We start from the raw sequence: 72,089 nt of genomic DNA on the forward strand, positions 1-72,089 counted from the left end.
CCAGTTTCTCATCTGTAAAATAAAAGCAATAACAGAAATAACATTCAGGGAGCACGTTAGGTGCCAAGCTAGCGCTTCATGTGCATTACTCCATTTACTCTTCACATCAACCCTTTCAGGTGGGTACTGTTATAGTCTCAATCTGCAAATGAGGAAGCTGAGGCTTGAGAAGTTAAATAATTTGTCCAAGATCTCACAGCGAGTAAGCGATGAGGCAGAGATTCAAAGTTTGATTCCAGAGCCCACAATCTTAACTATTACACTATACTACCTTACCATAATAATATAATGTGATAATCAAACTAGTTAATGTATGTTAAAACGCTTAAGTTACTTGGCACGTGTTATTTTCACCTCATTAGAGGGGGTATCATTAATCAATAGAGAGCATCAAGATATAAAGAAATGAGCACTGAGATTGTTAATCAGGGGCCCTGGGATTGTCCGTAAATCAGAGCAGTGGTTGTGGCAACACCGCTTAACACTTCCAGCCTCAGTTTGATTAATCTGTAAAAATGATTAGGTAACATTTAGCTCTTTCTAGCTAGAAAATTATGTCGCTTTGTCATTTTATGACTTTCTGGACCTAGCTTTCTCTCATCTGATGGTTCTAAGTTTTCTTCTCGGAGACTTTGTTGCGTTTTCCTCCCTTGTTCACACCTCCTGAATGCCTTGAGTTCATATACAAGATTTTCAAAATGTATAACATGCTTAGAAATATTTGTGAACAATGGAATGGCAAATCTTTTTTTCCTTTGGAAAGTTTTGCTTATTTTGTTTTGTTTTGCGAAGGTAATGCATTTTCACTGTCCAAAAGTCAAAACCCTATCACAAGTCATACACTGAGGAGGTTTGCTCTCCACCCTGACCCTGTCTACCCTTTTTCCCCTGCCTCCATTTCTTACTTTCTGATTCATCCTTCCAGTGATTATCTATCTATGCAAGTTCAAGCAATATGAGTATAAATATTCCTATTTTCTCCCCCTTTTACACAAAAAATGATACATTATATTGAGTGTTCCACACTTTGCCTTTTTCTCTTAACAATGTACCTTGGAAGTTACCTTACATCAATACACACAAAGAGCTTCCTTTACTTTATTAATTTTTTTACTTGTGTATTATTCAATTGTGGGACAATATCATCATTTATTTAGCTAATCTCCTAATGAAGGACACTTGAAGGGCATTTCTAATATTTTGCTATTACAGACTATGCTGCAAATGAATAAAACTGTACACATATCATTTCATATTATACACAGCTGTATCTGTAGGACAAATTCCCAGAAGTGGAATTCCTGGGTTTTAGAGTAAATGAGTTTGTAACTTTTATAAATATTATCATATTGCCCTGCATAGAAGTCAGACCACTTTACACACCAGCTAGGAATATATCAGAGTGTCTACTTCCCCGCAGATTTGCCAACATCGTGCTGTCAAACATTGGATTTTTAAGAAATCTGACAGGGAAAATGGTATGCAGAGTGAGTTTAATTTGCATGAAGATGTAGCTTTTAAAAAAGAGTTGGAACCGTGGTGGGGTGGGGATGGTGGTGTGATTGGGCAATTGGGATTGACGTGTATACGCTGATATGTATAAAATTGATGACTAATAAGAACCTGCAGTATAAAAAAACAAACAAACAAACAACTAATACTAAACTTCCTTTGGGTTATTTGTATGGAAATATGTTAATATAAATGTTTCAGACATTACATGAAATTTCTAAAAATCTTATATGTTCTGGTATAATGTTATAAGTCATAATTCTAGTTATTACTTTAAAATGTATACCTCAGAAATAACTAAATTTCCTTGTCAATTGCTATGAACTTTCATAAAATCTTTAACCGTGGTCATTTTTAAGTCTTTTGTCATTTACAGACAGTTCTGGGTGTACTCTGATGCTTTTGCAAATATGTTCCTATAAAAGGGTTTCATCCTCAAGGAATTCATGGAAAAGACTTTGACAAGTACAGGTTTCTGGTAACTGACTATACTGCTGAACTGAATGGATAAGCATTTTCAGAACTCTAATGGAAAACTGATGAACTCATAAAAGTGCTAACAAAAGATCAAATTGAAAAAAAATTACATGGGACTGAGTGAACTGATGAGGATGATTATAATTTTTGTGACTTTCTGTTTGAATAAAAAAAAGATAAGTACTAGAGATGTAATGTACAACATGATAAATATAATTAACAGTGCTGTATGTTATATATGAAAGTTAAGAGAGTAAACCCTAAGAGTTCTTATCACACACACACAAAAAAAAGAGTTGGGAAGTTGAAATGCTGGTCAAAATTCAAGGTAAATTTTGGTAGAAAGGGATTCTTCAAAGCAGACCCTAAGTCTAAAGCTTTGCAGCAGACTAATACGTAAAACTGACTTTGGAACAAAACAAAAATATTTTTCAGTAACTCAAAGATTCATGTCAAGGAAGTTCACGGAAATTTGGCAACTGCTCTGTAGTTACTCAATCTTAATCCAGAAAGATCAAATGCTGCATTCCTGCAGACTGGCCTTGAGCTCTCCCGCAGCCCTGTTAACTGAATTTTTTTTATTGTTGGGTTCTAGTATGGCCTGCATATTAGTAACTCCAAATTAATAACTGCTTATTAATAAACTCCAAAGGCAAAATAATACACATATAATGTCTTGAACAGATATCATAGAGCAAAAATGGCACAAATGATGAAAAATAGAACTGAAGGAAATCCCTTTTGTTAGTGAGTCAATCTCTCCCTCTCCTTCCCCCTTCCTCTCTCTTTCTCTCTCTCTCTCTCTCTCTCTCTCTCTCTCTCTCTCTCTCACACACACACACACACACACACACACACAATCCCAGCAGAAGCATTTCTTTCAGAATCAAAGAAACAGAAATGTGTAGATTCTGTTCTACTTTTCCCCTTGACTCCAAGGGAGGAAAGGAATAAATCCATTTTGGGGGGTAGAATGTAATGTAAAATATGTAGTGTTTCTGCTATGTTTGTATGTTATAGAAACTACTGTACTGAAGGTCATCTAGTATCATTTCTTTTGGTAACACTTCACACCTCATTTAATTTAACTACAAATTATGCCTCATCTTATTCATCAAAATAAAATGGTAATAATGCTGATAGCCACCTCATAGGGTTTTTGGTGAAGATTTAAAAAGTCTAACATGTAAAGTGAGTGCTTGGCACAGAGTTAAGCATTCAGTAAATATTAGCTGTTATCATATTTACTTTTTGTTAGTAAGAAATTTCATGTGACCGTAGAATCTTTGGACATGGTATCCATGGAAGGCATAATATGCATTGCTTTTATATATTTAGGAAAGTCTTGAAAACTTAATGCACAGTGGTCAAAATCGACACAGAAAGTGAGAGTGATGATGGAAAGCGTCCTGCAATGGTTAGTGTTAATGCTAAACTTGTTTGATTTTTAAACTCAAGTGTGAGAGGCAAAATAATGGCCCACATAGATGTTCATGCCCTAATACTTGGAACCCATGAAAATGTTCACTTATATGTCAAAAGAGTTTTTGCAGATGTTATTTTGGATAGGACCCTTGAAAATGATTATCCTGTATCATCCAGATGGGCCCAAACTAATCATGAGTCCTTAAAAGAGAGAACCTGCTGTGGTCAGAGGGAGAGATACGATGATGGAAAAAGGGTCAGAGAGAAGTGATGTGAGATCTCACCCAGCAGACCAGCTGTTGTTGGCTCTAAAAAATAGAAGTGAGCTAATGGAACACAGGAGGCCCCTAAAACTGGGAAAGGCAAGGAAGCAGACTCTCTCCTTGAGCATCCAGAAAGGAACAAGGCCCTGCCCACACCTTGATTTTAGCCCAGTGAGTCCCAGTTTGGATCCATCCTATAGAACTGTGAGATAGTCAATTTGTTAGAGCAGCAAACGAGAACTAATAAACTGTCTACTGAAAAAACTGCACAACATGAGAGCTGTGAGTTTCAGTTTTATTTGGGGACTTACTGAGGACTATAGCCCAGGAGATGCCTCTCAAATAGCTCTGAGGAGCTGCTCCAGAGAGACTGGGGGTGGGGAGGTCAGTAGATCTGTGATTTTGGAGAAGAGGTATGTGCAATCAAGCACACATCTTGGTAGAAGGTTACTGTTAGTATGAGGAACAGGTCTCTCAGTTAATGATTTTAGTGCTTTTCTAAGTATGGGAAGATGCAAGAATCTGGGTTCATGAGATTTTCTCCTAAAAGTATCTAACTATCTGAGGGCCTGTTCTGCCAGTTTTCCCAGAGCACAGAGGGCCTCATCGCTGGTCTTCACCCTGAGTTCTTTCCAGGGCGTGCGGCAAGTCAGTGAGTGCAGTGGCTAATGACTCAATTCTTGTAGAAATGGGTGGCGAGTGACATTCCTTAGTTGGCAACACCAAGGTAGCAATCTTTTGCAAGGACATAGAACTTAGGTACATTTATTACATGTTTTGTACTAAAAAAAGTTTAAATGAAACATGCCATGAATAAGTAAACAGCACCAAAACTATACATTCCGCTGGCTTGAACTCTAGATGAATTAGGTACACAATATGCCAGTTTGCTGTTCTACATTTGAGATGGCTTAGCCCAGGCCTGAGGCTGAAGACTTTTGAGGTGTTGGCAATAAAGTCGAATCACTGGTATTTCAGGGCGATGTTGAATCCATCTCTGTTGGGACATTCAGACATACATTTATAAACGCACTGGGTGGTTTTATCATACTTGATGAAATTACATCTTTTGGAAACTCTTTTGGCAAGAAATAGTTTGGCCCACATTTCAGAAATTTAAAATATAGCATACCCTACATTTCTAAAATTGTAGAATTGAAGGACTTTCAGATCATTTTGTGTGACAAAACTTAATGAAAATAAATTAACATTGTGCAGTTCACCTTTTACAATAGCAATAGTGTGAATGAAGACTACTGATGTTTGTTACTGACTCGCAGTGCAATATGGTCTTGAAAAAAAATATGCCAACATTGAAATATCAGAATTTTATAAATCTCCGGGGTAACTTACATATAAATCCATTTGGAAAGTTTCTGTCTATCTTCTGATGTACTTACACTGTAGAACAAAAATATGTAAAAGACACATTCTAACATTTCAACTATATTGTGTTCTCTATATCATTTTTTTGAAACTTACTGACACTTTATTACCTAGTACATTGCCAAGTTTATAAGTGCTCTCTCTGAACTTATCGGAAAATTGGATTACTTAAGTACAGGTTACTACATGTCTGAAATTTATTATATTCTTTTTTTTTTTTTTTTTTGCGGTACGCGGACCTCTCACTGTTGGGGCCTCCCCCGTTGCGGAGAACAGGCTCTGGACGCGCAGGCCCACCGGCCATGGCTCACGGGCACAGCCGCTCTGCGGCATGTGGGATCTTCCCGGACCAGGGCACGAATCCGTGTCCCCTGCATCGGCAGGTGGACTCTCAACCACTGCGCCACCAGGGAAGCCCCTGAAATTTATTATATTCTTATTGATAGTTTGATCTATTACTGAAAGAGGTATGTTAAAAGAGTCTCCAATATGATTGCATATTTTTCCATTTCCATGAAATTCTGTTTTATAAATAATACGTATATATACATATATATATCACATATACATAGGCTATGTTACGTTTGGACTCACAAGATATTTCAGGTTAATTTAAATGTTTAGCATTAGATAGTGGTCCCATTTATATTTTATAATGCAATTTTCCCCTGAAAGTCCATTTAATCAAACAGCAATACAGCAAATTAACTTTCTTTGAATTATTTTTACCTAGTATTTGTTTTTCTATTCTTTTGTCTTCAACCTTTTTGTTTTCATGGTTTTGATGAGTCTCTTCTAAATGTGGTAGAGTCAGAATTTTTGCTTCCTAAATGAAAGTCTGCCTTTTATATTGGTGTATTTAATCATTTTGATATATTGGAATTTATTTTCAAGATTTCATTTTACTCTTTTAAAACACGTGCCTTTTAAATGCTTTCCCCCTCCTTTTATTCATTCTTTTGGAGCTTAAATGATGTACTTGTCAGGATAGAGGCCAAACTGCAAGAATAACAAAAAGACTTTAAAATAAGTACCTTAAAGAGCGTAAATGTTGACTTCTCTCTCATGGAACATTTCAGAAGTGGGCCAGGATGGGGGTAGGGGTGGGGGAGGCGCTGCCACATCAACATAGGTAGGCAACTCTACTACCTGAGGTCCTTCAGGTACTCAGGCTGGTAGATTGGTTCTGTCATTCTGCTATCTTTAATGCTTAATTTCCATTTTTTTTGCATCTCATGTGATCACTCTGGTTGTTGCCATTTTCTAGCCTGTGGAAAAGGAAAATAGAGAAGGCTTCCTTATAAAAAGTTTATCTGTTTTCACACATCATTTCCACTTGCAAACAACTAGCAAAAACTGTAATAGGGAAACAACTAGCTGAAAATGAAGCTGAGAAATGTGGCCTCTGGCTGGTAACTCATGTGCTCAGCTAAGATTCAGGGTACTCTGTTCCTAAAAGGAACAAAGGGAAAAAGGATTCTGCCAATAACACTTTGGCTCATTACTCCTTTCCTGCTTTATATGATATATTCATCCAGTAATAGAAATAGTTCTATCTTGCTTTTATTTTTATCCTTTGATGAGATCATAGTTACTGTTACAATCAAGTGTTATTTAGATTTACCCATACGGTTGCTAATTTTTTTGCTTATCATTTCTCCTTGCACCTTAGTCCTTCCTTTTGGGTTCAATTTTACTATTCTTGAAGAACATTGTGTTGTCTATTGCTGCATAACAAATTGCTCTAATATGTAATGGATTGAAACACCTATTATCTCACAGTTTCTGGATGTCAGAATCTGGTGTGGCTTTGCCGTGACCTCTGCTTCAGGGTCTCTCCCAGGCTGCAATCAACGTGTCAATGGGGGATGTGGTCATCTGAAGGCTCAACTGAGGAGGTATCTGTTTCCACCTCACTCAATTGTTTGTTGACAGGATTCAGTTCTTCGAGGGTGGGCAATTGGACTAAAGTCTTGGTTCCTTGCTGGCTGTTTGCCAGAGGCCACCCTCTGTTCTTTGCCCTGTGAGCCTCTCCAACGTGGCAGCTTCTTCATCATGTCATGTAAGCATAAGGGCAATAGAGGAAGAAAGCCAGCAAGACAGCAGTCACAGTCTTTTATAACCGAATACCGGAAGTGACATCCCATCACTTTTGCTGTATTTATTTGTTAGAAGCAAATCACTCAGTCCAGCCCACCCTCAAGAGGAGTGGATTATACCTAGGCATGAATCCCAACAGGTGGGGATCAGTGGGAGCCAGGTCAGAAGTTGCCTGCTACAAACATCCTCTTTATGAGTTCTTTTAGTAAGAGTCTTAGGGCAATAGCTCTATCAATTGTTGTTGACTTAAAAATATCTTTATTTCAGCCTCATCTATTTCTTCTGGGACTTCAAATAGAAGTATGTCAGACCCCTTGATATTGTAACACAGGCCAATGCTGCCATGTTCTTTTTTTTCTCCCCCAGTCTTTTTTATCTTTGGATGTCATTTTGGGAGTTTATATTGCTGTGTTTTCAGGCTCACTGATATTTGCTTGTGCAATGTTATTGATTTCTAACCTTTGTACATTTAGACATTTCAAAACACGCTTCCAGATGGCTCACCATCAAAGAATAAACAGAGTAGAAATTTGAAAATATTTAAACTAAACAATAAAGAAAGTATTTTGTTTCAAACTCTGTATGCAGCAAAACATAGAACTTAGGAAATTTTAAATAGAGGACTTTAAATACTTCTTTAAAAAACAAAATTGAAAATTAGTGAGATTGTATCTAGATCAGGAAGTTAGGAAAAGAACAAACAAGTAAATCTAAGGAACTTAGAATGAAGGAAATTATAAATATAAATGAATAAATAAAATTAGAAAACAAAGATACAGGTGAGATCAATGCCAAAGTTGTTATTTGAAAAGCCTAATAAAATCAACTTTTGGCAGAATTATTCAAAGAATATAGGGAGATGACCCAGAAAATAATATGTGAAATACAAAAAACAGTATACCTATAGATATATCAGAGGTTTTTTTAAAGATAAGTAAATAATAGGAAAATTTTATGCTAATAAGTATTGCAAATTAGGTAAAATACACCATTTGCTAGAGATTTATAACTTTCTAAACCAGCTTTTGAATAAATAGAAAACACGAATAAACCTGTAAGTATGACAGATAAATAAAGGGAGGCAATCAAGCATTTATTCCGCTTTTCCTATACAGGCTCTGTTTCAGGATATCTGAATAGAAGATGAGGGCAAGTCTGTCTTTGCAGAAGTGGCCTAGGTAATCAATGAAGAAGGATTGGTAGAATTAGAACACCAGCATTTTGCATGCGCAAGTGAACTGTTCATCAGGAGTGGCTAAGATCACAAAAAGAGACAACCAACTCTTAACATTTGAGGGGCATGTTTAAAAGTTTAGAAGTACCTAAAAAGTAAATTTAACAAAGAAATGGGACCTAAAACTGAGCAACCACTTGGTTCAAGTTCTTATTTGCATATAATGATTTAATTGTAACCAATGACAGAGGTATTTAATGATTTAATTATAAGCAATGACAGAGGGATTTATAGTGTTGTGAGGTTCACAAAAGTTGTGTTATGTCAGAGAATGGTTCTTGCAAGGGCTGAACTGAGTCCTGGAGGCTGCCTACACTTTAGCCAGGTACAGGCAGAGGAGTACATAACATAATGCAGGGGAGAAAGGCATGAGGCAGGATGAATGGGTGGTGGAAAGAGCTTGAGGGACATTGTGGGTCCAGCTGAGCAGTTTGTTTTATTTTACTAATAAATGGTCATTTCAATGGCGATGGAATATCACATAATGATGATAGAATGTCATTCAAGGATTTCATCCAGAAAGTGAAAATAAAGGAAACCTTATTTGAGATGGAGTTGGGAAGCCCTGAAGGGGGAGCTCTCACACACCACCATTCATTGCCCTTTGCAGACTTCATCAGGAAGGAGCATACCTTTCACTCTCTAACAGGAAGTAGCTTACTTTACACACCTCAGCAGGAGAAAAGATGATTTTTCTCCTTGCCCAGCCAATGGGAAACCACTACACTTCAGCCAATGAAAAGCTGCCACCACCCTGAATTCTCATTGGCCTCCAATGAACTTTTGTTCAAAACAGCCCCTCCCAACTTCCTCCTCTCCTCTATAAAAGCAAGCCCCTTTTCTCTATTCTCTGACCTTGCCTGTAGTATGCCATAGCTTGCACGTCCTGAGTTGCAATTCCTCTTCTATTCCTGAATAAACTCATTTTGCTAGTTGAATAACTGGCTATTTTATTTTAAGGCTGACAAAAGTAACTTGATCACATCAATATTTTAATAGGATTGGCCTACTGGCAATATGAAGCATGCTTTAGAGCAAGATAAGATTGCAGGAAGGAAGGTCAATTAAAACAAAGATAGCAATTTATTTAAATATCAGTGATTTAATTTAAGTTAGAAAACCCACCAATATCATCAGCCATATTAATAAATCACCTGGGAGTGGAATGAGTAATTTCTTAGAGTGAATATATGTATATATATATATAATTAAATATAATAAAAATAATAAAATGGTCATTTCTTGTGCTTATGTTCTGGACTTGGGACCAGGAAGACCTAGACTTAAATTTTGGATTCACAATTTAATAGCAGTATAATTCTAAGAAAGTCACAACCACTGTGCACCTCAGTAGGTTCATCTTTAAAATAAGATGGCAGGGATTGTTTTGTTCACTGCTGTGTCTCCAGCACTAGCATAGTGATTTAAACACTGCTAATGTCAATAAATATTTACTGATTAAAGGCATGTCTACTCTACAGAGTTGCTGTGCTAATGAAATGAGATAAAAATTGTGAAAGTTTCTAGAACAAATAACTCTAAAATTTATATGGAATCACAAAATTCCCAGAATTGTCAAAGCAATCCTGAGGAAAAAAGAACAAAACTGGAGGCATAACCCTTCCAGACCTCACACTATACTACAAAGCTACAGTAATCAAAACATCATGGTATTGGCTCAAAACAGACATATAGATCAATGGAAGAGAATAGACACCTGGAAATAAACCCATACACCTTTGGTCAATTAATCTATGACAAAGGAAGCAAGAATATACAATGGAGAAAAGACAATCTTTTCAATAAGTGTTGGGAAAGCGGGATAGCTACATGTAAATCAATGAAATTAGAACACTTTGTCACACCATACACAAAAATAAACTCAAAATGGATTAAAGACCTAAATGTAAGGCCAGACACTATCAAACTCTTAGAGGAAAACATAGGCAGAACACTCTATGACATAAATCACAGCAAGATCCTTTTTGACCCACCTCCTAGAGAAATGGAAATAAAAACAAAAATAAACAAATGGGATCTAATGAAACTCAAAAGCTTTTGCACAACAAAGGAAACCATAAACAAGACCAAAAGACAACCCTAAGAATGGGAGAAAATATTTGCAAATGAAGTAACTGACAAAGGATTAATCTCCAAAATTTACAAGCAGCTCATGCAGCTCAATATCAAGAAAACAAACAACCCAATCCAAAAATGGGCAGAAGACCTAAATAGACATTTCTCCAAAGAAGATATACAGATTGCCAACAAACACATGAAAGAATACTCAACATCATTAATCATAAGAGAAATGCAAATCAAAACTACAATGAGATATCATCTCCCACCGGTCAGAATGGCCATCATCAAAAAATCTAGAAACAATAAATGCTGGAGAGGGTGTGGAGAAAAGGGAACCCTTCTACACTGTTGGTGGGAATGTAAATTGGTGCAGCCAGTATGGAAAACAGTATGGAGGTTCCTTAAAAAACTAAAAATAGAGCTACCATATGACCCAGCGATCCGCTCCTGAGTGTATATCTGGAAAAGATGAAAACTCGAATTCAAAAATATATACATGTACCCCAATGTTCACAGCAGCACTATTTACAACAGCCAAGACACGGTAACAACCAAAGTGCCCATCAGACAACTGGTTTAAGAAGATGTGGTTATCATATATACAATAGAATATTACTCAGCCATAAAAAAGAATGAAATATTGCCATCTGTGGCAACATGGATGGACCTAGAGATTATTATACTCAGTGAAGTAAGTCAGACAGAGAAAGACAAGTATTATATGATATCACTTATATGTGGAATTTAAAAAGTAATACCAATGAATCTATATACAAAACAGAAACAGACTCACAGACATAGAAAAAAAACTTATGGTTACCAAAGGGGAAAGGGAGGGTGGGAGGGATAAATTAGGAGTATGGGATTAACAGATACAAACTACTATACATAAAATCGATAAGCAAAAAGGATTTACTGTGTAGCAAAAGGAACTATATTCAATATCTTGTAATAACATATAATGGAAAATAATCTGAAAAACTATATATAACTGAATCACTTTGCTGTATACCTGAAACAATCACAATTTTGTAAATCAAATATACTTTAATTTTAAAAAATTGTGAAAGTTCTTAACACAGTTCTTAACAAAGATACTATTAAATGGCTGCTTTGTGTCAGGAACTATGCCAGCTGCTGGGGATATGAAGATGAATAAGACAGCCTTCCTACTCTTGGGAGTTGCTACACAAAGTATTTGTGATGGAGCACAATGTACTGTGAAGCTCAGAGTAGGTGCTCTATATTCTTGCTTGCTTTCATGAACATTATCCTATTTGAAACAATGGGTACCATAAATTTTACAAGAATAAACAAAGGTCTTAGGCATTCAGCAGAGGGAGGGATGATCTTTTGTGATGAGTAAGCATGACTTCATGGGAAAGATGGAATTTTAGTTGAGTTTCAGAATACAGATGGATTTTGACAGGAGTGAAAGATGGAAGGGTGGGAGTTTCATAAGACAGAGAAATACGCAAGCAAAAGCTTGTCCTCCGTAATTCTGTATCCCTTTTTTATCTGTGTTCACAAACCATATGTTTATAAATTCCCTCTGGAATACTGCCGAATCTTGATATCTGGAATTTTTGGAATCTACCCTTACTGGCCTTTGAAAATCTGGAAAACCTTTTTTTATTCATCTTTAATTTTCATGCACGTGATTCATGAATTCTGATGATTACTAATGGAAATTACATGACAGTATTCATTTATTCACAAATACTTATTGAAACCTTGATAAGCTCAAGGCCTTGTCCCTGGCAGTGCGGGGCCTACTAAGATGAACTATGTATACAAGCAACTACCCCACAAAGCAGAGAGCTGTAAGTGCCCTAACGGAGCTGAAGCTGGATTTACACTAGGAGGGCTGAGAGGAGAGGGATCATCTGCAGCGGGTTTTTTTGGTTTGGTTTTTTTATCCAATTCTCCTCCTACAAGTCATTCATCTGACTTTGGAGATTTGACCTTATAAAAAAAGGATTAAATGTTCTTTTACAACCTCCTCTTCCGGATTACTTGCAGGGTTTGTTGCGACGGGTTCAACTCGAACGTCTTTCTCTTTACCAGAAGACTGAGGCAATTTAGGAGCCGAATGACTGCCGACTCTGCCCTCAGGTTCAGAACTCACCATACATTGTCTCGAGGGACTTTACTCAGGCCTGTACTTTCTTGTTCTGAATATTCTTTAAAGTATCTTTTATTGTGTTTAGCATATTTGCAATATCCAGCTGACTTTAGCCTTTGAAGAGTAGCCTTAGGCAGGAAGGCCCAGGAAAAGTTATGGCTCTTTGTGACGCACTATCCCATCCTGCCTGTCAGTTTTTCTAACCCTCAGGATGGCCCTGAAGGATGGAACATCTTATCCATGTAAAACTGTTATGGAGATTCTGACCCTCTAAAAGAAAAATTTATCCAAGGTCTCAGAGCTCAGAAGTGGTGGACCTTGGATTTGAACATCGCTATTTCTGACCTTAAAGCCCATGCTTTTCCCACCACAACCTATTAACCGTGATAAAGTGTATTTTAAAATTAATCTTCCTGGTTTTTTAAAATTCTTTAAAAAATCTCAGTTCCTGTTCAGGCTCATGGATTTCAGGTGCTCAAGAGCATCTATTTGCCATTCAAAGCCTAGGATCATTATCTGCCTTCTTCGGTATCCTTGTTTATTCATTACCGTGATCATTTATAACTTTATAGTCATAGTTATTCTCCTGGGTGTCTGCTTATTGGCTTTCTGAAATTTCCCACTGTCCTTGTTGACAATGGCTAGAATTCCGTTTTATCATAGTTTTTGAACTCCAAGATGACAATCTCCCATTTTTTTTTTCTTAATGGGCAGGAGGAGGAGGGAAGCGCAGGACAAAAGAAAGTGGTTTAGTTAACTGGGGATTGTTTTACTGTATCTTTCCGTCAGACGTTCAGCTAAAATTTATTGTTCCTGCTTGGCAACTCCAGAAGGTAACAAAGCAGCAAGGTCATCAATACAAAACCTGGTCAGTAGGTAGAACAACAAGGCGCGTAGCCCCGCCTCTATAACCACGCCCTGGAGGCGGGGCCGCACTTGCGGCCCGCGAGACTTATAGGTCAGCCGGAAGGCGCGCGAGGCCTTGGCGGTGCACTGAGCAGGCCCTCGCCGGGACCGCGGGCGTCAGGCAGGCGCAGCGTCAGCCCGCCCCCAGTCTTGGAGCCTCCCTCTCGTGGCGGCTGCAGTGCGGCCTGCGTTGCCTCCCGTAGTTATCCGACCGGCTATGGCCGCTCGTCTCCTGCGTGTCGCCTCCGCCGCCCTCGGCGACACAGCCGGCCGGTGGCTGCTCCTCGCCGGACCCCGCGCCGGAGCCGGCGGTCTCCGGGGGAGCCGGGGGCAGGGCGGGAGCGCCAGGCCGGGCCTGGGCGGCGGCGCAGCTGCGGCGACGCGGACGCTGAGCGTGTCGGCGCGCGCGCGGAGAAGGTGAGGCGCAGGGGGAGCGTGGGCGTTGGGTCCCTGGCAGAACGGCCGCGCTCCTTCCGCCTGCTTTCCGGTTCCGTCTGCTTCTCCCGGCGACGGCGTGCGGGTCACACGCCCGGCCCCACCCGCTTCTTGCTCCACCTTCTCCGTGTCCCCGGCAGGTCGCTCGGTATGGTCACGGCCTCCTTTCCTTACGCTGCCAAGTTGCCTTTCCGATCCACTGACGCCTGGCGGGGAATGGAGGCCCGGGACCCCCGATCTCCTTGTCCCAGTGCCTCCTGTGCCCTCAGGAAAACCGGGCACTTTGCTGCCGCTGGTTCTCCGTGCGGTTTGGCGAGGATCTAACCTTTGCTATGCTAGAAACCGCGGTGACCTTCGTAAGATGCGCCCCGTTCGTGTCCTGGCCTGCAGTTTCTTATCGTGCCTTCCTCCTGCTAGGTCAGGACGTTCTGTCTCCAAGTCCGTGTCCATTTAGGATACACCTGCTCTGTCCCCGAGCTTCCCTGTTTGCTCTCTTCTGGTTGCTGTCGGGGTAAAAGCCCCAGCGTTGGACTGGCAAGGCCGGGGTTTAAACTGGGCTTTGACACTTACTGTCCAGTTTGTCTAACGTCAGTGGAGGATAATAATCGTGTCGGCCTCACAGAATTATTTGAAGAACAAATGAGAGCATACAGGTAATGCAGGGAGTCTTGTGTCTGGCCAGTATCGACTCAGTAGATCCCACCTGTTAGCATCAGCTGCCTCCTAGGCTCACAGCGTTGTGTTTTGTATTAAGTGTCGAAAGAGGTGAGAGAAAATTTGCCCAAAATATGTTGCAGTCTTATATTCTTGGGCAGATTCGTTTCTCAAAGACAGAATCCCCTTAGATATAATAGAGAGAAAATTTCCTCATAATTTCAGAGTATAGCACTGTGTTGGCGCCTTATATAATGCAGGCCTCGGAACAGCTCTTTGACTCCCTTGCTGTTGTGTAGCAGCAAGAAGGAGCTGCAGGGAGAAAGGGCTGGATTTGTATTCCTCTCTAGTTTCTTCTTCATGAGGTTCCTGAGAATAGGGTGGAGGAGTTACTTCATCTTTCCTCCTGTAATCCCATAATATAGTGGGTGCTCAATACATTTTTGTTGCATGAACTGTGAGGGAGATAATGGGGAAGGCAAGCAGGGGTTATTTGTCCGTTTCCGTTACACTTTCCTATCTTTGACCTTCCTCTGCCTGAATGCCTTGTTTTCTGCATTGTATGCTTTCTTGAAAATTTGTGTATAAATTGGGACATATGTTGAACATATTTGTGTAACTAGTATTTAAAGGAACATGATTGCTTTTGTAAATGGGAATTATATCCCCCAAACTTACTGTTTGAATTGGTACATCAAGTTGTCTTAAAGGGAAGCACATCTGTCTGCTCCCTTATAAACCTGCTTTCCCCCTCATTGGCACGGTTTCCATTGGTGCCCTGTGCTTCCTATCACAGACTTTGGAGCTACAACTAGGTTTTCTGACTCTTATTATCTAAGACTTATGCTATCCAATATGGTCACTATTAACCACATGTAGTCATTTAAGTTTAAGATAATTAAAGTTAAATAAAATTAAAGAATCATTTTCCCAGTTCCACTGGCCACATTTCAAGTACTGGATAAACACACATGGCTAGAAGCTACTGTCTGGGACATCACAGCTATAGAATATCTCTGTTATTGCACAAAGTTTGGACAGAACAGTCTAGAAGCTGTAGTTCTGACTTTGAAGTTTAACACTTAGATAAGCTTTTAGTAATTGAGAGTCGAAAAACTCCTTTTACTCCAAAATACCCTGATATAGTACTTTATATTTTGTAGTGATTTAGGTTGTAAAGGGCTTTCACATGTATTATTTCCCTTGACTCTTAAGAAAATCCTGAGATAGGTGAGGTAGATAAACGAGAATAAAAATTTTTATTAAGTAGCATGCAAAACTAGGACTAGAACTCACATAGTTTTTGTTTGTTTTTTGAGCACCATTAGAGTTGATAATTCTTTAGCCCATAGGGTCATTTGGAAGAGTTAAGGTGGCTATGGAAGTGGGGAGCCCTAGACGGGGCCCTTTTCTTGGACCAACTACCCCAGGCTACCCCACATAGTGAAAGGGTGGGCATCAGCAGCCATAACTCCTCTCCCTATTAGAAGTCTGTTAAGAGCTTTACCGCAGCAGCCCCTGGAGAGCTTTGTCAAAATATCTGCTGTGGTTGAGCAGAATAAATGGCGGTGCATAAAGGGTAAACAAGTGAAGAAAATAGTTGTTTGTGGTGCTGGCTAACTCATTGATGATAGAGGATTTAGAAGGATCCTAATTATTTCCCAGTGCATGAAATCTTATCCTTTTTGGAAACAGCTAGAAGCTTTTAGCTAGTTCTTAGAATTGGGGAAGAAAACTATAGAAACCCCACAAATACCACTTGTTAATAGTGAATGGATAAAGTTACCTGGATAAAGTGCATGTGTATAATGCTTTAAGGAACAAAATATTTCCACAAACTTTCTCTCCTTTAATTCTCTCAGCAGCTGGGTGAAGTCACTGTTATTGCCATTTTACCCATGGTCACCTAATGAGTATACATATGTCAGAACCAGGGCTAGAATCTACCTTTTCTGACTCTTACATCTTATATTCCATACTTTCTCAGCTGCAAAATTACTTTTTCTCTCTCATTTCTGCTTCTTCTCCTGTTCTTTGATAAACCTGTTATTACTCTTACTCTGCAGTTTTTTTCTGGGGCTGTACACCTTTTTTAATATGTAGCAGCAGTTCAGGCTCCTTAACAACAAAAGGACTTTTAAATAAAAGTTATCAATCAGTGTTTGTTGAGCTCTACAGTATGTTAGGAATTTTGCGTATGTTGTCCAAACTATGAGATAAATGTTACCCTGATTTTACAGAAGAGGAGTCTGATGTCAGAGTTGCAATTTCTTGGCTGTAGCTCATCTCTAGAGTGCTGCAGAAGAGCAGCAGTGCCCAAACCTCCGGCCTTCAGTAGTGTGTATAAATGATGGAATTCTTTCTGCTGCACTTCTTGTACCTTAGGCTACCAGGCATTTTTTGATGTCAAATCTCTAGGCTTCTGCAGGGCTCAGACCCATATTTCCATCAGGCTTCTGGACATTTGCATCTGTTTATTATTAAATCAAACAGGTTTAAAGTTGAACTCATTTCCAATCTTCCCCAAAGCTCCTTCTCCTCCTAAGTTAAACTTAAGTTAAACTGTACTCCCTCATTGTCCGAGCTAGAAATTTCAACATTATTTCTTCCCTCTCCAAAAGTTTTTAATTCTGCCTCCTGAATATCTCTCAGTATCTCTCAAATCAGTGTCTCCTACATCCCTACTTTGTTTATGACCTCCAGCGTGGTCTCCCTGCCTCCAGAGTGTCTTCATTCCTAGTCATTTTTCTTCGAAAAAATAGCAGTTGCCTAGTTGAAAATCACGAATGTTTGGGAATACTTGCTTTAAAGCATTTGTTGCTACGAAAAGAAGTCAGAGAGCACATGCCCATTTAAGGGACATTCTCTCTCTCTTTCTCTCTCTCTCTCACACACACACATACACACACACACACACACACACACACACACACACACATACACACACACACAATTCTGATCAAAATTTTTAATTACTAGGATCCTCATTTTTCAGCATTGAGTTATCAAGGACGACATTATCTGATAAGGCCTCAGCTGCCTTGTTTGGGAAATGAGATGATGGACTTGGTAATTTGCAAGATATTTATAGCTCTGAAATTATGTAGTTCTAGGTTTTACTTAAACTAAGCAACGTTTTCTTTGATGGACTATTACCATCTATTGGCAGTAGTGAAAATTACAACTAATTCGTTTAAGCTGAAGTACATCTTTTCAATTGTGAGGTAAAAATTTAAATAACCAGTAGTGGAGGATAAATATTTAGTTGATAATATGATTTCTTTTTTTTTTTTTTTTTTTGCGGTACACGGGCCTCTCACTGTTGTGGCCTCTCCCGTTGCGGAGCACAGGCTCCGCACTCGCAGGCTCAGCGGCCACGGCTCAAGGGCCCAGCCACGCCGCGGCACGTGGGATCTTCCCAGACCCGGGCACGAACCCGTGTCCCCTGCATCGGCAGGCGGACTCTCAACCACTGCGCCACCCGGGAAGCCCAATAGTAATATGATTTCTTTTCCCAAAGTTTGGACTGATGTTTGTGAGAAGGGTAAGAAATTTAAGTTAGTTAGCTAACTGATAACTAGCTGATAGATATCCTATAGTAATGAAACATGTAAGGAGATATTATATTTATTTTCTGACATATTCAAGCAAAGAAAACCCTTTTTCTAGTCCCTTTGTTTTTCGAGTACACTATATGGACCAAAATGAGATGTTCAAATACTCAGAAAACTATCAAACTGCTGGCTCTCAGTGACCGTACTTATCGGACACTTGCATAACAATTGCCTTATCAATAGCAGAATGATTTGTTTTTAAAGCTCTCCACAACCGTCACCTAGTCTTTTAGGGACACATTCATAGAGACATTGTTTTTCAGAGAGCTATGTGAGAGCAAAGCAAACTTCACGAGTGACAATGATTGCTAAGCATTTCATGTAACTGTGACCTGAGAGTGAGCACTGGGGAGACACATACTGCAGGTGGCCTTGATAGTGATGTACTTGCTACTTCCTTTAAGGTGGCAGAGCTTCCCTCCTGGTAGGTGGGTAGATAGATATGCCTGTGATTTGTGGTGTCTCCTTCCCAAATAAACTTGGGAAAGAAAATACCGTAAAGGAGGATATTTGCATGCACACAGGCACACACACAACCTATTTTTTGACGTTACAGGTTCTTAGAACAATTATTTTAAAGTATCTTTTGAAATTATTAAAAATAATAAAGGACTGCTTCCTTTTCCAGCTCAGAAGATAAAATAACAGTCCACTTTATAAACCGTGATGGTGAAACATTAACAAGCAAAGGAAAAGTTGGTGACACTCTACTAGATATTGTGGTTGAAAATAATCTTGATATTGATGGTTTTGGTGAGTATGGAACATACTTTAAAATTTATAAGTGAAACTGTTGAATAGGTTTCAGCTTTGTTTTTTCGAAGAATTTTAACTAGAGTATGCTAAGTGAAATATTAAAATTCAGGATGTGTTAGTGTTATATTCTCACCTATAAAGAATAAGTGACACTGTGTTTCTCTTCTTTGAACATTAATTAGCTATACCCAAAGTCTGTTGCTTCATTACCTTATTGATTATGTGTGCAATGCAAAGCTGGGAGTAGGAAGTGGAATTGAAAGATACCAGGTTGAGATAATAAATGTCATATCAGTGGGTAGTTAAATCATTTTAACTTAGTCTTTTTTTAAACTTTTTAGTTTGAAATAATCTTTGACTTATTAGAAAAGTTGCAAAAATAGTACAGAGAGTTTCTGTATAATCTTCACTCAGCTTCCCCTACTGTTAACAATTTATATAACCATAATACAATAATCAAAACACAGAAATTAACATTGGTTCAATAACTAAAAAACTACAGATTTATAGAATTTTGCTAGCTTTTCCACTAATATCTCTGTTTTGGGATTCAATCCAGGATCCCACATTGCATTTAGTTATCATATCTCCTTAGTCTCCTTCAGTCTGACATTTCCTCAGTCTTGTTTTTCATGACCTTGATACTTTTGAAAAGTACTGGTAAGTATTTTGTAAAATGTTCCTCAATTTGGGTTTGACTGGTGCTTTCTTTTTCTTTTTAATTTAATTTTTTAAAAATTATTTTATTTATTTATTTATGTATGTCTGCACCATGTGGCTTATGGCATCTTAGTTCCCAACCGGAGATTGAACCTGGGCCCTTGACGGTGAAAGCATCGAGTCCTAACCACTGGACTGCCAGGGAATTCCCAGACTGGTGTTTTCTTAATTACATTGAGCTTATGCATTCTTTTTATTTTAAGTGAGTTTTATTTTACTTACTACTTTCTTATTTTATTTTATTTTTATTGAGATATAATTGATATGTTAGTTCCAGGTATACAACATAATGGTTTGATATTTGTATACACTGTGAAGTGATCACCTGAATAGTAAGTCTAGTTAGCATTCATCACCATACGTAGTCTTGAATGTCATCTCACCTTCCTAGAAAGGGTACTTAATCTACCTCTTACTAGAGAAGGAAGTGTTTTGTTTAGAAAGTTTTCATTTCTAGGCTTTTGACCATATTCCTTAACCACTCACACAAAGCCCATGTCCTGGAAGCTGACATCTTAGAGCTCAGGGATACCCTGTATATCACTTGTCAGTTTTGCTCGAGCATTCTCTCTATCTAGAATGGTGGTTCTTTAAGAGGGTTCCATCAGTGTCACTTGGGAAATGCACATTCTCAGGCCCCACTCCAGATCTACTGATTCAGAAAGTCTGGGGTGTGGCCCAGAAATGTGTGTTTTAACAAGCCCTCCATGTGATTCGGTTGCATGTTTAAGTTTGAGAACCATTGGTCTGCAATCAGGTCCAGGGAGCATATCTGACTATTCTTCTTTCAAGGCACTGTTCACATTGCATTTTTTTTTTTTTTTTTTTTTGCGGTACGCGGGCCTCTCACTGCTGTGGCCTCTCCCGTTGCAGAGCACAGGCTCCGGACGCGCAGGCTCAGCGGCCATGGCTCACGGGCTCAGCCGCTCTGCGGCATGTGGGATCTTCCCGGACCGGGGCACGAACCCGCGTCCCCTGCATCGGCAGGCGGACTCTCAACCACTGTGCCACCAGGGAAGCCCCACATTGCACTTTTAAGAACACTTTTCAGATCAGAATTATTTCTCCTCCTCCATTTTCCCATGATATATTAAATATACTTCTCTATGTTAATATTCATCTCAGTTTTCCTTTTTAGAGGGAATATCTCTTTCCTTTATTAGAGTTTGTACTTTTGGAAGACTGTTATCACTCAGGTAACCAGAGTTGGCAGTCAGTAATATTTGCTGAATTTCTCAATCTAATGTCAGTTTCAGGGATAACTGTAACAACTACCATTTGAGTGCATACTACATCCCAGCATATGTTATCTATTATTGTAATAACTCTAAGAGGTAGATTTTTTTTTTAACTTCCACTTTATAGATGAAGAAACTAAAGTTCAGAGAAATTAATGTTCCCTGGGTCATACAGGTAGCAAGTGAGAAGGCTAAGATTCAAACCTAAGTCTCTCTAACTCCTAAACCTCTGCTTTTTCCTTTATGCCTTTTTCTCTAAGAAGCATCTTTCCTTTGTGAACACTTGTTACAGAAATTAGGTGATGAAATAGTTGATATAGTTCTAGTTTTAAGGAATTTTTTACTCTAATGCAGTGGTTCTTGGCTAGGACTGAGTTTCAGAATTCTGCAGAACTTTAAAAAGTGTTACGTCCTTGATGGTAAGGGAGAAAGGGAAGTTGTGCAGGTATCCTTTTAAAAAGCTCCACGTGGTTCAGATCCATACCATGGTTAAGAACAGCTAATGTATGGAAAAGAACCCATTGATAATTTATATATATATTCTATAAAATTTATATATAATTGATCTCCCTCATGAGTTCATATTCAGCAACACTTTTGACTAAGCTGTGTTTCTCTGAATTATTCTCTCACAAATGAAAAGTAGTACATTGCACAGTAATTGAGAATAGACTCTGGAATTAGACAAATTGTGGTTCATAAACCAACATTGTCACTTACTAGCCATGAGACCTGGAGCAAGCTACTTTACGTCTGTATGCCTCAGTTTCCTCTTCTGTAAAATAGGATTGTAATAGTTCTAACCTCATAGGGTTGTTAAAGATTAAATAGGGTATTGGAAGTGAAGTGCTTAGCATAGTGGCTACGTTGGTAGGAACAGTAGGATTTGTGGCATTTTAACTTGCCCTATTTGCCTTCTCCTCTCCCCAGTTCAACAGTAGCCTTAAAAACCAGCAACCTTGTGGCCACTGGAGGGGCAAACTGGTTTGAGTTCCTCAGAAGGTTCCATCTCCAGAATGTTGTCACTTGTCTTGCAGCTTCTCAGAAAAGCTCCGTTCCAGGGAGTTCTTATTTGACCTGCCTCAGAGATTGCTCTGTGGGGAGTCTCTGTCCCTAGGACTTCCATCTAAAATAATTACCTGCAGTCGTTGAACACTGTGCTGCCTGAGGCTGTGATGCCACTTGGAGCAAACAAGAGCTTGGCCAAAAATCTAAAAGGAAGATCTGGGGAACGAGATGTCTGTAGTGGGCTTTGAAATGCTTCAGGGATCTAGAAGGCCACACACAAATGCAGGACTGTGTTTGTGCCCAGGAAAGACCCGACAGGGCCCCAGTCTCTCATCTCTGGCTGACTTTGAGGTCCCATGCAGGTGAAGGCCAAGACAGACATGTAGACTGCTTGAACGCTGAAGGTGCGCCTAATCACGCACTGAGCTCCTCAGCAAAGGGTAGAAGCCATATTGGTTCAGAGCACTGAAGGAAACCTCCATCCAGTCATCTAGCTGACCACTAAGCTCACTGAGTGGAGACATTGGTGGTCACGTGCTACAGGGAATACAGACCTCAGAGTTAGTCTGGGAAAGTCACTGGAGAAACAAATAGCAGCAACAACAAACCCAGGGGAGACAGTGGTGATCTGAATTCCAGAGTTACCATATTATATTACTTAGAATGTCCACTTGGCAATAAAAAAATTCAAGACACCCAAAGAAACAGGAAAGTATGGTCCATACTCAGAAAAAAAAAAAAAAAAGCAGTCAATAGAGACTGTCCCCAAGGAGGCCCAGGTATTAGACTTACTAGACAAAGATGTTAAATCAGCTGTTATAAAAGTTCAGAGAGCTTAAGGAAAGTATGTGGAGATATTCTTGGGCCTTTGCACATCTGTGTATGTGGACCCTGTTACCACTCTGTATAAGGGTATGTAAAAGAAATAGTGAACTTTGTTCCTGCCCTTGAGAAAGCTGATCTCTTCTGCTCTGGGAAGGCTAATGTGGAGGCTGTGAACCGGTAAATCTCTTTCTGTAAATTTCTCCACAGATTCCATCTCAGCTTTAGGAAAGGACATGTATACTAGGCTGTTTACTGCAGAGATGTTTGTAACAGCGAAAGATTTGAAAGAAGCAAATGCCCATCAATAGAGGACTGATCTATGTAGTCCTACTAGGGGATACTATATGGCTGTGTTTAAAAAAGAAAAAAAATCTCTGAAAGGAGTCTTAAAAACAAATATCAGTGATTACCTGTTGATAGGAGGGAGGCAGAGGGGAGACTTTAAGTGCCATGGTGTATTTAATCCATCTCTTTCTTTGGACATTTAGGTGGCTTCCAGTTTTCAACTATTGTAAATAACCTTAAGGTGAACATCCCCAGAAATACCTTTCTGTGTTTATGTTCTGTAATTTTCTTGCATTAAATTCCTGGAGATGGAATTACTTAGTAAAGCTTGTTTTATAAATTGTTTGCTCAAACTGTTTGCCTGTTTTTCAGATGAGGTATTATTTTCAGCTGTTAGGAAAGGCTCTTTAAATGTGCAAAAAAAAAAAAAAAAGAAAATTAATTTTAAACATTTATTTGAAAGGCTTTTAACTTCTTTTTTACATGAAGCTACATTCAGTAGCTACATAAAGTATTTTACATTACTTTATTTATAGTAGATAATTTCCATAAGTTGCTTTCCATTACTTTGAAATAAAAGTATAAGTATTTTGACCTTAATACTTGAAAGTATCTTTAAAATTTTTAAAAAGTATTTTTCTTTAATTTTTAAAAGGTATATATTGTAGTACACTGTTTTTCAAACTGCAGGTTGTAACCATTTGTGGGTCATATAATCAACTTAATAGCTTTCAACTAGAATTTAAAGTAATTAAAAAGAACATGTAAAAACACACCATCTTTTGTATTATTCCATGAAATGATTGTTTAGCTATTTTACAAAGTATATGTATACTAGGTTGTGATGTAAAATAGAACTCAAAATTAAAACATTCTTTTTGGAAGCCATTGGTTAGAATGATTAAGAATGGAGTCTTCCTGCCTTGATTTGTTCCCCAGCTCTGTCACTTTGCCAGCTTTGTGACCTTGGGTTAGGTCTCTAACCCCTTCATAACTCGTCTCCTTTAGGGTAAAATGGGAATAATGTTAGTATCTACCTCGTAAGGTTCCTGTAAAGATCCAGTGAGTTTATCTAAGCAAGGCTAAATAGATGTTAGCTATTTTTGTTAACATAGTTATTACTACAGGCTCATTGTTCATTATAACAAATTTAAGAAGTACATTAAAAAAATCAGAACTTCCTATAGTTTTTACTTTTCTTTTGGGGGGGAGATTTTTTTTCTTGAATTTTAGAATTTTATTTTATTTATCTTTTTATACAGCAGGTTCTTATTAGTTATCCATTTTATACATAATAGTGTATATATGTCAATCCCAGTCTCCCAATTCATCACACCATCACACCCATCCCCTACCGCTTTCCCCCTTTGGTGTCCATACGTTTGTTCTCTACATCTGTGTCTCAATTTCTGCCCTGCAAACCGGTTCATCTGTACCATTTTTCTAGGTTACAAATATAGGCATTAATATACAATATTTTTCTCTTTCTGACTTCACTCTGTATGACAGTGTCTAGATTCATCCACATCTCTACAAATGACCCAATTTCCTTCCTTTTTATGGCCGAGTAATATTCCATTGTATATATGTAACACATCTTCTTTATCCATTCATCTCTCGATGGGCATTTAGGTTGTTTCCATGACCTGGCTATTGTAAATAGTGCTGCAGTGAACACTGGGGTGCACGTGTCTTTTTGAATTATGGTTTTCTCTGTATATAGACCCAGTAGTGGGATTGCTGGGTCATATGGTAATTCTATTTTTAGTTTTTTAAGGAACCTCCATACTGTTCTCCATAGTGGCTGTATCAATTTACATTCCCACCAACAGTGCAAGAGGGTTCCCTTTTCTCCACACCCTCTCCAGCATTTGTTGTTTGTAGATTTTCTGATGATGCCCATTCTAACTGGTGTGAGGTGATACCTCATTGTAGTTTTGATTTGCTTTTCTCTAATAATTTGTGATGTTGAGCAGCTATTCATGTGCTTCTTGGCGATCTGTATGTCTTCTTTGGAGAAATGTCTGTTTAGGTCTTCTGCCCATTTTTTGATTGGGTTGTTTGTTTTTTTAATATTGAGCTGCATGAGCTGTTTATATATTTTGGAGATGAATCCTTTGTCCGTTGAAACATTTGCAAATATTTTCGCTCATTCTGAGGTTGTATTTTCCTCTTGTTTGTAGTTTCCTTTGCTTTGCAAAACTTTTAAGTTTCATTAGGTCCATTTTTGTTTATTTTTAGTTTTATTTCCATTACTCTAGGAGGTGAATCAAAAAAGATCTTGCTGTGATTTATGTCAAAGAGTGTTCTTCCTATGTTTTCCTCTAAGAGTTTGATAGTTTCTGGCCTTACATTTAGGTCTTTAATCCATTTTGAGCTTATTTTTGTGTATGGTATTAGGGAGTGATCTAATCTCATACTTTTACATGTACCTGTCCAGTTTTCCCAGCACCACTTATTGAAGAGGTTGTCCTTTCTCCACTGTACATTCCTGCCTCCTTTATTAAAGATAAGGTGACCATATGTGCGTGGGTTTATCTCTGGGCTTTCCATCCTGTTCCATTGATCTGTATTTCTATTTTCATACCAGTACCATATTGTCTTGATTACTGTAGCTTTGTAGTATAGTCTGAAGTCAGGGAGTCTGATTCCTCCAGCTCCGATTTTTTCCCCTCAAGACTGCTTTGGCTACTCGGGTCTTTTGTGCCTCCATACAGATTTTAAGGTTTTTTGTTCTAGTTCTGTAAAAAATACCATTGGTAATTTGATAGGGATTGCATTGAAACTGTAGATTGCTTTGGGTAGTGTAGTCATTTTCACAGTACTGATTCTTCCAATCCAAGAATATGGTATATCTCTCCATCTGTTTGTATCATCTTTAATTTCTTTCATCAGTGTCTTATAGTTTTCTGTATACAGGTCTTTTGTCTCCCTAGGTAGGTTTATTCCTAGGTATTTTATTCTTTTTGTTACAGTAGTAAATGGGAGTGTCTCCTTAATTTCTCTTTCAGATTTTTCATCATTAGTGTATAGAAATGCAAGAGATTTCTGTGCATTAATTTTGTATCCTGCAACTTTACCAAATTCATTGATTAGCTCTAGTAGTTTTCTGGTGGCATCTTTAAGATTCTCTATGTATAGTATCATGTCATCTGCAAACAGTGACAGTTTTACTTCTTCTTTTCCAATTTGTATTCCTTTTATTTCTTTTTCTTCTCTGATTGCCATGACTAGGACTTCCAAAATTAAGTTGAATAATAGTGGTGAGAGTGGATATCCTTGTCTTGTTCTTGATCTTAGAGGAAATGCTTTCAGTTTTTCACCAGTGAGAATGACGTTTGCTGTGAGTTTGTCATATATGGCCTTTATTATTTTGAGGTAGGTTCCCTCTATGCCCACTTTCTGGAGAGTTTTTATCATAATGGGTGTTGAATTTTGTCAAAAGCTTTTTCTGTATCTATTGAGATGATCATATGGTTTTTCTTCTTCAATTTGTTAATATGGTGTATCACATTGATTGATTTGCATATATTAAAGAATCCTTGCATCCCTGGGATAAATCCCTCTTGATCATGGTGTATGATCCTATTAATGTGTTGTTGGAATCGGTTTGCTACTATTTTGAGGATTTTTGCATCTATATTCATCAGTGATATTGGTCTGTAATTTTCTTTTTTTGTAGTATCTTTGTCTGGTTTTGGGATCAGGGGGATGGTGGCCTCATAGAATGAGTTTGGGAGTGTTCCTTCCTCTGCAATTTTTTGGAAGAGTTTGAGAAGGATGGGTGTTAGCTCTTCTCTAAATGTTTGATAGAAATCACCTGTGAAGCCATCTGGCCCTGGGCTTTTGTTTCTTGGAAGATTTTTAATCACAGTTTCAATTTCATTCCTTGTGATTGGTCTGTTCATATTTTCTATTTCTTCCTGGTTCAGTCATGGAAGTATATACCCTTCTAAGAATTTGTCCATTTCTTCCAGGTTGTCCGTTTTATTGGCATAGAGTTGCTTGTAGTAGTCTCTTAGGATGCTTTGTATTTCTGCGGTGTCTGTTGTAACTTCTCCTTTTTCATTTCTAATTTTATTGATTTGAGTCCTCTCCCTCTTTTTCTTGATGAGTCTGGCTAATGGTTTATCAGATTTTGTTTATCTTCTCAAAGAATCAGCTTTTAGCTTTATTGATCTTTGCTATTGTTTTCTTTGTTTCTGTTTCATTTATTTCTGCTTTGATCTTTATGATTTCTTTCCTTCTGCTAACTTTGGGTTTTGTTTGTTCTTCTTTCTCTAGTTCCTTTAGGTGTAAGGGTAGATTGTTTATTTGAGATTTTTCTTTTTTCTTGAGGTAGGCTTGTATTGCTATAAACTTCCCTCTTAGAACTGCTTTTGCTGCATCCCATAGGTTTTGAATAGTCATGTTTTCATTGTCATTTTTCTCTAGGTATTTTTTGATTTTTCTTTGATTTCTTCAGTGATCTCTTGGTTATTTAGTAACGTATTTTTTAGCCTCCATATGTTTGTGTTTTTTACATTTTTTCCCTTTAATTCATTTCTAATCTTATAGAGTTGTGGTCAGAAAAGATGCTTGCTTTGATTTCAGTTTCCTTAAATTTACTGAGGCTAGATTTGTGACGCACGATGTGATCTATCCTGGAGAATGTTTCGTGTGCACTTGAGAAGAAAGTGTAATCTGCTGTTTTTGGATGGAACATCCTATAAATATCAATTAGATCTATCTGGTCTATTGTATCATTTAAAGTTTCTGTTTCCTTATTAATTTTCTGTTTGGATGATCTTTCCATTGGTATAAGTGAGGTGTTAAAGTCCCCCACTATTACTGTGTTACTGTCGATTTCCTTTTTTATAGCTGTTAGCAGTTGCCTTATGTATTGAGGTGCTCCTATGTTGGGTGCATATATATTTATAATTGTTATATCTTCTTCTTGGATTGATCCCTTGATCATTATGTAGTGTCCTTACTTGTCTCTTGTAGCATTCTTTATTTTAAAGTCTATTTTGTCTGATATGAGTATTGCTGCTCCAGCTTTCTTTTGATTTCCATTTGCATGGACTATATTTTCCATCCCCTCACTTTCAGTCTGTATGTGTCCCTAGGTCTGAAGTGGGTCTCTTGTAGACAGCATATATATGGGTCTTGTTTTTGTATCCATTCAACGAGCCTGTGTCTTTTGGTTGGAGCATTTAATCAATGCACGTTTAAGGCAGTTATTGATAAGTGTGTTCCTATTACCATTTTCGTAATTGTTTTGGGTTTGTTTTTGTAGGTCCTTCTCTTGTGTTTCCCACTTAGAGAAGTTCCTTTAGCATATGTTGTAGAGCTGGTTTGGTGGTGCTGAATTCTCTTAGCTTTTGCTAAGAGAAAGCTTTTGATTTCTGTAAAGCTTTTGATTTCTCCATCAAATCTGAATGAGATCCTTGACAGGTAGTTTAATCTTGGTAGTAGTTTCTTCCCTTTCATCAGTTTAAGTATATCATGCCACTCCCTTCTGGCTTGTAGAGTTTCTGCTGAGACATCAGCTGTTAACCTCATGGGAGTTCCCTTGTATGTTATTTGTCATTTTTCCCTTGCTGCTTTCAATAATTTTTCTTTGTCTTTAATTTTTGCCAATTGGATTATTGTGTGTCTTGGCATGTTTCTCCTTGCATTTATCCTGTATGGGACTCTCTGCCTTTCCTGGAGTTGGGTGGCTGTTTCCTTTCCCATGTTAGGGAAGTTTTCAATTATAATCTCTTCAAATATATTCTCATGTCCTTTCTCTCTTTCTTCTCCTTCTGGGACCCCTATAATGCGAATATTGTTGCATTTCATGTTGTCCCAGAGGTCTCTTAGGCTGTCTTCATTTCTTTTCATTCTTTTTTCTTTATTCTGTTCCGCAGCAGTGAATTCCACCGTTCTGTCTTCCAGGTCACTTATCTGTTCTTCTGCCTCAGTTATTCTGCTATTGATTCCTTCTAGTGTAGTTTTCATTTCATTTATTGTATTGTTCATCTCTGTTTGTTTGTTCTTTAATTCTTCTAGGTCTTTGTTTAACACTTCTTGCATCTTCTTGATCTTTGCCTCCATTCTTTTTCCGAGTTCCTGGATCATCTTCACTCTCATTATTCTGAATTCTTTTTCTGGAAGGTTGCCTATCCACTTCAGTTAGTTGTTTTTCTGGGGTTTTATCTTCTTCCTTCATCTGGTACATAGCTGTCTGCCTTTTCATGTTGTCTATCTTTCTGTGAATGTGGTTTCTGTTCCATAGGCTGCAGGATTGTAGTTCTTCTTGCTTGTCCCTATAGTCTTATCACACAGAGATAACCACTAACAGAATCTTTTTCCCCTGATGCCCCAGAAATACAGAAAATTTAATGCCAATACAGTCTTCAGTAGTTTGATAAGATTTCTGCATTCATTTATACAGACTTAGAAGAGAAACTTTAAAGATCAAGGATCCTAATGTGTCCAGAAATTTTGGCATGTAAATACACATTTGAGATAAGCTAAAATAGGTTCGCAAAAGATAGAGTTAAAATACTCAGCCACTTTCTAGAAAAAAGATGAGAGAAATGCAGTCAAGAAGTCTGAAATATTATGTTTATGAAGAAGAGGTCGTGATAACAACATTATAGGGGCAACTATTTAATTCATTTCTAAAGTTGAATACAGGACACCCTTTACATATTGCCTTTGTTATAGTCATGCTCATAGGTGAACACCATATGCAGACGAGGGTGGCCAAGTACAGAGTGTCTGTACAGTTTCTCCCTGGATGATCTTATCCCTTCTGTGACCTTAAATCCCATCCAGATGCTCATAGACTCTTTTTTTTTGTATAAAATTTACTTTATTTAACATCTGTTTTGGCATATAATTGCCTTACAATGGTGTGTTAGTTTCTGCTTTATAACAAAGTGAATCAGTTATACATATACATATGTCCCCATATCTCTTCCCTCTTGCATCTCCTTCCCTCCCACCCTCCCTATCCCACCCCTCTAGGTGGTCACAAAGCACCGAGCTGATCTCCCTGTGCTATGCAGCTGCTTCCCGCTAGCTAGCTGTTTTACGTTTAGTAGTGTACATATGTCCATGCCACTCTCTCACTTTGTCCCAGCTTACCCTTCCCCCTGCCCGTATCCTCAAGTCCATTCTGTAGTAGGTCTGCAACTTTATTCCCATCTTGCCCCTAGGTTCTTCATGACAATTTTTTTTTTTTTTAGATTCCATATATATGTTAGCATACGGTATTTGTTTTTCTCTTTCTGACTTACTTCACTCTGTACAACAGTCTCTAGGTCCATCCACCTCACTACGAATACTTCAGTTTCGTTTCTTTTTATGGCTGAGTAATATTCCATTCTATGTATGTGCCACATCTTTATTCATTCATCTGTTGATGGACACTTAGGTAGCTTCCATATCCTGGCTATTGTAAATAGAGCTGCAATGAACATTTTGGTACATGACTCTTTTTGAATTATGGTTTTCTCAGGGTATATGCCCAGTAGTGGGATTGCTTGGTCGTATGGTAGTTCTCTTTTTAGTTTTTTAAGGAACGTCCATACTATTCTCTGTAGTGGCTTTATCAATTTACATTCCCACCAACAGTGCAAGAGGGTTCCCTTTTCTCCACACCCTCTTCTGCATTTATTGTTTGTAGTATTTTTGATGATGGCCATTCTGACTGGTGTGCAGATGCTCATAGACTCTTAAGTTTACATTGTTAGCTCAACCATTCCTCTGAGCCCTGGACTTATAGATTCAACTTCCTACTTTATGTCTTTTCTTGGAAATTGCACAGGCATTTAAACAAGTCAACATATTTAAACAGATTTTGATTCTTTCCCCCCCACTGAAACTTATCTTTCTGAGAATCTTTTCTGCCAGTAGCGAGCATCACTCAGGTGCTCCAGCCTGAAACTGGAGAGCGTCTTTTATTCTTTCTTCTTCCCTATCCTCTACCTTCAGTCCACCAGCAGCTCCTGTCAGATGTGCTCCATGTATGTCTCCAATGTGTCCTGTGTTCACCATCCCTGCAGTCACTACTTGGGGCTGGCTAGTTACTATGTTCCAGGAACTGCACTACTCTGCTTCTGCTCTTGAGCCCAGCAGCTAGGGTGATTCATCATAATGCACATCAGACAGGTTCCTTGATTTAAAGCCATGAATAACTTTTCATTTAGGTTAAAATCCACATTCCTTACCCTAGCCTAAAAGGTTTTGCATTAATGGCCCCATCTGCCTTTCTTCCTCTTCCCCATTTCTCATTGTTCTTTCTCTCAGTTTGGCCACACTGGCCTTTTATCAAGAGCTGAACTCACCCAGAATTTCTAGCTTGGAGACTTTGTTCATGCTTTGCATTTTCTTCTGCCTGGGACACTTCCCTCTCACTCCACCCTGAATATCCTGTATGTGTTTGCTGGTCTCAGTTTATCTTATATTGTAATACTTCCTTAGTGGGTCTTTGCCCAACTACCCAGTCCAAAATGTTCTTTCATTACCCTGAACCTGTTATTCTCCATCGCAGCATCCTGTTCATTTTTTTCATGGCATTTATCACAACCTGTTAATTGTATATTTGTTTACTTGTACATTTTTCTCCTAAGAGACTGTGATGAAGTATAAAATCATCCTTGTTTTATTTATATATGAAGTGAAGTAGTGAATGGACAAGTGAGTAAAAAGGGACAATTGTAAATTTTGGAAGCAATAAATTTATGAACATTCCTTTCCAACTTTTAAGTTAATGTAGATTTTTTAGATGATCTTTAAGTTTTCAGAGTATATTATAGTATTCTGTCACTAGGGGGCAGTTACACCTCTCTGATCAAATTTACCTAGTTTATTATCTCAGACTTTGTTTTTTTCTTAAATATTATGTATTTCCTTCATGGGTCTGTTTGGAGGGAAATTATTCAAATTGGGTGACCCTGATAATGATCATATAAATCTCTATTTGTATTATGTTTATTGACTCCTTATTAACATACTGTATTTCCAGCTCTGGTGGATCAAGGTTTACTCTAGAAAATTAGGTTTTATATTTTTATATAGTTTCATATTTTTAATATATAATATTTCCACATAGCTATCCCTTGGAGTTTTGTTTGGGAAAGGGGTTAGGCAGTCTGTCTTGTCAGCATCATTACAGATCTCCAAATTATCTTAGTATGGTTACACACACAAACGAAACAATCTTTTCCTGGTGGAAAACTCTCAAATTACATGAAAGGAGCAATAGTCTGCAGATAGCTAATTTTCTTTGGGAATAGTTTTATGGCAGGAATTTCTAAGCTTTTGTGCAAAACCTTAGTATCGGTCTTTTTTAAAAAAAAAAAAACCTCAGTTCAGAGTTTTATTCATCATCAACCTTGAAATTAGCCAGTAACCATGTCTTACTTATTCTTTTTTTTTTTTTTTTGCGGTACGTGGGCCTCTCACTGTGGAGCACAGGCTCCGGATGCACAGGCTCAGCAGTCGTGACTCATGGGCCTAGCCGCTCCGCGGCATGTGGGATCTTCCTGGACCATCGGCAGGCGGACTCTCAACCACTACGCCACCAGGGAAGCCCCATGCCTTACTTATTCTTAATGTAATTTTTAAATTATGCAAATTTGAAATTGTACAGTTTAACAATATTAAGGTTCTTACTCTAGTAAAATCAGAAATACTGTGAAAACCAAACCTTTTGTCAAGAATCCCATAATTTCAAGCTGGCAGGCTGTGCGAATTATAAATTTTATATTTGCTTCCATGCCTTTACAATTGTAAACAAATACCTGTCAGCCTTTGTCAGTATCATGTGAACTGTGCTGTTTCCAGACATCTGATGTCTGTGTGATTTCTGTTGACTGTAGTGCCGATATTTTAAACTGTGGTTATAATTTAATATCATTTTAAAGCCTATGACAGTTTCAGCCAAGCATTCATTACGTGTTAATGCCGAAAAATGCATCCGAAAGCGAGTTATTTTGGGACAGAAGTTAAATATGACAGAATGCAATGAAGAAAGCCAAAAACCTATCATGATTTGTATTACTGTTAATTTAGGAGACAGAACTGAATCATTAGCCAGAATGCCAGCAATATTAAAGCAGCACTAAACTGTACATACCTTTAAGTTCATGACAGTTGTTGTGTAACTAAGCAAGGATGATGGATAAAATGCTGGCATCAGGGGCTAATACGGCTGTAATGTGTCCCTAAGTCAGTTCAGATTATTGTCTGTTGTAAGCCATGGAGTATCTTTGATTATTTGAAATGTGGACATAGTAATGGAAAAAGTTTCACTTCAAATGTTTGTTCTAAGTATATTTTGCAACAAAAATATGATATGAGGATTATAGATTTACGAACTATAAGAACCCACTCCTTACTTTACATTTTGTTTCATTGAGAATATAATTCGAATTATGAGACTTCAACAATTTCAAAATCTTTGAGAATGTATTCCTCATAAAATGTGATCACTTTCTGTTTAATATATGTGTATGTATCTCTATTTACATATGTATATACACACATATGTACACATTTCCCCTGTTAATTTACTCTTATGTAACCAACCACTTATAAAGACACTAAAAGCTGACAGCTGTCAGTGCTGCTTTGGGGCTGTATATAAGCATAAGTCACATAACTTTTGCACTTTCAATCCCCAACTCTCCACATGTATTATTATATCGGTGTACCCATATTTTGATCAGCTATCAGTTTTAGATTGAAGGTTCTATAGTTGTTGCTTTTGTATCCTTTTTCCTTTGGTAGGTTGCCTCCCACTGTGTGTTTTGTATAGTTGTTCCCTGTGTATGTGATAAGCATAAAAAACAACAAACACTTCCCATTTTAGGGATAGGTTTTGTTTACCAAATCCATTTTCAGGTCAACTAGTTGGCATTTGGAATTTGTTTTCCGATGGAAATACTGTTATACATGGTGGCTAAATTTTTCGGGCCAACCCACAGAACCTGTTTCTTCACAACTAACTTAATCACCATTTATAGCCTGGCTTCTATGAGAAAATGCATTGCAACTTCTAACTTTTAATACCAGATCAAGAACTCCTTAACTCCTTGGGCCCACCTACTGCACACACACAATGCACACACCCCACATACACTATGGGGACTCCACTTTGCAGTCTGGCATTGGGAATATATATACTGCTGATTTTCAATGCAGATAATTTCATGTTAGATAGGAGCCTGGGAATTCTGTGATGCTGAAAAGGAGTTAGAAGATGAGGCCCAACAGGAATCTCATCCACTTTGTTCTTGCCTATAGCCTTTGGGTTGTGGCTCTAGTGGAGTTGGGAGCAGCAGGGACGTTCAATAACGATGTGAACTCTGTTCAAATGGGATATAGAATTGGTGGCAGCTCCCGTGTTTTAACTGAAAACAAGTGGGCAGCTGTGGTGCAAAATCAGATGCTGATAAAGGATATCTATGAAAAGCCTACAGCTAACGTCATGCTTAATGCTGAAGAATGAAACGTCTTTCTCTTAAGATTAGGAACAAGGCAAGGATGTCTGTTCTCACCACCCTACTAACATCATGCTGGAAGTCTTTGTGTAATGAAGCAAAAAAAGAAAAAAGAGGACTTCCCTGGTGGCACAGTGGTTAAGTATCCACCTGCCAATGCAGGGGACACAGGTTCGATCCCTGGTCCAGGAAGATCCCACATGCTGTGGAGCAGCTAAGCCCGTGTGCCACAACTACTGAGCCTGCACTCTAGAGCCTGCGAGCCACAACTAGTGAGCCCGTGTGCCACAACTGCTGAAGCCCGCGTGCCCTAGAGCCTGCGTGCCACAACCACTGAGCCCACCGCAACTGCTGAAGCCCGTGCGCTCTAGGGCCTGTGTGCCACAGCTGCTGAGCCCGTGTGCTACAACTTCTGAAGCCCGCACACCTAGAGCCCGTGCTCCACAACAAGAGAAGCCACCACAATGAGAAGCCTGCGTACCGCAGTGAAGAGTAGCCCCTGCTCACTGCAACTAGAGAAAGCCCGCGCGCAGCAATGAAAACCCAATGCAGCCAAAAATAAATAAAATTTTTAAAAATAAGTAAAATAAAATAAAAATAAAATAATGAAAAAATAAAAAAATTAAAAGGCATACAGGTTGAAAAGAAAACTGTCTTGTTTTTAGATGATTATTTACATAGAAAATCACAAGGAATCTATTAAAAAAATCTTAGAACTAAGTGAGTTTAGCAAGGTCCTAGGATACAAGGTCAGCACACAAAAATCAATTGTATTTCTGTGTACCAGCGATGAACAGTTGGAAACCAAAAAAATTTTTAAAAGAACATTTACAAAAAAAAGAACATTTACAATAGCTCCTCAAAATGAAATTTTTAGGTTTAAATCTAATAAAATATGTATAGCATCAATATCCTGAAAGTTATATAAGTCTGATGAAAGAGAGCAAAGACCTAAGTGGTAGAGAGACATACTGTATTCATGGATTGGAAGACAACATAGTAAAGATGTTGATTTTAGATTTATAGATGATGTATAGATTTAATACATTTCCTATTAAAATCTCAGCAGGATTTTTTCTAGATACAGACAAGCTGATTCTAAACTTTTTACAGAAAAACAAATGAACTAGAATAGCCAAACAATTTTAGAAGAGAAAGATAAAGCTGGAAGACATATGTATAGTACAGATCTTAAAACTTGATGCTACAGTAATCAAGACAGTGTAATATTAGCAAAAACATAGACATGTAGATGAGTGAAATAGAATTAAGAGTTAAGTGGTAGACCCATTAAAAATATATCTAGTTGAGTTCTTTTTTTTGGAAGAGCTTTACCGAGATATAATTTACATACCATACAGTTAACTCATTGAAAGTATACGTTGTTTTTTAGTATATTCAGAGAGTTGTGCAGCCATCACCATGGTTTTGTTTTATTTATTTTATAGCTTTATTGAGATATAATTGACAACTAACGTTGTATAAGTTTAAGGTGTACAACGTGATGGTTTGATACACGTCTCAGTTGCAAAATGATTACAATAGGGTTAACCTCACATCATTCCTTTTTTGTGTGTGTGTGGTTAAAACATTTAATATTACTCTCAGCAAATTTCAAGTGTATAATACAGTATTATATCTGTAGTCACCATGTTTTACAGTAGATCCTCAGACCCTATTCATCTTATAGCTGAAAGTTTACACCCTTTGACCATCGTCCCCATCTCCTTTAGCCCCCACCACTACTCTCTGTTTCTATGAGTTTGACTTTTTTAGATTCCACATATAAGTGGTGTCATACACTGTTTTGTCTATCTCTGTCTTATTTATTTCACTTAGCATAATCCCCTCAAGGTCTATTTATGTTTCACAAATGGCAGGATTTTCTTCTATTTTATTGCTGAATAGCATTCCATTGTGTGTGTATCTGTACACACACACACACACACCCCCCACATCTTATTCATTCATCCATGGACATACACTTGGGTTGTCTCCATATCTTGGCTATTGTGAATAATGCTGCAGTGAACATGGGAGTGCAGATATTTCTTTGACGTAGTTATTTCATTTCCTTTAAATGTATGCCTAGAAATTGGATTGCTAGGTCATATGGTAGTTCTATTTTTAATTTTTTGAGAAACCTCCATACTGTATTACATTGTGGCTATACTCTTCAGATCTTCTGCCCATTTTTAAATTGGGATGTTTGGTTTTTTTGATGTTGATTTGTATAAGCTGCTTATATATTTTGGAGATTAATCCCTTATTGGTCGTATCATTTGCAGATATTTTCTCCCATTCAGTAGATTGTCTTTTCAATTTGTCAGTGGTTTTCTTTGCTATATGCAAAAGCTTTTAAGTTTAATTAGGTTCCATTTGTTTATTTTTGCTTTTATTTCCTTTGCTTTATGAGACAGATTTAAAAAGTATTGCTGTGGTGTCAAAGAGTGTTCTGTTTTCTTCTGGGAGTTTTATGGTTTCAGGTCTTACAGTTAGGTCTTTAATCCATTTTGAGTTTATTTTTGTATGTGGTGTTAGAGAATGCTCTAATTTCATTCTTTTACATGTAGTATCCAGTTTTCCCAGCACCATTTACTGAAGAAACTGTCTTTTCTCCGTTGTATATTCTTCTTTGTCATAGATTAATTGACCATAGGTGTGTGGGTTTGTTTCTGGGCTCTCTATTCTGTTCCATTAATCTATGTGTCTGTGTTTATGCCAGTACTATACTGTTTTGGTTACTATAGCTTTGTAGTATAGTCTGAGTCAGGGAGATTGATATGTCCAGTTCTGTTCTTCTTTCTCAAGTTATTTTGGCTCTTTGGGATCTTTTGTGTTTCCATACAAATTAAAAAAAATTTTGTTCTAGTTTTGTGAAAAATGCCACTGGTAATTTGACAGGGATTGCATTGAATCTGTAGATTGCCTTGGGTAGTATGGTCATTTTAACAATATTAATTCTTCGAACCCATGAACACAGTGTATGTTTCCATCTGTTCGTGTTGTCTTTACTTTCTTTGATCAGTGTCTTACAGTTTTCTGAGTACAGATCTTTTACCTCCTTAGGTACATTTACCCCTAGGTATTTTATTCTTTTTGATGCGATTGTAAATGGAATTGTTTTTCTTAATTTGTCTTTGTGGTTCGTTGTTACTGTATAGAAATGCAGGCTGTGACTCCAAAGGCACAGCAACACAGGGGAGTTTCTTTTGGATGACGAACCTATTTTGTATCCTGGTTATGGTAGTGGGTACACAAACTTATACATGTGTTAAGATTCATAGACCTGTATACCAAAAAGGCAAAAGTCAGATGCTTATTAATTGGGGAGCACCCTCTAATTACCAGACCAGGAAACAAATAAATTGGCAGAAATACCCATCATGAAATCATGAGATGAAAAAAAAACAAAAACGGAGTAACTTTTTCTTAAAGTTTTCTTCTCACAGTTTTAGGCTCACTTTTAAAATCTTTTTTCCTCCTAATACCTTTTCAGAGACATGTCTTCACTGTTCTCTAATTTTTTCTTCTTTTTTATAGAACATATAGTTTAAATCTAAGGAAAAAAAACCCTCCAAAAAACTGCTCAGATTGTCTTGTTATTTTGGAGTTTTGCAGGATTGACTATTTCTTCTTATAAGTACTATCCACAGGGTTTGTAAATCTTTGCTCCACATTTTTTTCTGTAGTGATACTTGTACCACTATATGACCATATGTGTCTCTGGTTCAGTGGTAGCCATCTTATGCATGCTGAGTTGATTCATTCTGAGTTTTAAAGTTTCTATTATATTTGAGTTTCTTCCTAGTACAAAGAATAAGAAAAGCATACCTGTTGACAACTTGTGATAGAAAAAGTTTGAAAGGAACTGTAAAATAAGGAATCCTGAGCATGGTGCGTTTATCTAAAGAATAAATATGGGACTAGAATGTATAATAGAAACTTGAGTGTAGGAACCAAAAGTTAATCTTCTGTATATATTCAACATTTGTCAAATTCTTACTAGAATACTCTGTTCAGCTCTGAACTTGGCAACTTAAGCAAGATGTGGAAATAATTGGCAAGGTTCCTGAGAGGAGCAATGAAAACTATTAGAGAATGAAAATAAAGCCTTTAAGAGAAGGTTAAAAGAATTGAGGTTTCCTAGGGAAGAAAGTGAAGAGCTGGAACACGGATGGTAACTCTTCATTTTGACTGACCAGGTGGCAAAAAAAAGGAATGTCCTAAATTTTCTGGAGGGATTTATTAGCATGTGAACTTTACTCTGCATTCCGAGATGATTGAGACCATATTGTATGCACTCGCTTCTTCCCTGGGCTTTTCTCATGTCACACTTTCTGGTTCTCTCTCTAGCATTTGACACATTTGTATTTTGACTCCTTTTCTTGGAGGGGGCGGGTCTCTCCTTGACTCAGTTTCTTATCTTTCTTTTCCTCTTTTTCCCCCTCCTCCTTGGTGAAATCTCATGACTTTTGCTTCTGTCTTGTTCATGTCAAATCCATCCTTTACACACAGGCACCAGCAAGAGCTATCCAAAATAAACATACCATGTCACTTTCCTACTCAGAATCCTTTAGAATCTTCCCGTAACTTCAACAGCAACCACTGTCCTTCAGGGTCTGGATCCAGGAGAGGGGCAGTGAAGTGACGGGTGCTCATAACCCCTGGCCAGAAACATCTCTGTCAACCCACCCACTACGAGCATGCTAGTTTACCCACCGTGTCAGGAAACAGGGAGTGCGCTTATAGGACAGCTCAAGCTCCTTAGGAGAGCATGAGAGACCTCCATGCTTGGTCCCCTGTCTGCCTCTATAGCCCCTAGCACCGCATCCCACCCTGGACTGTGAGTTTTGTTTTTCTTGCATATTCTGTTACACATGGCTTGCAGTTCTCAGGATTTGTCTTTTTTTAATAATAAAAATATGAAGGGAGTTATAAGCTTCTTAAATTAGGAGCGTTGCTTGGTGTATTTTATAAGGAGGTTTTACATACTTTTTAAGACAAAAGATGCTGGATTTCCTGAATTTTGTCCCATAGTATCTTCAGCGCGATTTGCCATTTTAGTTTTGAGTTTGTCTGGATTGGGTATTGATGAGATAAAAACAGAAAACAAAGTTAGTATATATTTATTGAATACTAGGGAACAAATCCATTAAGAACTGTAATTCTTCTTTGTGGAGTCATAAAATGTTAGCGAGAACAGGCCCTTAGATATCATCTGCTTCAGTCTCTCATGGTACAGATGAGAAGAAAACTGAGGCCCTTGAGAGGCTTGCCCAGGACATAGCAGACAGTATGGCAGATTCATCTAGAGCCCAGATGGCCTCAGGGTTGTACTACACCAGTTCTCCTTTTACTGCAGGGGTTTCCTCCCTCCCTCTCCCTCCCTTCCTTCCTCTCTCTCCCTCCCTCCCTCCTTCCCTCTCTTTCTTTCTTCCTACCTACCTACCTATCTGTATTTTTTTAAGCAGAGGAAGCTTACTTCTTTTTAAGTAAAATATATCCATTTACCTTTTTCTGTGAAATGCCTCATATTTATACAAAAGTAGAAAAGGAAAGTGCTTGTTCAAATAACCAATTGGTGTGGGTATATATTTGTGTATTACATAAATGTACTGAATATATGTATATATATGTTTATATATTTAATATTCACATAAGGTGAATTAGATTATTGAGTGGCAGGAATTCATAGTTGATTCATTTAACTTCTTGGGTTTAATTCTTACTCTTACATTTAAAAAAGTTGAATGACTCTTAAGTTTTCTTATAACTTCCAAATCATAATAATTACCAACACTTGAATAGTTCTTATTCTCTACCAGTCAGTTGTGGTTGCAAGTACATATGTTAAGTACACACTTATATGTAATTCTTGCAACTATTATGTGAGGTTGGTACAGTTACTATTGAGGAAATTAAGGCAGGAGGGTGTAGTGGCCCAAGGTGATGCCATTAGTAAAATGTGGAGCTGGGATTGAAGCCAGGGAATCTGGCTCTACAGTCCATGCTTATGGCTCCTGTACATCACTATATGGTGTCTGTGCTTTATCTTGTTACTGCTTTGAATGAGATTTAATAAAAATGAATGTTTAAGGAAGCCTGTCTCTTCTTTCTTGATGTTTTAAAAAATAAAATACGAGTAACAAATGTTTAACTTATAAAAGAACAACGCTTTTTAAAATGATAAATTCATTCTGAGGAAAATTAAGAAGTTCACTAATTATTGATAGCAGTTTTATTAATATTTTATATAGTGTTTATTGACCAAAAGAATCTAAATCAAACTGAAGTTACTCCTAGGACTCTATAATCTTTACAGTTGTATAGTGGCTTTAAAAAATATTATTCAGAAACAAACCAGAATAACTTTTTTAGGTAGAATTTAATGAGAACATGATTCTGGATGATTCTGTTTTGTCAGGTCCTCTTCTGGATGCTGTATTTTAAGAAAAGCCCAACCAGACTGAGGGAAGGGATTGAGAACTATGTCATTACGTAAGAAAAATTTGGAGGGCCTGGTTACGCTCAGCCTGGAGAAGAAAGAACATTCTCAAATATATGAACAGCTGTTGTTTAGAAGGATTCACTAACTAAACTCATAGAAACAGAGAATAGAAAAGTGATTTCCAGAGGCTTGGGGGAGGTTGGGAAATAGGGAGGTGAATAGGTAAAAGGGTACAAAATTTCAGCTCTGAGATGATTAAGGACTGAGGATCTAATGTAAATCATGGTGACTGCAGTGATAACACTGTATTGCTGAGAGAGTAGAACTTACATGTTCTCACTAAAAATAAATAAGTAAATATATGAGGTTACAGATGTGTTAACTAAATGAGAGGAGTCCTTTCACAGTGTCTACGTATATCAAATCATCACGATGTATGCTTTAAATATCTTACAATTTTATTTGTCAGTTACACCTCGGTAGAGCCAGAGAGAAAAAACAGATTTGACTTCATGGGATAGAATTGGAGCAGTAGGTGGAAAGTTACAGAGTGACAGACTTTTAGCTCAGTAGAAGCTGAGTGTGAAATTGGCTGGCTTAAGCAGTGAGGATTTCTTTGTCAGGAAGTTTTCAAGCAAAAGCTGGGTAACCCCTGGGAAAAGGATTTTGCAGAGCAGATTCATAGTTTAGTTGGACTAGGTGACTTTTCAGTTCCCTTTTCACAGTCCTTGGCATATTAATATGCACTCAATAAATAACTGTTAAATTAGTGACTTTTAAAAACATGGAACGGGAGAAATATTCTCTATTTTAAACCAGTGTGACTCTCTTTTTTTAATGTACAAAGAACTCTTTTAAAATTAATTTTTGGCTGCGTTGGGTCTTAGTTGCTGCACGTGGGCTTTCTCTAGTTGCATCGAGCAATCTTCATTGCGGTGTGCGGGCTTCTCATTGCGGTGGCTTCTCTTGTTGCAGAGCACTGGCTCTAGGTGTGCGGGCTTCAGTAGTTGTGGCACATGGGCTCAGTAGTTGTGGCTCGTGGGCTCTAGAACTCAGGCTTAGTAGTTGTGGCACACAGACTTAGTTGCTGCACAGCATGTGGGATCTTCCCGGACCAGGGGTCAAACCCGTGTCCCCTGCATTGGCAGGTGGATTCCTTACCACTGTGCCACCAGGGAAGTCCCAAACCAATGTGACTCTTAAAGTGACTTATTTGATTCTGTCCTGATTATAAGGAGAGATTGAGAGGGAAAAATATTTAACTTTAGATGTCAGTTTGGTTACTTTCTGGTTCCTCTTATATACTGTGAGGCATTATAAATTGTGTTGCGCTCTCCAGGAAACAGTAAGTAACTTGCATAGCTGTTATATAAATCATTACTATATAAGTTTAAAATGCATACATTTTTGTATGTATGCATATCTGAGTTTATTAACTTGTAAGCTCTTTGGTATTAGGATTTGTATTTTTATGTTTCCCCTCACAGCATCTAGTTCATACCTTTTAAAAATAATATTTGAAAGTGATTTCAAACTCTGTGTGTGTGTGTGTGTGTGTGTGTGTGTGTGTGTGTGTGTTGGGTATGGGGGGCTTGTCCCTAATTCTTATTCAGAAATAAAGTCCTATCATTGACGTATGCTAATGCTGATTTTTAAATTTAGAAATTATTTAATTAATTCAAGTCAATTTTGAATTGTGTTGAATGTAGAGGGGAGCATATTCAATGTTTGTTGCTTTTGTAGGTGCATGTGAGGGAACCTTGGCTTGCTCCACCTGTCACCTCATCTTTGAACAGCACATATTTGAGAAATTAGAAGCAATCAGTGATGAGGAGAATGACATGCTTGATCTGGCATATGGACTAACAGATAGGTAAGATTTTTGGACCACTTCTGTTGTAATAATAATATAGGAGGATAAAAGTTTTATTAGTTCATGTCTGTCTCTGACCAGAGACATGTAATACGCATGCATGTAATAGGGTCTCCCAGTGTAGACAGATAACAGTCACAGACTTTGAATATCAAATATGTGACATTTCTCTTATGTATTCTACAGTTTAACCCTTATGAAACTTTTAACAAAAGTAAAAAAAAAATAATTGGAAGTATTAGAAGCATAAGTTCTAGATCCTAATAAATCTTCTTTCATCTATTTTTATTCCAGGAATTAATATTTATCACAGTTTAATGAGTTGGGATTAAATTTAATGCTTTTTATGGTATTCTTGAAGGACAGATTTGATAATTGAAAGAAATTATAATGGAAAATTTTACCTACTTGAGAGAATACAATTTTTAAAAGAACTTAATATATAATAGTAATTATGTTAAAATGAATACTTCTGTTTCTAACTGTACATTAAAGTAAATTAATCAGAGCTTATTCTTGTTATTAATAAGTAGAATTACTCTTAAAAGTGGTAAGATTTATAGTAGCAAGAGATATCAAGTGATACCTTATTTTTTTTTTAATTATCTAGTCTTTTGGTTTGAGTTAGGGAAGATAGGTAGTTAATTTACTGTTTCAAGGGACAAGATAACAAGAGTTTATTTAATTAAGGTTGGCTTTGGTGTTTAACTGTAATTTGGTGGCCCTAATGAAAAATAGTTAAAAAAAATAAGAAATAATAGTAATAATAATAGCTTTATTTCATGTATATCATGTAACCACAATTTTATTAGATCCTTAAGATAAACCCTCTTATCTAATAATCCTCAAAAAGTTTTTAGGTCATTGGTATTTATTGTGACTGCCATCTGCCTGTCTCCCCTCACATCTTCAGGTGCCACATTCTCTATCAACACCTCCTTTTTTTTTCCTAAAGGATAACACACAGAATACACTCAATGTTGTGTTAATTTGGTTCTGAAAATTGTTTCTTTCAATGTGAGGGGTAAATCATAGCTAACTGCTTGCCCTTTTATTCTGGTGAAATTTGTAGGCGCATGTAACAGATAATATTCTGAATGAAAAGAAAAAAAAATGAGAGGAAATGGAGAGCTACATTTAGGAGAGATCCATGAGTGTGAGAAGATACAAGAGACCTATTGTAAATGTAAACTAGCCAAGAACTTTGATAATAAAATCCAGAAGTTTTAGAACAAGATAATGGAAAGCAGGAAATAGCTTTTATGGCATTTTATAGCTGATATTCTTAAGTACACAGAATTTTAGTAGAAATGCTTTGTGGGGAAAGAATATAATGCTTTTCACAGGTAGGATTTAGAAAACACTGACATATTTGGAATGAAAATAATTTTGTTCAAAGATAGTAACTGCGTGTAAACTTCTATTTCTAGGGTTCCATATACTTCCAAACAAAGAAACAAGGAAACTCAGTCTTTAGTTCTTAGGTTTATTTTATTTATTTACTTACTTACGTACTTATTTGGCTGCACCAGGTCTTAGTTGAGGCACGTGGGATCTTCATTGCCACATACGGGATCTTCATTGCAGCATGTGGGATCTTTAGTTGCAGCATGTGGGATCTTTAGTTGTGGCTTGCAAATTCTTAGTTGTGGCATCCATGTGGGATCTAGTTCCCTGACCAGGGATCAAACCCGGGCCCTCTGCATTGGGAGCGTGGACTCTTAACCACTTGACCACCAGGGCAGTCCCATAGGTTTATTTTTAAAATTAAGTGCTATGTAAATGTCTATAATTTTTAAGATAAAACAGCATCATTTTAATGTTTACTTTAGGGTGTACTTAACCTTGATTAATGATGGCTTGTTGATACACGGGTGCATATGGCACTTATTTTACTGGTTACATGTCTCCTTTTCCCCATTAGAGCAGGGGCCGTGTCTTATTTCATCATTGTGTCTCCAGTGCCTGATTCACAAAAGGCGTCACCAACTGTTTTTGGAATTAGTGGTTGGTAGAGAGATTCAGGAATTATCTGTGAATCTATTTTTGATGGTTGTCATTGCTCCCTGCTACCAGTTTCCATGGATAATCTACACAGAGGCCTCAGTTTCCATATTTGTAAAATGAGGATAATAATAGTACCTACCTCATAGGGTTGTTGTGTCGTGTCAACTAATAAATGTACGTGAAGCTCCTTGAACAGTGTCTGGTGAAGAAAGCATTCATTAAATGGTTGTTGTTGGCATTCTGACTATAATAATATTAATTCAAATGCCGGAAACTTACTATAATGCCTAAAAACTTAACAAAGATTATTTCTAACCTTCAGAGTTAGGCAGTATTATCACCATTTTATAGAACAAAGCTTAGTTCTTGTGGATTTGCTCAAGGCCACACAGCTAGACAATGACAGAGCCCTGGTTTGAATCAGTTATGTTAGACCCCAAAACCCTTGGTTTTTTACTATTTGAAGCTTCTTCTCTGCATTGAAAACCAAACTTTAGAATTAAAGTTAACGTAACACCTAGTATATTTCCACTGTCAGGTGTATATGGAGAAAATGTCTTCAAGGTTTGCACAAGTGTGAGATTTTGTAGGATTAATAGTGAAATCAAGGAAGACTTGCTGTCCGTCTCCTTCTGTAGAAGTGTAAGACACTTTCTACACTGGTAGACCCTAGAGCCAGAGACCTTCCAGGAGGAAGTAGGGGAGTGAGAACAGCCACAGTGCCACTGCCTTATCTTCTAGAGTTATAGAACCAGCAAGGGCTTTCGGTGCCACCCCTCCCTGTGTTCCCCCGCACAGTTCTTGTTCTTCTGTTACTACACTTACTTTATTCTGCCCTGTATCACTGGTAGCTCTTTCTGTCCTGTTCCCCTTACTAAAAGTTCCTTGAAGGCTAGCATTACCCTACTCATCTTTGTATGGACACCAAGAGTAACCAATAGTCTCTCTAGGGCTCACCGCAGTCCTAATGAATTTGTCTAAATTGGCTTGCCTTATTTTTTCTCTTGCAGACAGAGCTTAATGCATAATTGAATATTGTCAGGGCTGTTTCTATTCAACAAATAGGAATTATTGGTAAAAGGGGATTTTTTTCTATCAGCAATCAATATTTCCCATGGCAGTAGTACTTACTCCTTACTCAGAAACCTCCCAGTGGTCCCTCATTGCTCACCAGTAAAAACCTGAACCCCTTCACTGGTGTTCAGAGCTGTCCATGGCTTGGCCACCTTTCTAGCCCATCACTCCCCTGTCCTCGTCTGGCCTGCACAGCAGCCAGGCCAAAAACCCATATTGCCTCAAACATGCCTTGAATCCCTATTAGCTTTGCCTCAAATGCCTTTCTCCTCTTAAGTTCTAGCCAGCCTTCAAAGCCCATTAGAAACACCATCTCCCCCATCAGAAGTCAGTGCTTTCTCCTCAGCCCTTTCAGCTTTCTCTCTCTGTGGCATTTGTCAGAGTCTCTCATGTTAATTATCTGCAAATGTGTCCCAGCTCTTCTATTTGATTGAAAGTTCATGCCTTAATACTGATATTAGCAACTAATCCTTATGGCAGTCCTGTGAGGAGCCCACTTATTATCCATGTTTAGGATGAGGTTGGGAAACTAATATTTGGCATGGTTAAGAAAGTTGCTTGTGAACACGTCATGTTCAGTGCTGGATTCTGTACCACTGGTCTGTTTGGCTCTAACCCCTGCATCCCTGGCACCCAGCATGTAAGAGGTGTTCAGTAAGGATCGAAGTGAGTTGCTGTTCTTTTGCAAACCCACTGACATTTAGTTCTGTGCCTTTTGATGCTCAGCAGGTGCTTGCTGAATATGTTGACAAAACCAAGACCTACATACCACATTCCATCAAATTGAAGGCAGTTTGATTATAAGACTAATATAGTATTTATTTTTATGTGCCATTAAGAAGGAAAAAGCTCTGCTGATTAAAATATGGTGTAAAATGATCTTATCACTTAACGTTTTATGCATATTGAAAGAGCTATTTATACTTAGATTTAGAACTATTTAGACAGATTTGTACATCACTGTTTTAAAAGGAAAATATAAATAAAATTGGTCACAGTACTGAAAAAAATAAAAGAAAATGGAATTACAGTTATTCTTCCAATGACAAATATTTACTTTCCTAATATCAATTTATGCTGGGTCTCTGTATTGTTAATTTTTGTTTTGTAATCTTTTTGGACTTATTTTGAATGGTAATGAAATTCAACACATAATATTAACATACTTCCCATAACTCAATTGAAGAGACACCTCTGATGTGACTGCTACCTCACAGTGTAGCTGTGATTGTAAGATGGCATTGATTTTAAGATGCATTTGGTTTCAGAGATGTTAAAATTGTGGGAAAAATATGCATCTGATAATTGATGACTTACATCTATGTGTTTATTCCAAATTTCTTGTTTTAAAGGCTTTAAAAAATGTAGCTTTCTTTCATAGACTGTATGGTTTTAATTATCTGGGAATTGATTAGTCATTCTCTTGGCATTGCTAAAACCTCAGTTCTCTCCTCCACTGTTGTGCCTTCTCATCATTTCATTGCTTGTCAGTCCTGTCACCAAAAAAGCAGTAGTTCCAGTGAAACAATTAGTAGAAAGATTAAAATGAAGCTTTGGCGTATCACACTTTTTGTTTTTCATATTTACATTCTGTTATCCTCTAGTTGAAAGGGTTGGATGTATCTTTTTCTACTTAACGGAAATTTAAAAGGTAAATAAATCCCTATGCTTTGGGTAAGAAAAGGTCCTGGTAACTGCATTGCTTTGTGAATAATATATACTTAATACTAAATCATACTCCCCCCCTTTTTATACAGATCGCGGTTGGGCTGCCAAATCTGTTTGACAAAGGCTATGGACAATATGACTGTTCGAGTACCTGATGCTGTGTCTGATGCCAGAGAGTCCATTGATATGGGCATGAACTCCTCTAAGCGAGAATAAATAGGAATATTTTCACAACATTTTACCTATTTTTATAATTATTATTTCTTAATGTAATTAAATGAGAACATGGATGAATGCATTTATTATTATGACTAGATTTATTACTTTAATTCACCTTGTGTAACTGCTGAATTTTGTAGTTCTGAAAGAATGTCATCTTTATTTTGATTAAATTATAAAAACAAATCAAATATTAGAAAGTAGTTAATATGATAAAACCTTATATATTTTACCTGTGTTTGATTAGCAACATTAGCAAAATGTTTTCACATAAATCTTATGCCTACTTACCTACAAAATAGGTTAAAAAAAGGTATCATTATCTCTGTTAGACGTGGTGGAGGCAGAGATGTAAAATGGCTTGTCTAGGGCCATACAGCAAATTAGAAGGTCAGTATTAGAACTGTATCTTGTTATTACAAGTTATGTGTTGAGATCGAAAGTGGAGAAATTAGGAATATCATAGCTGTAGTTAAATGTGAATGTGTATGGATGTGTATTTAATTGCTCAGTAAGCTGATTAATTTCAAAGATAGGTATGACCTTATAAATCATTAGTCCAAAATTTTGATTCAGTGAAAGCACAGGTAATGTGCTGAGCAACGACTGAGCACAGGTAATGGAGTGCTGTCAAAGATGTTTGGTGTCAGTTCTGACTGAACTGGAGAAATAAACTAAAAATTACATGTCTTTATTTTTTTATCCTAATCAGAATGGCCTGTCTTTGTAATCTTTTAAAAATAATGCCTGTGACAGAATGGACATCTTATGGATTAGGTTTTCTCTGTCCTGAGCTGCAGAAGGAAGCGAGTGGGCTGCCATCCTCTCGGTGAGAACAGAGCCTCACAGTGTGCACTGAGCACGATGGGCACAGTCCTGGAAGGGGGTGGGCTCGAACACCTCAGATCACTGTCTGTGCATGGCAGACCTTTGTACTTTATCTTTACTGTGAATACACTGGTAAATGATAATAAAGGGGTACAAAGTATGCTCTTGGAAGTATAATAAAACATTAGTTTGGACTAATGGTGGGAAAGGGCAGAAAAAACTAGTTAAAAGTGAATTATAAAGTTGAGTTAGCTTCAGGTACATCTGTGCACTTTGAGCATTTGCACAAATATTTGTCAAGTATGGTGTTGGACCTACAACGTTGTGTTATGTCCATTGGGGTACAGAGATGAACACGATCAGGAATGCCCTCAGGGAGCTCACCTTTTTTTTTTTTTTTTTTTTGTGGTACACGGACCTCTCACTGTTGTGGCCTCGCCCTTTGTGGAGCACAGGCTCCGGACGTGCAGGCCCAGCGACCGTGGCTCACGGGCCTAGACGCTTCGCGGCATGTGGGATCTTCCCAGACCTGGGCACGATCCCGTGTCCCCTGCATCGGCAGGCGGACTCTCAACCACCGCGCCACCAGGGAAGCCCTGGGAGCTCACCTTTTATTAGGAAAAGATAAAATATATGTATGCACAAATCATTTGCTTCAACTAAACTGACCAATTTGCCAAATAGAATACTTTTAAACTAATTAACATGTATAAAGTGATTAAGGAAGAACTCAGGGCTTCTAATGTTCATTTGACACTTGATAACCATCGAGTGCCTTCTTTGTGGAGAGTGTTCCACTGTTACAGTACTTCAAAACAATCTGACCTCTTAGTTAGCTTCCATATTCTCCTCGTATTCTTGCATGGATTCCCTAAATTCTCCTTTCCAGAGCACTTTAATGATGGCATCCAGCTTAAGACTCTAAACTTTAGTCTAATTGTCTCAGATTTCAAATTAAGAGAGCTTCTTATTAATGAAGTTTAATTGTATTACTTAAATAAAACCTACTAAACTTACTAAGTGGAGCATATGTCCTATAATTGTTTTGTATAAAAGTTATTTTTTCAGTTTCAAAAAAAAATCCATGTTTGATGTGTGTGCATTCTAGGTAATGTTATTCAGTTATCTATTGCTGCAATTTTATTGTCTCTGTTTCTATGGGTCAGGAATTCAGAGAGTGCAGAGCAGGGGTGGCTCATCTCTGCTTCACGATGTCTGTGGCCTAAGCTAGAGGACTTCAGGGCCAGGTGCTGGAATCATCTGAAGGCTTATGATTTCCTCATGTGACTAGCAAGTTGATGCTGGTATCAGCTGGGGGTCTAGCAGGGGCTGTTGACTGAAACACCCGTGTATGGCCCCTGCACGTGGCCTGGGCTTCCTCACAACATGGTGGCTGGCTTCTGAGTGCCAGTGCCCTAAGAGAGCGTATAAGCATTGCTAGGCAGAAGCTGACCGTCACACAGTATCACTTCTGCCCGTTTTTTTCATTAGAAGTGAGGCATCAAGTCTGACCCATCATTTGAATTGAGGGGTGTCAAAGAATTTGCAGACATGTTTTAAAGCCATCACAGTAACTGTTATTTTCAGATTAATTTACTGGCACATCATTGCCTGTGAAAATGGGCCTTTTACTAACAGTGTTCTAAACTTTTGAAGAGGGGTAGGGTTTTATTCTTGTATTGTGTTTCAGAAGATTCTTGTGTCTTCTTTGTTATGACGGTTCATTTGTTTTATTCTCTGACTCCTTGCAGTTTTCTTGACAGTTGATTTAAATCAGAGGGAAGAGTGGTGGGTTTCCTTTCAATGCTGTATAATTTTGGTTTACATCTCTCTGTCATTTTTGTCATCAAGAAAGGCATCTTCCTTTGGTATAGTACTCCATATAATTGTTGGTTACATGCTAATACTTAATGTTGTATTTGGTTTTCACAGATAAAACCAGCCTGTAATTATATAAGTAATTCAGAATTGCTGAATTTGTTTTTCTTTTTAAGTGAACCATTCTAAAAATTTCCAAAACCTTTTGCTTAACTTTCAGTGTGAAAATACTGTCTAATTTTTGTCTTAAAGGACTGCTTTCCTGTTTTTAAATTTAAGTATCATATGGTGATCCATGTGATTTTTTATAATGGTCATTCAGCAATAGAATAATTACGTTTCACTTGGAAAAATGTTTTCTAAGGGAAATTTAGATTCAGTATATGTTTTCCCATCTTTTCTTTTTCTTCCTTTTTACAACTCTTTTAATTGCTTTCCTTTTTTTAAACTACTTGAAATTTTGTGGTAAACCGCATTTTGGGATCAGAATTTCTTAAATGGCTTTCTTATTTATAGGATAATATCTCTCTAAATGAAAAGACAAATAATTGTATTACATTTCTAAAAATAGCCTGTGAAACTTTATTCTAAGTGTAAACCATTCAGAGATGTTCAAACATTACACATAAACTTTGTTTCCTATTGGAGAAACATTTAAGAATAGAAGTATGATCTTGGTTAAGCAACAACAGGATTCCTTTAATATGTCAACACATCACATGATATCAAGTTATTTTTATCAGATTTTCTTCTGTTTAAAAGTTTCTAGAAGCTGAAAAATTAGAAAACCAGCTGGCGGGAGGAAGGCATGATCACTTGCAGACAGAAATAAATGTGGCTCTAACAACAGAAATAGGAAGTTAAAAGATAATTTAAGTCTACCAGAAGCAACTTAAGAGAGAAGTTGGTGGGAAAGATCTTTACAGTGAGAGGCATTACCTCTCCAAAAACTGTTAGTAATAACCTAATCAATGTCTTATTCCTCTTTCCTTTTGACTCCCATTTGCTTATCTTATTATCTGGATGTATTATTTGTCATTTAATTTTTAGACTTGATTTGGTAATAATTTATAAAATTAAGCAGAGCCATTGTGCCTTTCTGGCTTCCTTTGTCTGCTAATCATTTCTGAAGCCATTAACACTCAGTTTGATTTACCCCAGTGAGTTTCACTGCTCCCTCATCTTTCCCAGTCTTCTGTCTCAGACTGTCCTTTTTAGTATTTGTTACATGTGGCACTTTCTACATTTTTCTCCTGATAGGTTAAGCTTTTTAAGAGTAAAGATTAGGTTTTGTTCAACTTTGTAACTGCAGTTTCTTTTGTGGTATTTAGCCCACAGTAGGTATATAATACATAGTTGAATTAATCAAAACCTGGTCTTATGCTTCTAGCATTTTGCTCTTTGGTAGTCACCTGCTATTGATGAGATTACATTCAGCCTGTGCCTGAACCTTAACTCTTAACAGGAGTCCGGATACATACGAGTGTTTTCTTGAGATGTCAGGTAGTCTGCACTATATATATATATATATATTTTTTTTTTTTTTTTCGGTACGCGGACCTCTCACTGTTGTGGCCTCTCCTGTTGCGGAGCACAGGCTCCGGACATGCAGGCTCAGCGGCCATGGCTCACGGGCCCAGACGCTCCACGGCATGTGGGATCTTCCCGGACCAGGTCACGAACCCGTGTCCCCTGCATCAGCAGGCGGACTCTCAACCACTGCGCCACCAGGGGAGCCCTGTCTCCACTGTATTTAAAAGGACAGTGTTCAACTTGCCATCTTTTTAATTTTTTTTCTTTACTGAAGTATAGTTCATGTGCAATATAATGTAAGTTACAGGTGTACAATGTAGTGATTCACAATTCTAAAGCTTATAGTCCATTTATAGTTATAATAAAATACTGGCTATATTCCCTGTGTTGTATAATATATCCTTGTAGCTTATACATAATAGTTTGTACCACTTAATCCACTACGCTTATCTTGCCTCTCCCCACTTCCCTCTCTCCACTGGTAACCACTAGTTTGTTCTCTGTATCTGTGAGTTTGTTTCTTTTTTTGTTATATTCACTAGTTTGTTGTATTTTTTGGATTTCAAATGTAAGTGATACCGTACAGTATTTGTCTGTCTGACTTACTTCACTTAGCATGGGATCCTCCAAGTCCGTCCATGTTGTTGTTGTAAATGGCAAAATTTGACTTAAATCATTGCAAAACTTTTTGGATCCATCTCCTAAAGCAAAAGAAATAAAAGGAAAAATAAACAAATGGGGGCTTCCCTGGTGGCGCAGTGGTTGAGAGTCCACCTGCCAATGCAGGGGACGCGGGTTCGTGCCCTGGTCCGAGAAGATGCCACATGCCGTGGAGAGGTTGGGTCCGTGAGCCATGGCCTCTGAGCCTGCGCATCCGGAGCCTGTGCTCCGCAACGGGAGAGGCCACAACAGTGAGAGGCCCGCGTACCGCAAAAACAAAAATAAAAACAAATGGAACCTAATTAAACTTAAAAGCTTTTGCACAGCAAAGGAAACCATCGACAAAATGATAAGACACCCTACTGAATGGGAGAAAATATTTGCAAATGATATGACTGCTAAGGGGTTAATATCCAAAACATATGAACACCCTCTACACATCAACATCAAAAAAAAACAATTCAATTAAAAAATGGGCAGAAGACATGAATAGCCATTTTTCCAAAGAGGACTTGCACATGGCCAACAGGCACACGAAAAGATGCTCAACATTGCTAATCAGGGAAATTCAAATCAAAACCACAATGAGATATCACCTCACACCTGTCAAAATGGCTATCAGCAAAAAGAACACAACAAATGTCAGCAAGGATGTGGAGAAAAGGGAACCCTTATACAGTGTTGGTGGTGCAGCCACTGTGGAAAACAGTGTGGAGGTTTCTCAAAAAAGTAAAATTAGAACTACCATATGATCCAGCAATCCCACTCCTGGGCATATAACCAGAAAAGATGAAAACTCTTAATTCAAAAAGATACGTGTACCCCTGTGTTCATAGCAGCATTATTTATAATAGCCAAGGTATGGAAGCAACCAAAATGCCCATCAATAGATGAATGGATAAGGAAGATGTAGTGTACATATACAATGGAATGCTACTCAGCCATAGAAAGAATGAAATTTTGTCTTTTTCTTTTAACATCTTGGCTGAAACCGTTTTTGAATGAGCTGAATGCAGGTCCATCTGCCGGGTCTTACATCTTGTAGATCACTAGTTCCTGAAGTCTGAGTGCTGAGGTCCTACAGGTGGTACATGGACTCCATCCCTTTGAATCATGTGACACTGTTACGACCATGCCTGCAAATCAGTGCTTCTTCATCTTGGAAGTGTCTGGCATCCTGTATTTCTGATAGCGCTCAGCAAGTTCTCATTGGCATTATGTTTCCTGTTGGTCCTGATGGGCATTCTTCAGGGCTGGGGCAAAGGGGTAGGGAGTCACAGAATCTTACCAAACTAAGCAAGTTGAAGACATGTTGAAAAACACTCAGTAATTTTGTTTTAATGTTCTTTAATAGAGCCTTTGTTTTGTAACAGAAGTCCGAAGTCTGAATGAGCCTTAGAGGGCAAAGTAAGCTCTCTTATGTAGTGCGGGAAGAGCACTACAAAAGTTATCATTTTGGGTACGTTTTAAAAAAATTATCTAAAACTTGGAAATAAAGCAAAAAAATTACTGCAGTCTCTTCAAAGTTGTACTTAGAGGATTGCCTAACTGAGCCACCTAAGGATCATCTGATGTTCTGGGGCAGGGGAGTTGACAAACTATCCTGTGGGTCAAATCAAGCCCATCACCTGTTTTATGTAAATGATGGCTTATGGCAACATAGCCATTCTCATGCATTATTTATTGCCTATTGCTGCTTTGATGCTACAACAACAGAGTTGAGTAGTTGCGACAGGGACTAAATGGCCTATAACGCCTTAAGTATTTGTTCTCTGGCCATATACAGTAAAAGTTTGCTGACTTCTGCTCCAGAGGAGGTAACTTTAACTTGGTACTTACTATTGACTAGGACCCGGTCCCTCTGAAGTTAGGTGTTAAGTAACTTAGAGAAGCTTGATAAGTTGCAAAGGATTTGTTTGCTAAAAACGGTAACTCCAAGAGTTACGGTTTTCTTGCCTTGTAAGGCATTATCCAGTTTTGTATCTATCTCTGCAGTCTTACTACAGCATTCTTTTTCTCCTCTGTGCATGCGTGTGTGTGTGTGTGTGTATCAGTTTCTTATGTCTTTGAACCAGCCTTGTCATTCTGCTGATCCCCTTGCTAATGAGTTAAATCTTTGACATGTGATCACTATATATTTGTATGAGAGTTCTTTATAATTTATAGAGAATTGTACAGTGACCGCTTGAGGCCTGGCTATGCCTCCTCATGAATGTTCCATCTTGAGATAGTCACTTAACCCTACTGAGTCTCTGGTTACATATCTGTTAAGTAGAAATGATGATACCCATACTTCAGCCAAACTACTCTCTCATCCGGATAGTAATATCCACTGGACAAAGTTTAGTAATTATTTAAATTCAAAAATGATGCATGTAATCACCTTTGTCAACTGGAAAGCACTGTGTGGTTTTTGGTTGTTGCTTCTTGACAAAATTTAACCCTTAGGTATTAAAACGTAGAATTCCTATTATGTATGAATTGCAAACTGAGACTTGATTATTTGACTTTTATATTCAGAATAGTTATTTTTAAAAAGCAGATGTATAAAGGGATTAATTTTAAACTTAACTACCCATCTGATAAATGCAATAAATATGGAAGTGCTTTATTATATTTTATGTTAGAGACATATTCCATTGATAACCACATATATTAAATTCTCAAGAAGTAGTTATGAGTTGAAAATTTCTAGGCTGTAATAACTACAAAAGGAAGCAAATAAGAATACAGCTGTGTATGTGGTCTGGAAATAACTCTGCCTTTTTCTTGATAGAAAAAGCAAGGAGCAACTTCCAATAAAAGTGAAAGAAGGGAAGGACGTGTTGTTGAAAGTGGAAATATAAATTGGTTTTTTAAATCGTTCTGAGGAACCTAGGGGCAGGACAGGAATAAAGACGCAGCTGTAGAGAATGGACTTGGCACGGGGAGGGGGAAGGGTAAGCTGGGACCAAGTGAGAGAGTGGCATTGACATATATACACTACCAAATGTAAAATAGATAGCTAGTGGGAAGCAGCCGCATAGCACAGGGAGATCAGCTCGGTGCTCTGTGACCATCTAGAGGGGTGGGATAGGGAGGGTGGGAGAGAGACGCAAGAGGGAGGGGATGTGGGGATATATGTATATGTATAGCTGATTCACTTTGTTATACAGCAGCAACTAACACAACATTGTAAAGCAATTATACTCCAATAAAGTTGTTAAAAAATTTGGTTTTTAGAGCAACATCAATTCTTTCAAACCACATAGTTCCTCATAATACTGAAATACAAATTGCTGTATGGAAACCTGTTTTAAAAGGGGTAACAGCACTACCGTGTTCAGCTTACTCCCCACCCACTAAATTGGGATATACGTAAGAGTTTTAATATAGTTTTTAAATCAAGCTCAAAAAATTTTTGTTACATATTTCTTGACAGCCCAATCTAATTTTTAAAAGTATGATCATTGGATAGATCTTGCATGATAGGTAAACCATTCTTCAAACAAAAGCTAAAACACTTTGGGGAAATTTTTGTAATTCTGTTTGTTATAGGGAGTACCATGCTCTGGCTGCTCAGTTTTGAGCTGGGTCCTGGCAACCAAGTGAACTTGCCAGTCAGATTCTCATGTATACAATAATTTCAGGTGATGAGATCTACTTAAGATCAGATTTCAAGACCATGGCTCCATAGCTCCTGTGGTGTTTTTTTTTAAAAATTCAGGCTCTTTTATTCATTGTTACATTCCAAATGGCTTGAGGGGAGTATCTGATGCATAACAGGTGGTCAATCAATATTGGTTGAATTTATTGAATGAAGCTCCTCTGAAAGGACCTACTTCCTTTGCCCACCCCTGTGCCCCGAAAGGTTTCTGGGGTAAAAATAGGAGGGGCTTGAGAGGAGAAAATCTCGGGTTAGAGTTTTGGACTAAATAAATGCGATTATGTTAAATGAGTTCGCTAAACCAAACAGAAAAGCAAAAAGGTTATATACCATCAACAGCTTTTGAGGTTAAAGTCTTGGGTTATAGCTCTTATCAGGATGATGAGGAGACAAACTCTCAAGTGTTTTTTTTTTTAGTCTTTATTACTTTTGCCAAATAGTTGAACTCTTCAGGAGGACAGAATGATTATTTGTTTTCAGGATGCTGCCAGAAGTAAAAAACTGAAAATAAAGTGTTCATATACCCAGCAGGGGCATGGACATACTTTGCCCTGGCAACCAGCTCTACTAGCTTCTACTGTGTGTCCTGGGGTGCCCTGCCTGGCGATCACACCTTTAGGGTATGGAGGCTTCTTTTCTAGTAGAGGACGAAGAGAGGGCGGTAGGAAGCTGACTTCCCTGGCTTTTCCTTTCGCCACCAGGGACTAAAACGTTTGTCTAACAATTACAGCAGCTCTCAGCCAGCCGGCTGGTTACCTTTGTGTAGTCATCATGCGCAGTCTTGGAGCTCTTCCATAGCCCCAGTGAAACCCCATCCCCTGCAGGTGAGAGCCTCATCTTGATGTGGTTAATGTGCACACCTCAAAACATCCATCCTCAAGCTCAGAATTCATGCCAAGCAGCAGGATAACAGAATTTATCACAACGCATTAGATTGTGAAACCACCTGTTGGCACTCATGTGTCTCCATTATTACACAACATTTTTTTTTTTTTGGCTGCACCTTGTGGCACGTGGGATCTTAGTTCCCCAACTAGGGATTGAACCTGTGCCCCATGCTTTGGGAGAACAGAGTCTTAATCACTGGACCACCAGGGAAGTGCCACACAGGTTTTATATATATATATATATATATATATATATATATATATATATATACACATATATATATTTATTTAATTTTTGGCTGCCTTGGGTCTTCGTTTCTGCACGTGGACTTTCTCTAGTTGCGGCGAGAAGGGGCTACTCTTCTTTGCGGTGCGCGGGCTTCTCTTTGGGGTGGCTTCTCTTGTTGTGGAGCACGGGCTCTAGGCACGTGGGCTTCCGTAGTTGTGGGGTGCGGGCTCAGTAGTTGTGGCGCACGGGCTTAGTTGCTCTGCAGCATGTGGGATCTTCCAGGACCAGGGCTCGAACCCGTGTCCCCTGCATTGGCAGGCGGATTCTTAACCACTGCGCCACCAGGGAAGTCCCCACACAAGATTTTATGCCACAAGTCCAATTTTGTGGACTGACTACAGCCTTCCAAACTAAAAGTTGTTTGGGGAGAGAGCAAAGGAAAAACTGAACAGGAAATAAGAAAGTCAGCAGTCATCAACTAATGCAACTGCACAGAAAAGTTGAAAAATATTTTATGTGTTTTCAAGATGTTTGTAGATATTAAAGAGCCAAACCATCTGGGTGAAACATTCCATTGCTCTCATTTTTTGTAGGGGCATTAATTTTGAACTGGAAAAATCTCACCCCTGCCCAAGTTAACATACTTTGTACTTATCACCTCATCCCAAACTCCCAAGCATGTTAAATTCTAATTCATAATAAAACTTAGAAGTACATGGCTATTAATGCTTTTCTTTTAAACATTTGACCATGAGGTTTGAGAAGGAGGGGAATCCCTCCCCTTCCCACTCCCACCTCCTGCCAAGATATTAATTCCACACTAGCTCTTTCTCTCCAGCCCGTCCTGCCCCTCCCCACTTCATGTCTTTTTTTTTTTTTTTTTTTAAATCAGCTCCTTAAAGCCCTCTGATCTGATTCTTTGGGGTGCTCTGCCTACCCCGACTCCTACCTGACCCTACCTTGTCTCTTTCCTCCTCTTTGTTAGTGCCCATTATGTTCTCCTTTACTAAGGTAACTTCCATGTCTAACCCAATATTAGCACCGAGTACTTGGCTGGAGAGAGCTTATTGGTAGGACTCATTAGTCTTGAAAGAATTTTTCAGTTTGATCACCTGATAAACCCAGACTGCAGATGAGGGTCTATGATTTTGACTAAGGTGGAGACATTTAAGAATGTTTAGGGTCAGTTTCTGAAGTCTCAGAAGTTACCTGTAGGCTCCCCTACACATGAGGGCACATGAGGTCATGGCCTGTCTAGGGAGGATGAGGACAGGAGGGTGGCAGCAGCTGCTATTTCACTCCAGCCAGTTGTTGCCCCGTTGGAAGGCAGGCCAGTATTTTCAGATTTCTTTTCTCCAAGAGAAGCTGGGACCCAGATTTTCACGTGAATTCTCCTGACTGTGACATGTTTGCAAGGATTTTAAGTTGTTTTAGCCTTTGTTTTTAATATTATGTGGGATAAATAAAACAGCAATGAGCAGATAAAGTGGGCTGCCACCTTGCAACCTCTCGTCTAAGAATCCCTGGGAAGTGAGTCAGTTGGGTCCTAACTATTAGTACTTACATTATACTCAAAAAGGTCTGAAATGTCAACGTGGGTCTCTTTCAGTGAATCTGATTTTCGAGGAGCCTCAAAGTTGATTCGCTTGCTAAGGGATCTCCAATGTTAGGAGACTTGCCAGACCTGGGGTGAGCCTGCAGACTGACCGTGGGCTGGAGTGGATCACCCAGCCTCTCTAGGTATTCTGCCTGATTCTAAGAAGGCCTCCAGGCTACGGGGGCTTCTGAAGGGTCTGTATCCTCTCCTGTCATCATATGGAAAGGGCTAGATGTGTCATCCAAGATCTCACCAAGTCTTGCTTTCATAGACCTAAGAAACCTTCCACAAGCCTGGATTAAAACTATCCTCCATTAGGATGATCAGTCTGCAAGCAAATCGGATCGTTTCATGTTCCACAGGTGAAGTCCATGCCCCTGCATATAGCATGTAAGAGACTCTGAGCCTCATAGCTTGTGCTCTAGTAGCACAAACTCCCTGGTAGTTCCCTGAATACATCATGCAGTTTCATAACTGCATTTAGACTGATCCCTGGAGCACCCTCCTGCCCCTTCCTGTCCTGGCTAACTCTTGATCCTCTTGTAGATGTCTCTGGGAAGTCTTCTCTGGATTCCCAGCTGGGGTTAAATTCCCCCTTTCTGGGCCCCCCCAGGGTATTTGCCATATTAGAATGTGCTGAGGCTGGCTGTTAGTGTTTGTCTGCCACTAAGCCCCATCCTGTGTATCATAGTGCCCAGAACATGGTGCCTGACTCACACTCATCTGTCAATAGATGCTTTTTCTGAAGTGTTGGACGGCAGGGAGTGGGTGCCTTCATGCTAGGCGGATAAGCCATGTGAACACTAAAGACAAAACCAAAAAGCCATAAAGTCCTAAACATCCCAAACTCAGCAAGGAGTTATAGTATGAATAAAGAAGCCCTGGTAACATGGCTTGTTCCTGGTTTGGACATGTTCTTTGTCTTGGAGCCCTTTAAACGTGTTTCATAGTTACTTATGGTTAAGTTTTGTTCTTGTCTTTTTCATGTTTTGGAAGGGCAGAGACTTTTGATCTAACAAGGTGTGTGACCTTGAAAGAGAAAGGAAGGGAAGGAGAAAGGAAGATAATATCCATTTATTCATTTAGCAAATATTTATTGAGCATCTACTAGGTGCTGGGGATTCAGCAAGGACAAAAACCAAGCAAACGAAAAAAACCAAATTCCTGTCCTCACAGCTTACTTTCCAGGGCAGGGGTAGGATAGAAAATAAGTGAAAATATAGGATATTTTAGATGGCAGTAAGTGCTTTGGGGAACAGCAAAGCAGAGGAGAGATAAAGGCATTGAGGTGGGGAGACTGAAGAGCTGAATTTTAAGTGAGGTGGCCCCTGAGGTGGAGAGCATGCCAGCGAGGTGGACGGGCCCGAGAACAGCAGGGGCCGGGGAGGACCAGGATGGGTTAAAAGGTCAGTGAGTGAAGGTGCCTTTCCAGAGGGAGCAGGCCCTGGAGGCTGGCATGGACTCGGCTTTATTGCTGTGGGATGGAAGCTGCAGGAGGGATTTGAGAAAAGAAGTGTGATGTTCTGACTCATCATATGCCCAGCTTTCTGTGCTAGGTGTTCACATAAACGACCCCATTTAATCTTGTAAAGCACCCTGCAAGGTACGTGGTAGTGTCATCATTTTGTAGGCAAGAGCTTGTAGGACCTTTTTCAAAGTCAAACATGCAGTAAGTGGGCGAGTCAGGGAGACCTGACCTCTGTGTAAGCCCTGGATTCATCCTCTGCAAATTAGGAATGATTTCTGTAAACCCTATGCAGTTATTGTGAAAATCAAATGCTAATGTATATAAAGGGCCTAGCAAAGTTCTTGAGGAACACAATGAATGCTAATTTCCTTCTTTGTCCCAAGGTCGCACTCAAAATTAAGGACAAAGTCATGCTAGATAAAAGGTCTCCACATTCAGAGAGCCTGAAGCGGGCACATGCATGCACTTCATAGATCTTAGTTTCCTTCTCTCTCCTTTTCCCCTCCTGTCTATGGGTTCAGTTTCCATATCTATCTATGACGCCTGTTGGACTGCTCTCTAAGGCATTTCCAGTTAGAAAGTTCTTTATTGGTTCTACATTGTCTGAGAGGATTATTACACCCCCTCAGCAACCAGTGGAAGCGTGTGCACACTGTGGGAGCTCCATCCGTCTCCATGGGTGATTGGAGATGGGCGATGATGGGATGGGCAGGCTAAATGCCAATGTTGCCCTCAAGTTTGATTGGGTCAGTGGTCTTCCCAGCGGGGCATGTCTGAGTGCCCCCAAGGAAGATCTTAGAGTTTCTGAAAATGAATGCAAAATACAAAATGTCACTGCTTCTCAAACGATGCTGGGGTGATTCTGCCTCTCGTATGTAATCCTTATTACTTTATAATTACCTTCTGCCCTTTACTGACTCTGACAGTTGTGAGTATTTAAAAAAGATTCCAGAATATTACCGTTATGCAGTTGCTTAGAAACAGGGCCTAAAATACATCTGGCTTTAATAGAAGAGCTAAAATGAGTTTTCATTTTTTGGCATTGTCTCTCTTTTCTCTGTTCTCTCCTCCCCCCACCCTTATTTGGTATCAACCATGAATTGCAGTAGAATTTCTCACTAATCCTTTCTGAACTGTCTGAAGCCAAGATATTTAACATCGAGAGCATTTTTCCATCATGGGAAGCTTTAGCAACACTAACTTGGTATTAGGAAACCTAATCCCGAACCCACTTACGCGCAGCATGTATAAAATCTGTATTGTCAAATCTCTCACCACTCTCTCTCTGAGGAAGCTTTTGCCAGCACTCCTTGAGAATGCTAGAAGGAGGAGGTATTTGTCTCTTCATCAAGGCTTGTTCTATTATAGTTTGCCAGATGGCTACAAACATAGTTTTCTGACCCATAGAAATTTCTATTCACCGCTCCAACCCCTCTTCCAGGATTCATCCTCTCTCCCTTCTACTCCTTTTATGATTGCAATATTCAGTCAGGCTATAGCTAGTGCACATTGCAAACACAAACCCTAATAAAAAGAAAAGAAAAAAACAACAGTGAAAACAAGGAACAATATATTCTATTGCTTCTATATCGGCTGTTTGATTTCTGCCTGTGGGAATATACTGCTCTGCAGTGATGCTGCTGGTGGCAAAGGTCACACACAGCCTCATCAGGTCATGAGGTCTAGAAGTCTGCAGACAGGGTCAGTGTACCAACCCCTGCTTGCCCTGCAGACACTTAGGAAGATTCAAGGGTGTGCACTTCTGCAAGGGGGAGGGGCGGAGGTAGGGAGATGAGGATTCATTTCGTTAAGAACTGGTCTAGAATTAGCTCTCATTGACCAATATCACCTCCAGGCTGTTTCCAAATTTGTCTGGTCATAAGAACCACCTGAGGGCTTGTTAGAAGGCCTCAGTCAGAGCCTCTCCTCTAAGACTCTGATGCAGCAGACCTGTTGTAGAACTTGAAAGGCAGCTTTTAACAAGCACCTGGGTGATTCTTACCGGCACATTTAGGAAACACAGGGGCCAACAAGGTAGAGTCCAGGCACCCTTGACCTGCAGACAAGGCTTTCTGTGGCCTGGCTGCAGATTCCACCGTTTCTCGCACACCCTTTTGACTCCAGCCATACCACCCATGTGTGCCACCCTGTGGCACGACTCCACACCTTTTCTCGTGGCTCTGAATGCTGCCCTGGGGACCGTACACATTCTTCACCAAGCCTCCCGGCATTAGGACTCCTTGCAGGTATCACTTCCTTGTGTTTCTGGAGCATCTAGCTCTCGCTTCTAACACAGGAACAGCACCTACCAACGTTTATTACAGTTGGTGGTTTTCCTGCCACTACCCCATGTCCTGCTTGCTTTAGTTCACCTCTACCTCAGGCTCCTCATTTTGAACACAAGGGACTCAGCATGTTTTATGTTCCCGTGTGCTCCATCCCACACGTCTGCAAGAGGGCCTGGCACATGGTAGACCCTCGATAACTCTGTCCATTAACTTCCATCTGCAGCTCTAGACTGTGAGCTCCCTGAGAGCTGGGCCTTTATCTCTGTTACACCAGCACCTCCTGTAGTGCCAGTTGCTCAAATGTGAGTTGAATGAATCATTGAGAAATTTGACTTTACAACCAGGCTTTGTCCACTCAGGGCTCTGAGTGGAGGGGGGTTTAAGCAACTGTAACTTTGAAAGGGAAGAAAGGAGCCAAACGATGGGAAACGACAGAAACCTGGAGAAGGGTAGAGGAAAGAGACACAGAGGAGAGTGCCTAAGAGCCCAGGATTTCGGATGCAATAGGTGTGGTTTAGAGACCTCGCTCCACTGCCTCCCAGATTTGTGACCTCAGGCAAATTACTTAATTTCTCTGAGCCTCACATCTTCATGTATAAAGTGAGGATAATAGTTACTATTTATTGAGCATTTACTATATGCTGAGCACTTTGCATCCATTAACTTGTATGAGCCAAACAACCATACTATAAGAATACTACCCCCATATACCCATCACCCAGTTTCAACAAGTGTCAGCTCTCAGTGATGACTGTTCCATCTATAACCTCACCCCCTCAAACCCCCACCCTCCACGCCCCTGTCAACTGAAATAAAAATGCATAATGTGAGAGCCGTGAGTTTCAGTTTCATTTGGGGACTTACTGAGGACTATAGCCCAGGAGACGCCTCTCAGATAGCTCTGAGGAACTGCTCCAGAGAGACTGGGGGTGGGGAGGTCAGTAGATAGATACGGGGTTTTGGAGAAGGGGTACGTGCAGTCAAGCACACATCTTGGTAGAAGGTTACTGTTAGTCATGAGGAACGGGTCTCTCAGTTAATGATTTTAGTGTTTTTCTAAGTATGGGAAGATGCAAGAATCTGGGTTCCTGGAATTTTCTCCTGAAAATATCTATCTGAGGGCCTGTTCTGCCAGTTTTCCCAGAGCACAGAGGGCCTCATCGCTGATCTTCACCCTGAATTCTTTCCAGGGTGTGTTGTAGGTCAGTGGGTGCAGTGGCTAATGACTTGATTCTTGTAGAACTGGGTGGTGAGTGACATTCCTTAATTGACACCCCTACTCCCAGTCCCATCCCCTAGTTAGTTTCAAGCAGACCCCAGATATAGAATATTGATATGTTTTATAATGTTTTGATAGCTTCACCACATCTGAAGTTATTCTAATCTAAGTAAACAAACTGGGTTCTGGATACGAAACACATGTCGAACACCTTTCCTGTTTTTGTTGCCATTCTTGTCTTTCAACTTCTGAACCATCCTTCTCAGCCCGCTGATGAGCTGATACCAGTCAGGCTGCAGGTGGCCCTGGAGTTAGAGAAAGAATGAGGCTTAGCACCGCTGCTCACCAAGTGAGAAGGCCGGCTGATGGAGAGCGTAATGGAAAACCATCTCTTTTGCCTTGGCCTTGTGCAGATTAGTTGGATAGGATGGCTGGGATGACTGGTCCAGGCCACAGCTAAGCCAGACTCTCCCTCTATAAACCTGCCTCCAGACCTAAAACTCTGTCCACACGGCACACTGCCATGATTGTCTCGAAGAAACCAGGGTGCTCGCCTGGGGATGGTTCAGAGGCCACTGAGACCTCATGAGAACTGGTCTCCTTTAGGTAGCAGCAATGAGCTGTAGCAGCTCTATAGGCAGACAGCAAAAAGAAAATCTCATTTTGACTAAATTGTCACTTGGTCCTGTCACATCAGCCTATCATTTTGGCTAATTTTTCAAAGCTCTTCGTCCCCAAATCTGAAAGAATTCTAAAGTACCTGAGCTCTATGGTGAGCAGAAAACTGTCTTGAGTATTTTTTCTTCTTTTAGATGTGGAGGTCTTTGCCATTTTGAGACTAATGTGCTGTTTAAAAGTTCCCTTTCTTCTTTTCTCCCAGAGCTCACTTTGCTACTTAAGCAATTAGCTCTAAATAGACTGGTTCACCAGCACTACAAAAAAAAAAAAAGCAATCGTTATATAAAGGACACTACGATCAAGCTGCCACTTCCTAATTCTCTCTGTAGATTAATACCAGTTCCCCTTGAATGAGACTCTAACCCCGATGGAATCTCCTAATGTATTCTTTGTGATCACTATAAGGCAAATCTAAGGTAAGCTTGGAGCCAGAGAGAGAACTTTATTTACTTATTTTTGGTAGTGCTGCCAATATTCCTATTACAATTTAATTTCTGAGGGAGACAGCATTATGTAACCACTGCATCAGATAAAAACCACCCCCAGTCCTTCCAGTGAGGGAGGACTTCTCTTTCCTCTTAATAATGAGCTGGAGATTGTCAGTGGTGAGGAGGCAAGTACCACACTACTTTCCTTTTTTTTTTTTTTTAACATCTTTATTGGAGTATAACTGCTTTACAATGGTGTGTTAGTTTCTGCTTTATAACAAAGTGAATGAGTTATACATATACATATATCGCCATATCTCTTCCCTCTTGTGTCTCCCTCCCTCCCACCCTCCCTATCCCACCCCTCTAGGTGGTCACAAACCACCGAGCTGATCTCCCTGTGCTACGCAGCTGCTTCCCACTAGCTAGCTATGTTACGTTTGGTAGTGTATATATGTCCATGCCTCTCTCTCACTTTGTCCCATCTTACCCTTCCCCCTCCCCATATCCTCAAGTCCATTCTCTAGTAGGTCTGTGTCTTTATTTCCATCTTACCCCTAGGTTCTTCATGACCTTTTTTTTTTTTCTTAGATTCCATATACATGTGTTAGCATACGGTATTTGTTTTTCTCTTTCTGACTTACTTCACTCTGTATGACAGACTCTAGGTGCATCCACCTCACTACAAATAACTCAATTTCTTTTCTTTTTGTTGCAAGAAAGTTCTGATGTCAGCCCTTGGCATGAATGAGAAACCAGAGGGTCTCTGGAAGGAAGGCCTGCTTATGTGGGTTCTGCCTAAGGGCTAGCAGAGGTTTCTGCACCTCCATGCCTGCAATTCAAAGCACAGTAAACAGTAGGTGATGAAGTTCTCATCTAGGAGTTACTGAAATTCCTGTTTCAAGACATCATTAAATATATCCACCAAAAGGCTGCTTCCACCACCTTTGGTCATAGTTCTCTGAACGGTGTCTCTGAGTTAACTTACCCTGCTAGTTCAGAAACCTCTAAGGCAAAAAGGAGGCTCTAGTGACTCCCTCCATTTTAGCTAATAGCACCTGATACCTGAAAGCTCTACTCATCCTGATTCAGAATTAGGCCAAGAGACTGTTTCTCAACCGCATTAATAAGTTTGGCTATATTCACTGACATAATAACAGTAGCTGCCCTAACAGACAAAATGGCAAACCTCAGTGACTTATACAGAAAGGTTTATTTCTCATTTACATGAGGTCCAATGTGGGTCTGGCTGCCTCCCTCTATCTTGAGGCAGGGCCATCTGGAGCACAGGTACCCCAGGGCCTCTGCTGCAGGGGAAGGAAAAGATGGAGGAGGTGCCTGACTCATAGCCCATTGGCCAGAATTAGTCACATGACCCCATCCTACCTTCAAGGGAGGCTGGGAAACATGAAATATCTGGTGAGCACTGATTTTCTGTATTACGTTCACTATCATAATTCCATAATTTTCTGTGTTTTCCAGCAAGTCACTGACAAAAATGTCAAATAAATTAAAGTCAGGACAAGAGCCCTGAACGCACCATGAAGTGCTCTCCCTCATGTGTTTTGGTTCAGAGAGAGCCACTCTTCGCACTCCAAATATCCAGCTCCATTGTGGGGTTCAGGATAGGTTATGGGTCCTGGCAGGAGGACTTTCAGGGAACACCAGGGCCCTAGTCCTGAAGGAATGTTATTCTGCACAAAGCTCAAGGCAAGAAGAATACTGTTCTTTTGTAAGAAACAAAAATCATTCCTAGAGGGAAGGAACTATGAAAATAACACAGTTCTCTGTCTGGTGGCTGAAGTTTACATTCTCATTTAGCTCCTCTGTTGAGGTAGGATTCCAACTCATGCCAGCAGGAGGATGCATTTTATCATCCCGTTGCTCAGTTCCTAATGAACACAAAGAAGGTAGTAGCTTCAGAAAGTGTTTCAGGTAGCAAAGACGCTACTGAAAAATAAAATAGAATCCTTGTCCTATCAGCAATTCCAAACTGTACCCTGGCAGATCCAGAGACTGTGAGAGTGACACTGGCCACATAAAAAAGTACAGACAGGGAAAAATTTAGCACCGGTTAGAAGTCAAAAGTCTTCTACAGCTGGGGAAGCAAGTAGAGATAGGTGAACTTTCCACCTGGTGCATCAACTTCTTGTGAATGATAAATGAGAAGTTAAGTGAGAGGGATGCACCCTTCAAGGGCATATTAGAATCTTGGAGGGAGAATGGTTAGGGACATGTAAGACTTTTTATTTATTAATTTATCAAAAGAGAACTTAAATTTAAGAAAAAGGAAAGAAAAATGAGGGGAGAAAGAAAGGAAAGAAGGAAGAGAGGGAAAGAAAGAGAGACTTCTTTAACTTCTAGTTAGCAACTTTCCAAACCTGAGTAGGATTATAAGGTGGTTGAGTGCACATATATAATTACAATGCTATAGAGCCTCATGTCATATGGAGTAGAGGTGAATAGATTTTCTGAAGTGCTATGGTTGGACTTTTTCTTTTGTCACCCTGGAAAGAGGGGTTGGATCTGAGGTGGCATGGTGAGGGGCGTTTCTTTCTCTTGCAAGCGGTTTTCAGTCTATGACCCAGATGTCACCAGAAGCACTCTGGATCCTAAGATCTAGGTAATATCTTCTTTCCATAACATGTTAACATAACATAATCACATCAGTTTTACTGCCTGTGGAGGTCCACTGCCAAATTTCTATCAATTCTTAGGGACTCACCCTCCTATAGTGCTATGCTCTTGGCTCCACACATGCTGCTTTGGCCCCTACTGTGTTAACAAAACATGAAACTTAGCTCTTTCAACAGTTTTCAAACACACACACGTGCACCCCACAAAATATTTATGAGCATATATTTATAACTTTATGACTTTACTGAAGTCAACAGATAACATTTAAAAAATACATTTTATGGAGAGATATTCCACTTTTGTGAATTGGAAGACTCAATACTATTAAAATGCCAATTCTCCCTAAGTTGATCTATAGATTCAACACACTCCCAGTCAAAATTCCAAGAGGCTTTTATATAGAAATTGACAAGCTGATTCTAACATGCATATGGAAATACAGAGGACCTAGAATAGCCAAAATAATTTGAAGAAGAATAGTTTGAGGACTTACGTTACCTTAGTTTAAGATGTATTATAAACCTACAGTAATTAAGATAATGTGATATTAGTGTAAAGATAGATATATATGGATCAATGGAACAGAATAGAGAGTTCAGAGATAGATTCACACATAAATGGTCAATTGATTTTGACAAAGGTACGAAGGCAATTCAGTGGAAGAAGTATAGTTCTTCAATAAATGGTGCTGGAATAATTAATGTCCATATGCAAAATATGATCTGTGATCCATAATTGCTCCATGTCAAAAAATGAACTCAAAATGGATCATGGATCTAAATGTAAAACCTAGAAGTATAAAACTTGTAGAAGAAAAAATAAGAGAATATCTTTGTGACCGTGAGTTAGGCAAAGATTTTTTAGCTATCACACCAAAAGCATGATCCAGGAAAGAAAAAAAATGAACTAATTGGACTTCATTAAAATTGGGAACTTCTGCTTCAAAAGACACTGTTAATAGAATGAAAAGTCAAGACACAGACTGGAAAAAAATATTTGCAAACTACATATCTGATAAAGAACTTGTATCCAAAAATATAAATAACTCTCAAAACTCAATAAAACAGGGCTTCCCTGGTGGTGCAGTGGTTGAGAGTCCGCCTGTCAATGCAGGGGACACGGGTTCGTGCCCTGGTCCGGGAAGATCCCACATGCCGCGGAGCGGCTGGTCCCGTGAGCCATGGCCGCTGAGCCTGCGCGTCCGGAGCCTGTGCTCTGCAACGCGAGAGGCCACAACAGTAAGAGGCCCATGCACCGCAAAAAAAAAAAAAAAAAATGGGGAGAGGATATGAATAGATATTCTTCCAAAGCAGTCATACAGATGGCCAATAGGTAGCTGAAAAGATGCTCAATATCATTGATCAAATCAGGAAATGCACAATGAGCTTTCAACTCACACCTCTTAGAGTGGCTATTATCAAAAAGACAAGAAATAACAAGTGTTGGCAAGGATGTGGAGAAGAGAGATGCCTCATACCCTGTTGGTGGGAATGTAAATTGGAGCATCTATTCTGGAAAGTAGTAGTTTTATCTTAATTCAAAAAATTAAAAATAAAACTACCAGATGATCCAGCAATTCCACTTTTGGGTATTTATCTGAGGAAAAGGAAAATAGTAACTCAAAAGGATATATACTCCCACCCCAAAGCTAAATGTCCATTGATGGGTGAATGGTTAGAGATTGTGGTATATATACACAATGGAATACTATTCAGCCATAAAAAAGAAGAAATCTTGCTGTTTGTAACAACATGGATGGACCTGCTAGGTGAAACAATTCAGACAGAGAAAGACAAATAACATATGATCTCACTTACATGTGGAATATAACAATAAACAAAGAAACCAAGCTTATAGATAGAGGACAGATTGGTAGTTGCTAGAGGCAGTGGGTGGGGAGTGGGGGAAGTGTGTAAAGGGGGTCAAAGGTACAAACTTCTAGTTATAAAATAAATAATTCATGGGAATGTAATGTACAGCATGGTTACTATAGTTAATATACTATAATGAATACTTGAAATTTGCTAAAAGAGTGAAACAAACTTTCTCTTAAAATTGTTTTTGATAACTATGTACAGTGATGGATATTAAATAGACTTATTATGGTAATCATTCCACAATATATACAAATATCAAAAAATTATGTTGAACACCTGAAACTAATAGGTTATATGTCAATTTACCTCAATAATTTTTTTAATGTAAAAAAAGGAATTATGACAATAGAAAAGGAATTAAGTGATTTCTGGCCTATCCACTCAGTGGAATATTTATAAGCACCTGAAAAAAATGATTCTTCCTATGAGTCTATAATAAATGGGGGGAAAACACTTGTTAAATGAAAATAAAGTAGGCTTCATAATCATCTCAGCTGTACTCAAAAGTCCAAATTAAAATTATGCACAGGGTAAAGAAGGAAGGGAATTATAACAAAATGTTGAGTGTTATCTTTCATAATGGAAAAAAAAGGTTTTTTTTCCACAAAGAATCATCTAATTACTGGTGAATCTCTGTAGGAGCTCTGTGGCCACTATACACTCTTACTAGTTAACCTCTTATCTAGACAAGCCCTTAGCAGGAAACAGCACGATGAAACCCAAGGTGGTGGACTATGTTAGAACGGGAGGGGGGAGGATAAAAGAAGATGTGTGAAAGAGGAAGAGGATACTGTGAGGAAGGTGGGAAATGCTTTCCTGTTGCACCTGGAGCCAGAAGCATTCACTCTCCTGCCTACCCTCACGCGGCAGCCAGCCTATTCCTGAAAATCACTCTGGTGCCATCTTATGCCGAAACCCGTAAGGTAGAGTTAGGGGTGCCGACTTTAAAAAAATGAGCAATGTGAGAGTTGTGAGTTGTGTTTTATTTGGGGCAAAATGAGGACTGTAGCCCTGGAGACAGCATTTCAGATAGCTCTGAGAAACTGCTCCAAAGTGGCAGGGGGGAAGGTCAGGATGTATGTGATTTTGGTGAAAGGGGAGTACATGCAATCAAGCACATATTCTTTTGCTAAAGGTTTTTTCTAGTCTCATGAGGGTTACTGCTAGTCACAAGGAGCAGACGTCACCATGAAGGATTTTAGTGCTTTTCTAGGTATGAGGAGATATAAGAATTGGGCTCACAAAATTGGCTCCTGAAAATATCTAACTATCAATATCTGAAGACCTGTTCTGCCAGTTTTTTTTCCAGAGCACAGAGTGCCTCATTTCTGCTCTCCACCCTGAACTCCTTTCAGGGAGTGTTGAAAGTCGGCTGCTGCAGCAGCACCTGATTTAATCTTTGTAGAGGTAGATGGCAAGTGCCCATGGAAAATGCCAATTTGTAGTTGACATGGGTTATGCTGTGGTGTCCACTCACACATTTCTCTTTGTCTTGAGGCCTTGCCTGTGAGAAAGGGCATTGCTCATTCATGATGATAATTGCAGAGACCATGATTAAATTATTAATATGACACACAAATCATTTCCTGACTTTCCATCCCCAGCAGAAATTCAGTTTTGGTCACACTGACAGAATGTTGATCCTAGTTTATGCTTTAGTTATATGTATTTAGCTGCAGAGAGAAGAAAACCTTCCTCTTTTCTCCTTTCCTGCTCTTCTCTTACCTTGTGATTTCTGCAGTGAGTAATTTGTTTTCCTGGTCACATGAGCTCATGAGGTGAAGCAATGCAAGGCATTTTCTCAGTTCTTGGGTTCTGGGTTTCTGGTCAGCCAACTCTTTGTTGCCTGCAGGAGTTGATTTCAGCTGGACATAAGCCATAAGCACATGAGTTCTGCCCAGGACTCTGGGTATGGAAATTTATCTGCTAACTGCACCTTCAGTGTTAGGAGACTGGAGTCAGTCCTAATGCCTATGGGCACCTTTGCACTTTTTCTCAAGAAATTAAGAAAATGGAACTACTACTATATCGCCTGCAGAGTCAGAAATGTGGCTTTACTCTTCAAGAAAGCCAGCTAATGAAAAAATATTTGGAGAATTTCCATGGGGCAGCTTGGCTGTAAACCATCCAAGGAACCTGGCAGCCAGCCTGGGATGTTCCTACCTGCCCATGGACAGCTCAAGCCCAGCTCAAAGGAGAAGGTCCAGGCTAGGGAGAAGGTGTTCTTGGTCACCACTCTGCCACTACACCAAAGAGAGTTCATCACAGAAGGCAATCTAAAGCTATTACTTTAATTTTGCTTAATTATTAAAACATGAAAGCTCATTGTTGAATTAGAAAATAAAGAAGAAATCACTAATATTTGGATAATTAATAACTAATATTTCACTGTCCTTTTTTACATAGTTAAGCACATAAAATGTATATGAATTTTGTTTCCTGCTTTTTTTACTTTATATGACATGAGTATTTTCCTGTAGTG

The 72,089-nt window shown here is 38.9% G+C and overlaps 1 protein-coding gene across 1 annotated transcript; it reads left to right on the forward strand.

Annotated features, from left to right (window-relative positions):
• Positions 1 to 13,564: 13,564 nt before the first annotated feature.
• FDX1 (ferredoxin 1) lies at positions 13,565 to 48,522 on the forward strand. The gene is made up of 4 exons (XM_067750970.1): positions 13,565 to 13,927; positions 18,842 to 18,966; positions 42,717 to 42,846; positions 47,685 to 48,522. The coding sequence occupies exons 1-4, from the start codon at positions 13,728 to 13,730 to the stop codon at positions 47,809 to 47,811; spliced, it is 582 nt and encodes a 193-aa protein (XP_067607071.1). The 5' UTR covers positions 13,565 to 13,727; the 3' UTR covers positions 47,812 to 48,522.
• Positions 48,523 to 72,089: the final 23,567 nt, after the last annotated feature.

This window comes from Pseudorca crassidens, chromosome 9 (assembly GCF_039906515.1).
Source record: "Pseudorca crassidens isolate mPseCra1 chromosome 9, mPseCra1.hap1, whole genome shotgun sequence".
In the NCBI taxonomy this organism is placed as follows: Eukaryota; Metazoa; Chordata; class Mammalia; order Artiodactyla; family Delphinidae; genus Pseudorca; species Pseudorca crassidens.

Coding starts and splice junctions, on each gene's coding strand:
- FDX1 (XM_067750970.1), top strand. CDS start 13,728: ATGGCCGCTCGTCTCCTGCGTGTCGCCTCCGCCGCCCTCGGCGACACA. Junction 13,928..18,841: donor TCGGCGCGCGCGCGGAGAAG/GTGAGGCGCAGG, acceptor TTCCTTTTCCAG/CTCAGAAGATAAAATAACAG. Junction 18,967..42,716: donor TCTTGATATTGATGGTTTTG/GTGAGTATGGAA, acceptor TTGCTTTTGTAG/GTGCATGTGAGGGAACCTTG.